Here is a 70,000-nt window from a genome sequence, read left to right as displayed (position 1 = left end):
TTTGGACCGTGGGCTATAGCCCATATCGTACGGCATACTATGGCACGCCGTTTTTCATCATTTTTGAGGATTTGAAAAAAAAACGATGGGTTATAGCCCATGTTTTTTGAAATTTTGGAAAAAAAAGTTAGCCTCGTTTCTCATCATTTTGGACCGTGGGCTATAGCTCATATCGTACGGCATACTATGGCACGCCGTTTTTCATCATTTTTGAGGATTTGAAAAAAATGAAAAAATGAAAAAAACGATGGGTTATAGCCCATGTTTTTTGAAATTTTGGAAAAAAAAGTTATCCTCGTTTCTCATCATTTTGGACCATGGGCTATAGCCCATATCGTACGGCATACTATAGCGCGCCGTTTTTCATCATTTTTGAGGATTTGAAAAAAATGATGAAATGACAAAAACGATGGGTTATAGCCCATGTTTTTTGAAATTTTGGAAAAAAAGTTATCCTCGTTTCTCATCATTTTGGACCGTGGGCTATCCATATCGTACGGCATACTATGGCACGCCGTTTTTCATCATTTTTGAGGATTTGAAAAAAATGAAAAAAAAACGATGGGTTATAGCCCATGTTTTTTGAAATTTTGAAAAAAAAAGTTAGCCTCGTTTCTCATCATTTTGGACCGTGGGCTATAGCCCATATCGTACGGCATACTATGGCACGCCGTTTTTCATCATTTTTGAGGATTTGAAAAAAATGAAAAAATGAAAAAAACGATGGGTTATAACCCATGTTTTTTGAAAATTTGAAAAAAAAAGTTAGCCTCGTTTCTCATCATTTTGGACCGTGGGCTATAGCCCATATCGTACGGCATACTATGGCACGCCGTTTTTCATCATTTTTGAGGATTTGAAAAAAATGAAAAAATGAAAAAAACGATGGGTTATAGCCCATGTTTTTTGAAAAATTGGAAAAAAAAATCCAGGCCCATGAATTTTCAATTTCCGCAATTTCCAATTTCCGCAATTTCTAATTTCCGCAATTTCCAATTTCCGCAATTTCCAAATTCCGCATTTTCCGCAATTTTCAATTTCCGCAATTTCCGCAATTTTCAATTTCCGCAATTTCCGCAATCTTTCTGCAATATTCTGCAATTTAAAAAAAAATCAAAAAACATGGGCTATAACCCATCGTTTTTTTTTAAACACTCCGCAATTTGCTAATGTTTTGAGGATTTGAAAAAAATGACGAAATGACAAAAACAATGGGTTATAGCCCATGTTTTTTGAAATTTTGAAAAAAAAAGTTATCCTCGTTTCTCATCATTTTGGACCATGGGCTATAGCCCATATCGTACGGCATACTATAGCGCGCCGTTTTTCGTCATTTTTGAGGATTTGAAAAAAATGATGAAATGACAAAAACGATGGGTTATAGCCCATGTTTTTTGAAATTTTGGAAAAAAAGTTATCCTCGTTTCTCATCATTTTGGACCATGGGCTATAGCCCATATCGTACGGCATACTATGGCACGCCGTTTTTCATCATTTTTGAGGATTTGAAAAAAATGAAAAAAACGATGGGTTATAGCCCATGTTTTTTGAAATTTTGAAAAAAAAAGTTAGCCTCGTTTCTCATCATTTTGGACCGTGGGCTATAGCCCATATCGTACGGCATACTATAGCGCGCCGTTTTTCATCATTTTTGAGGATTTGAAAAAAATGACGAAATGACAAAAACGATGGGTTATAGCCCATGTTTTTTAAAAATTTGAAAAAAAAAGTTATCCTCGTTTCTCATCATTTTGGACCATGGGCTATAGCCCATATCGTACGGCATACTATAGCGTGCCGTTTTTCATCATTTTTGAGGATTTGAAAAAAATGATGAAATGACAAAAACGATGGGTTATAGCCCATGTTTTTTGAAATTTTGGAAAAAAAGTTATCCTCGTTTCTCATCATTTTGGACCATGGGCTATAGCCCATATCGTACGGCATACTATGGCACGCCGTTTTTCATCATTTTTGAGGATTTGAAAAACATGAAAAAAACGATGGGTTATAGCCCATGTTTTTTGAAATTTTGGAAAAAAAAGTTATCCTCGTTTCTCATCATTTTGGACCATGGGCTATAGCCCATATCGTACGGCATACTATAGCGCACCGTTTTTCATCATTTTTGAGGATTTGAAAAAAATGACGAAATGAAAAAAACAATGGGTTATAGCCCATGTTTTTTGAAATTTTGAAAAAAAAAGTTAGCCTCGTTTCTCATCATTTTGGACCATGGGCTATAGCCCATATCGTACGGCATACTATAGCGTGCCGTTTTTCATCATTTTTGAGGATTTTTAAAAAATGATGAAATGACAAAAACGATGGGTTATAGCCCATGTTTTTTGAAATTTTGGAAAAAAAGTTATCCTCGTTTCTCATCATTTTGGACCATGGGCTATAGCCCATATCGTACGGCATACTATGGCACGCCGTTTTTCATCATTTTTGAGGATTTGAAAAAAATGAAAAAAACGATGGGTTATAGCCCATGTTTTTTGAAATTTTGAAAAAAAAAGTTAGCCTCAGTAGTATAATATGATGGGGGTTCGGTACACTTTTTGGCCACTAGTGGCGCTAGTGAGCAATTTAATGCATAATTTGCATAATTAATTATGCAAATTAGTAATTAAAATAGATAGATATAAATAGATATAATTAGCATAATCATAAATCATAAAATATCCATAACCAATAAAATATCCATAAATATAATTAGCATATAATAGTTTATAATTAAAAAATAATAAAAACTAATGATAGTTATTTATAAAAATGCATGATGTGTGTGTGATTAGCTGATCTCATCTCTCTCTCTCCCTCTCCCTGCGTCACCATTTGCCATGTCCCCAACATGTAAATTTTGTCACTGGGGTTAAGGTGGGGGGGATGGTCGCTAACCTCAGACAATATTTATTTAGGGCAGGGGGGTCACGGTCTTAAGGGGGGATGGGCTCTAACCATGGGCCAGGTGCGACATGCAAATTAAATGAAGCGGGGGTGGGGTGGGGGGATGGGCACCCCCCTCTTTGTGGAATGTTAGGTGCCAGACATGCAAATTAAATGAAGCGTGGGGGTGAGGTGGGGGGGTGGTATCTAAACAGGTGCAAGTTAGATAAACAAGGGGGTGGGGTGGGCTCTAACCAGGTGCTAGTAGTAAAATGCAAATTAGATAATCACAAAGGTGGGGGTCCTTATCTTTGAAGTGAATTGTATGCATAAATTAATCAAGGTAGTATTTAAATTCCTTACATACATTGACAGTGGGTGTGTGATTCCACCTAGTGGTCAATATCTATATAAATATTTACACTGCAATACCATTTATGCCCTGATGTGATCTCAGTCATCTAGGGAAATGTTTTTCAATCATTGGTCTGGGGACCACCAGTGGTCCTTGAATGTAATTCTTGGGTAAGTCAAGGATATCCCCCCTAGTGGTCAATTTCTATATACATATTTACAACTGCAATACCATTTATGCCCTGATTTCAGTCACCTAGTGCAAATGTCTTCAAGCATTGGTCCGGGGGCTACCGATGGTCTTTGAGAGGGTTCAGGGGACCCTCCCCCCAGCTAAATCATGGAGAGTTGGTAACCAAATAGTCTCCTTATAGATCATTAACTCTATACTATACAATTTTTTTGTGTTTTTGAATTTTTATGTTTCATGTTGTCCAAATGGGGTTGGGTATTGTAAATCTTGTATTATTTTTGGTGTTTTGGGTTGTGTCTTTGAATTTTGCATGCTTCATGTGGTACTAGGTGTTTGGGTTATTGTCTGTCTTGTATTATTTTTGGTGTTTTGTGTTGGGATCTTTGAATTTTTTATGTTTCATGTTGTCCAAATGGGTTGGGTATTGTAAATCTTGTATTATTTTTTGTGTTTTGTGTTGTGTCTTTGAATTTTGCATGCTTCATGTGGTACTAGGTGTTTGGGTTATTGTCTGTCTTGTATTATTTTTGGTGTTTTGTGTTGGGATCTTTGAATTTTTTATGTTTCATGTTGTCCAAATGGGGTTGGGTATTGTAAATCTTGTATTATTTTTTGTGTTTTGTGTTGTGTCTTTGAATTTTGCATGCTTCATGTGGTACTAGGTGTTTGGGTTATTGTCTGTCTTGTATTATTTTTGGTGTTTTGTGTTGGGATCTTTGAATTTTTTATGTTTCATGTTGTCCAAATGGGGTTGGGTATTGTAAATCTTGTATTATTTTTGGTGTTTTGTGTTGTGTCTTTGAATTTTGCATGCTTCATGTGGTACTAGGTGTTTGGGTTATTGTCTGTCTTGTATTATTTTTGGTGTTTTGTGTTGGGATCTTTGAATTTTTTATGTTTCATGTTGTCCAAATGGGGTTGGGTATTGTAAATCTTGTATTATTTTTTGTGTTTTGTGTTGTGTCTTTGAATTTTGCATGCTTCATGTGGTACTAGGTGTTTGGGTTATTGTCTGTCTTGTATTATTTTTGGTGTTTTGTGTTGGGATCTTTGAATTTTTTATGTTTCATGTTGTCCAAATGGGGTTGGGTATTGTAAATCTTGTATTATTTTTTGTGTTTTGTGTTGTGTCTTTGAATTTTGCATGCTTCATGTGGTACTAGGTGTTTGGGTTATTGTCTGTCTTGTATTATTTTTGGTGTTTTGTGTTGGGATCTTTGAATTTTTTATGTTTCATGTTGTCCAAATGGGGTTGGGTATTGTAAATCTTGTATTATTTTTTGTGTTTTGTGTTGTGTCTTTGAATTTTGCATGCTTCATGTGGTACTAGGTGTTTGGGTTATTGTCTGTCTTGTATTATTTTTGGTGTTTTGTGTTGGGATCTTTGAATTTTTTATGTTTCATGTTGTCCAAATGGGGTTGGGTATTGTAGATCTTGTATTATTTTTTGTGTTTTGTGTTGTGTCTTTGAATTTTGCATGCTTCATGTGGTACTAGGTGTTTGGGTTATTGTCTGTCTTGTATTATTTTTGGTGTTTTTGTTGGGATCTTTGAATTTTTTATGTTTCATGTTGTCCAAATGGGGTTGGGTATTGTAAATCTTGTATTATTTTTGGTGTTTTGGTTTGTGTCTTTGAATTTTGCATGCTTCATGTGGTACTAGGTGTTTGGGTTATTGTCTGTCTTGTATTATTTTTGGTGTTTTGTGTTGGGATCTTTGCATTTTTTATGTTTCATGTTGTCCAAATGGGGTTGGGTATTGTAAATCTTGTATTATTTTTTGTGTTTTGTGTTGTGTCTTTGAATTTTGCATGCTTCATGTGGTACTAGGTGTTTGGGTTATTGTCTGTCTTGTATTATTTTTGGTGTTTTGTGTTGGGATCTTTGAATTTTTTATGTTTCATGTTGTCCAAATGGGGTTGGGTATTGTAAATCTTGTATTATTTTTGGTGTTTTGGGTTGTGTCTTTGAATTTTGCATGCTTCATGTGGTACTAGGTGTTTGGGTTATTGTCTGTCTTGTATTATTTTTGGTGTTTTGTGTTGGGATCTTTGAATTTTTTATGTTTCATGTTGTCCAAATGGGGTTGGGTATTGTAAATCTTGTATTATTTTTTGTGTTTTGTGTTGTGTCTTTGAATTTTGCATGCTTCATGTGGTACTAGGTGTTTGGGTTATTGTCTGTCTTGTATTATTTTTGGTGTTTTGTGTTGGGATCTTTGAATTTTTTATGTTTCATGTTGTCCAAATGGGGTTGGGTATTGTAAATCTTGTATTATTTTTTGTGTTTTGTGTTGTGTCTTTGAATTTGCATGCTTCATGTGGTACTAGGTGTTTGGGTTATTGTCTGTCTTGTATTATTTTTGGTGTTTTGTGTTGGGATCTTTGAATTTTTTATGTTTCATGTTGTCCAAATGGGGTTGGGTATTGTAAATCTTGTATTATTTTTTGTGTTTTGTGTTGTGTCTTTGAATTTTGCATGCTTCATGTGGTACTAGGTGTTTGGGTTATTGTCTGTCTTGTATTATTTTTGGTGTTTTGTGTTGGGATCTTTGAATTTTTTATGTTTCATGTTGTCCAAATGGGGTTGGGTATTGTAAATCTTGTATTATTTTTTGTGTTTTGTGTTGTGTCTTTGAATTTTGCATGCTTCATGTGGTACTAGGTGTTTGGGTTATTGTCTGTCTTGTATTATTTTTGGTGTTTTGTGTTGGGATCTTTGAATTTTTTATGTTTCATGTTGTCCAAATGGGGTTGGGTATTGTAAATCTTGTATTATTTTTTGTGTTTTGTGTTGTGTCTTTGAATTTGCATGCTTCATGTGGTACTAGGTGTTTGGGTTATTGTCTGTCTTGTATTATTTTTGGTGTTTTGTGTTGGGATCTTTGAATTTTTTATGTTTCATGTTGTCCAAATGGGGTTGGGTATTGTAAATCTTGTATTATTTTTTGTGTTTTGTGTTGTGTCTTTGAATTTTGCATGCTTCATGTGGTACTAGGTGTTTGGGTTATTGTCTGTCTTGTATTATTTTTGGTGTTTTGTGTTGGGATCTTTGAATTTTTTATGTTTCATGTTGTCCAAATGGGGTTGGGTATTGTAAATCTTGTATTATTTTTGGTGTTTTGGGTTGTGTCTTTGAATTTTGCATGCTTCATGTGGTACTAGGTGTTTGGGTTATTGTCTGTCTTGTATTATTTTTGGTGTTTTGTGTTGGGATCTTTGAATTTTTTATGTTTCATGTTGTCCAAATGGGGTTGGGTATTGTAAATCTTGTATTATTTTTTGTGTTTTGTGTTGTGTCTTTGAATTTTGCATGCTTCATGTGGTACTAGGTGTTTGGGTTATTGTCTGTCTTGTATTATTTTTGGTGTTTTGTGTTGGGATCTTTGAATTTTTTATGTTTCATGTTGTCCAAATGGGGTTGGGTATTGTAAATCTTGTATTATTTTTGGTGTTTTGGGTTGTGTCTTTGAATTTTGCATGCTTCATGTGGTACTAGGTGTTTGGGTTATTGTCTGTCTTGTATTATTTTTGGTGTTTTGTGTTGGGATCTTTGAATTTTTTATGTTTCATGTTGTCCAAATGGGGTTGGGTATTGTAAATCTTGTATTATTTTTTGTGTTTTGTGTTGTGTCTTTGAATTTTGCATGCTTCATGTGGTACTAGGTGTTTGGGTTATTGTCTGTCTTGTATTATTTTTGGTGTTTTGTGTTGGGATCTTTGAATTTTTTATGTTTCATGTTGTCCAAATGGGGTTGGGTATTGTAAATCTTGTATTATTTTTTGTGTTTTGTGTTGTGTCTTTGAATTTGCATGCTTCATGTGGTACTAGGTGTTTGGGTTATTGTCTGTCTTGTATTATTTTTGGTGTTTTGTGTTGGGATCTTTGAATTTTTTATGTTTCATGTTGTCCAAATGGGGTTGGGTATTGTAAATCTTGTATTATTTTTTGTGTTTTGTGTTGTGTCTTTGAATTTTGCATGCTTCATGTGGTACTAGGTGTTTGGGTTATTGTCTGTCTTGTATTATTTTTGGTGTTTTGTGTTGGGATCTTTGAATTTTTTATGTTTCATGTTGTCCAAATGGGGTTGGGTATTGTAAATCTTGTATTATTTTTGGTGTTTTGGGTTGTGTCTTTGAATTTTGCATGCTTCATGTGGTACTAGGTGTTTGGGTTATTGTCTGTCTTGTATTATTTTTGGTGTTTTGTGTTGGGATCTTTGAATTTTTTATGTTTCATGTTGTCCAAATGGGGTTGGGTATTGTAAATCTTGTATTATTTTTTGTGTTTTGTGTTGTGTCTTTGAATTTTGCATGCTTCATGTGGTACTAGGTGTTTGGGTTATTGTCTGTCTTGTATTATTTTTGGTGTTTTGTGTTGGGATCTTTGAATTTTTTATGTTTCATGTTGTCCAAATGGGGTTGGGTATTGTAAATCTTGTATTATTTTTTGTGTTTTGTGTTGTGTCTTTGAATTTGCATGCTTCATGTGGTACTAGGTGTTTGGGTTATTGTCTGTCTTGTATTATTTTTGGTGTTTTGTGTTGGGATCTTTGAATTTTTTATGTTTCATGTTGTCCAAATGGGGTTGGGTATTGTAAATCTTGTATTATTTTTTGTGTTTTGTGTTGTGTCTTTGAATTTTGCATGCTTCATGTGGTACTAGGTGTTTGGGTTATTGTCTGTCTTGTATTATTTTTGGTGTTTTGTGTTGGGATCTTTGAATTTTTTATGTTTCATGTTGTCCAAATGGGGTTGGGTATTGTAAATCTTGTATTATTTTTGGTGTTTTGGGTTGTGTCTTTGAATTTTGCATGCTTCATGTGGTACTAGGTGTTTGGGTTATTGTCTGTCTTGTATTATTTTTGGTGTTTTGTGTTGGGATCTTTGAATTTTTTATGTTTCATGTTGTCCAAATGGGGTTGGGTATTGTAAATCTTGTATTATTTTTTGTGTTTTGTGTTGTGTCTTTGAATTTTGCATGCTTCATGTGGTACTAGGTGTTTGGGTTATTGTCTGTCTTGTATTATTTTTGGTGTTTTGTGTTGGGATCTTTGAATTTTTTATGTTTCATGTTGTCCAAATGGGGTTGGGTATTGTAAATCTTGTATTATTTTTTGTGTTTTGTGTTGTGTCTTTGAATTTTGCATGCTTCAGGTGGTACTAGGTGTTTGGGTTATTGTCTGTCTTGTATTATTTTTGGTGTTTTGTGTTGGGATCTTTGAATTTTTTATGTTTCATGTTGTCCAAATGGGTTGGGTATTGTAAATCTTGTATTATTTTTTTGTGTTTTGTGTTGTGTCTTTGAATTTTGCATGCTTCATGTGGTACTAGGTGTTTGGGTTATTGTCTGTCTTGTATTATTTTTGGTGTTTTGTGTTGGGATCTTTGAATTTTTTATGTTTCATGTTGTCCAAATGGGGTTGGGTATTGTAAATCTTGTATTATTTTTTGTGTTTTGTGTTGTGTCTTTGAATTTGCATGCTTCATGTGGTACTTGGTGTTTGGGTTATTGTCTGTCTTGTATCATTTTTGGTGTTTTGTGTTGGGATATTTGAATTTTTTATGTTTCATGTTGTCCAAATGGGGTTGGGTATTGTAAATCTTGTATTATTTTTTGTGTTTTGTGTTGTGTCTTTGAATTTTGTATGTTTCATGTGGTACTTCAAAATATTATATTAATACAAACAGGCGGCCTGTTGTATTAATATAATATTTTGAAGCACACATGAAGCATGCAAAATTCAAAGACACAACCCAAAACACCAAAAATAATACAAGATTTACAATACCCAACCCCATTTGGACAACATGAAACATAAAAAATTCAAAGATCCCAACACAAAACACCAAAAATAATACAAGACAGACAATAACCCAAACACCTAGTACCACATGAAGCATGCAAAATTCAAAGACACAACACAAAACACAAAAAATAATACAAGATTTACAATACCTAACCCCATTTGGACAACATGAAACATAAAAAATTCAAAGATCCCAACACAAAACACCAAAAATAATACAAGACAGACAATAACCCAAACACCTAGTACCACATGAAGCATGCAAAATTCAAAGACACAACACAAAACACAAAAAAATAATACAAGATTTACAATACCCAACCCATTTGGACAACATGAAACATAAAAAATTCAAAGATCCCAACACAAAACACCAAAAATAATACAAGACAGACAATAACCCAAACACCTAGTACCACCTGAAGCATGCAAAATTCAAAGACACAACACAAAACACAAAAAATAATACAAGATTTACAATACCCAACCCCATTTGGACAACATGAAACATAAAAAATTCAAAGATCCCAACACAAAACACCAAAAATAATACAAGACAGACAATAACCCAAACACCTAGTACCACATGAAGCATGCAAAATTCAAAGACACAACCCAAAACACCAAAAATAATACAAGATTTACAATACCCAACCCCATTTGGACAACATGAAACATAAAAAATTCAAAGATCCCAACACAAAACACCAAAAATAATACAAGACAGACAATAACCCAAACACCTAGTACCACATGAAGCATGCAAAATTCAAAGACACAACCCAAAACACCAAAAATAATACAAGATTTACAATACCCAACCCCATTTGGACAACATGAAACATAAAAAATTCAAAGATCCCAACACAAAACACCAAAAATAATACAAGACAGACAATAACCCAAACACCTAGTACCACATGAAGCATGCAAAATTCAAAGACACAACACAAAACACAAAAAATAATACAAGATTTACAATACCCAACCCCATTTGGACAACATGAAACATAAAAAATTCAAAGATCCCAACACAAAACACCAAAAATAATACAAGACAGACAATAACCCAAACACCTAGTACCACATGAAGCATGCAAATTCAAAGACACAACACAAAACACAAAAAATAATACAAGATTTACAATACCCAACCCCATTTGGACAACATGAAACATAAAAAATTCAAAGATCCCAACACAAAACACCAAAAATAATACAAGACAGACAATAACCCAAACACCTAGTACCACATGAAGCATGCAAAATTCAAAGACACAACACAAAACACAAAAAATAATACAAGATTTACAATACCCAACCCCATTTGGACAACATGAAACATAAAAAATTCAAAGATCCCAACACAAAACACCAAAAATAATACAAGACAGACAATAACCCAAACACCTAGTACCACATGAAGCATGCAAAATTCAAAGACACAACCCAAAACACCAAAAATAATACAAGATTTACAATACCCAACCCCATTTGGACAACATGAAACATAAAAAATTCAAAGATCCCAACACAAAACACCAAAAATAATACAAGACAGACAATAACCCAAACACCTAGTACCACATGAAGCATGCAAAATTCAAAGACACAACACAAAACACAAAAAATAATACAAGATTTACAATACCCAACCCCATTTGGACAACATGAAACATAAAAAATTCAAAGATCCCAACACAAAACACCAAAAATAATACAAGACAGACAATAACCCAAACACCTAGTACCACATGAAGCATGCAAATTCAAAGACACAACACAAAACACAAAAAATAATACAAGATTTACAATACCCAACCCCATTTGGACAACATGAAACATAAAAAATTCAAAGATCCCAACACAAAACACCAAAAATAATACAAGACAGACAATAACCCAAACACCTAGTACCACATGAAGCATGCAAAATTCAAAGACACAACACAAAACACAAAAAATAATACAAGATTTACAATACCCAACCCCATTTGGACAACATGAAACATAAAAAATTCAAAGATCCCAACACAAAACACCAAAAATAATACAAGACAGACAATAACCCAAACACCTAGTACCACATGAAGCATGCAAAATTCAAAGACACAACCCAAAACACCAAAAATAATACAAGATTTACAATACCCAACCCCATTTGGACAACATGAAACATAAAAAATTCAAAGATCCCAACACAAAACACCAAAAATAATACAAGACAGACAATAACCCAAACACCTAGTACCACATGAAGCATGCAAAATTCAAAGACACAACACAAAACACAAAAAATAATACAAGATTTACAATACCCAACCCCATTTGGACAACATGAAACATAAAAAATTCAAAGATCCCAACACAAAACACCAAAAATAATACAAGACAGACAATAACCCAAACACCTAGTACCACATGAAGCATGCAAAATTCAAAGACACAACCCAAAACACCAAAAATAATACAAGATTTACAATACCCAACCCCATTTGGACAACATGAAACATAAAAAATTCAAAGATCCCAACACAAAACACCAAAAATAATACAAGACAGACAATAACCCAAACACCTAGTACCACATGAAGCATGCAAAATTCAAAGACACAACACAAAACACAAAAAATAATACAAGATTTACAATACCCAACCCCATTTGGACAACATGAAACATAAAAAATTCAAAGATCCCAACACAAAACACCAAAAATAATACAAGACAGACAATAACCCAAACACCTAGTACCACATGAAGCATGCAAATTCAAAGACACAACACAAAACACAAAAAATAATACAAGATTTACAATACCCAACCCCATTTGGACAACATGAAACATAAAAAATTCAAAGATCCCAACACAAAACACCAAAAATAATACAAGACAGACAATAACCCAAACACCTAGTACCACATGAAGCATGCAAAATTCAAAGACACAACACAAAACACAAAAAATAATACAAGATTTACAATACCCAACCCCATTTGGACAACATGAAACATAAAAAATTCAAAGATCCCAACACAAAACACCAAAAATAATACAAGACAGACAATAACCCAAACACCTAGTACCACATGAAGCATGCAAAATTCAAAGACACAACACAAAACACAAAAAATAATACAAGATTTACAATACCCAACCCCATTTGGACAACATGAAACATAAAAAATTCAAAGATCCCAACACAAAACACCAAAAATAATACAAGACAGACAATAACCCAAACACCTAGTACCACATGAAGCATGCAAATTCAAAGACACAACACAAAACACAAAAAATAATACAAGATTTACAATACCCAACCCCATTTGGACAACATGAAACATAAAAAATTCAAAGATCCCAACACAAAACACCAAAAATAATACAAGACAGACAATAACCCAAACACCTAGTACCACATGAAGCATGCAAAATTCAAAGACACAACACAAAACACAAAAAATAATACAAGATTTACAATACCCAACCCCATTTGGACAACATGAAACATAAAAAATTCAAAGATCCCAACACAAAACACCAAAAATAATACAAGACAGACAATAACCCAAACACCTAGTACCACATGAAGCATGCAAAATTCAAAGACACAACCCAAAACACCAAAAATAATACAAGATTTACAATACCCAACCCCATTTGGACAACATGAAACATAAAAAATTCAAAGATCCCAACACAAAACACCAAAAATAATACAAGACAGACAATAACCCAAACACCTAGTACCACATGAAGCATGCAAAATTCAAAGACACAACACAAAACACAAAAAATAATACAAGATTTACAATACCCAACCCCATTTGGACAACATGAAACATAAAAAATTCAAAGATCCCAACACAAAACACCAAAAATAATACAAGACAGACAATAACCCAAACACCTAGTACCACATGAAGCATGCAAAATTCAAAGACACAAACCAAAACACCAAAAATAATACAAGATTTACAATACCCAACCCCATTTGGACAACATGAAACATAAAAAATTCAAAGATCCCAACAAAAACACCAAAAATAATACAAGACAGACAATAACCCAAACACCTAGTACCACATGAAGCATGCAAAATTCAAAGACACAACACAAAACACAAAAAATAATACAAGATCTACAATACCCAACCCCATTTGGACAACATGAAACATAAAAAATTCAAAGATCCCAACACAAAACACCAAAAATAATACAAGACAGACAATAACCCAAACACCTAGTACCACATGAAGCATGCAAAATTCAAAGACACAACACAAAACACAAAAAATAATACAAGATTTACAATACCCAACCCCATTTGGACAACATGAAACATAAAAAATTCAAAGATCCCAACACAAAACACCAAAAATAATACAAGACAGACAATAACCCAAACACCTAGTACCACATGAAGCATGCAAAATTCAAAGACACAACACAAAACACAAAAAATAATACAAGATTTACAATACCCAACCCCATTTGGACAACATGAAACATAAAAAATTCAAAGATCCCAACACAAAACACCAAAAATAATACAAGACAGACAATAACCCAAACACCTAGTACCACATGAAGCATGCAAAATTCAAAGACACAACACAAAACACAAAAAATAATACAAGATTTACAATACCCAACCCCATTTGGACAACATGAAACATAAAAAATTCAAAGATCCCAACACAAAACACCAAAAATAATACAAGACAGACAATAACCCAAACACCTAGTACCACATGAAGCATGCAAAATTCAAAGACACAACACAAAACACCAAAAATAATACAAGATTTACAATACCCAACCCCATTTGGACAACATGAAACATAAAAAATTCAAAGATCCCAACACAAAACACCAAAAATAATACAAGACAGACAATAACCCAAACACCTAGTACCACATGAAGCATGCAAAATTCAAAGACACAACACAAAACACAAAAAATAATACAAGATTTACAATACCCAACCCCATTTGGACAACATGAAACATAAAAAATTCAAAGATCCCAACACAAAACACCAAAAATAATACAAGACAGACAATAACCCAAACACCTAGTACCACATGAAGCATGCAAAATTCAAAGACACAACACAAAACACAAAAAATAATACAAGATTTACAATACCCAACCCATTTGGACAACATGAAACATAAAAAATTCAAAGATCCCAACACAAAACACCAAAAATAATACAAGACAGACAATAACCCAAACACCTAGTACCACATGAAGCATGCAAAATTCAAAGACACAACCCAAAACACCAAAAATAATACAAGATTTACAATACCCAACCCCATTTGGACAACATGAAACATAAAAATTCAAAAACACAAAAAAATTGAAAAGTATAGAGTTAATGATCTATAAGGAGACTATTTGGTTACCAACTCTCCATGATTTAGCTGGGGGGAGGGTCCCCTGAACCCTCTCAAAGACCATCGGTAGCCCCCGGACCAATGCTTGAAGACATTTGCACTAGGTGACTGAAATCAGGGCATAAATGGTATTGCAGTTGTAAATATGTATATAGAAATTGACCACTAGGGGGGATATCCTTGACTTACCCAAGAATTACATTCAAGGACCACTGGTGGTCCCCAGACCAATGATTGAAAAACATTTCCCTAGATGACTGAGATCACATCAGGGCATAAATGGTATTGCAGTGTAAATATTTATATAGATATTGACCACTAGGTGGAATCACACACCCACTGTCAATGTATGTAAGGAATTTAAATACTACCTTGATTAATTTATGCATACAATTCACTTCAAAGATAAGGACCCCCACCTTTGTGATTATCTAATTTGCATTTTACTACTAGCACCTGGTTAGAGCCCACCCCACCCCCTTGTTTATCTAACTTGCACCTGTTTAGATACCACCCCCCCACCTCACCCCCACGCTTCATTTAATTTGCATGTCTGGCACCTAACATTCCACAAAGAGGGGGGTGCCCATCCCCCCACCCCACCCCCGCTTCATTTAATTTGCATGTCGCACCTGGCCCATGGTTAGAGCCCATCCCCCCTTAAGACCGTGACCCCCCTGCCCTAAATAAATATTGTCTGAGGTTAGCGACCATCCCCCCCACCTTAACCCCAGTGACAAAATTTACATGTTGGGGACATGGCAAATGGTGACGCAGGGAGAGGGAGAGAGAGAGATGAGATCAGCTAATCACACACACATCATGCATTTTTATAAATAACTATCATTAGTTTTTATTATTTTTTAATTATAAACTATTATATGCTAATTATATTTATGGATATTTTATTGGTTATGGATATTTTATGATTTATGATTATGCTAATTATATCTATTTATATCTATCTATTTTAATTACTAATTTGCATAATTAATTATGCAAATTATGCATTAAATTGCTCACTAGCGCCACTAGTGGCCAAAAAGTGTACCGAACCCCCATCATATTATACTACTAGCCTCGTTTCTCATCATTTTGGACCGTGGGCTATAGCCCATATCGTACGGCATACTATGGCACGCCGTTTTTCATCATTTTTGAGGATTTGAAAAAAATGAAAAAAACGATGGGTTATAGCCCATGTTTTTTGAAATTTTGAAAAAAAAAGTTAGCCTCGTTTCTCATCATTTTGGACCGTGGGCTATAGCCCATATCGTACGGCATACTATGGCACGCCGTTTTTCATCATTTTTGAGGATTTGAAAAAAATAAAAAAATAAAAAAAACGATGGGTTATAGCCCATGTTTTTTGAAATTTTGAAAAAAAAAGTTAGCCTCGTTTCTCATCATTTTGGACACACACACACACACACACACACACACACACACACACGCACACACACACACACACACACACTCACACACACACACACACACACACACACACACACACACACACACACACACACACACGAACACACACGTGCGAATGAAGTATTTATATATGTGTGAATGAAGTATGTATGTGCAAGTGAAGTATTTATATATGTGCGAATGCAGTATGTATGTATGTATGTGCAAGTGAAGTATCTATGTATGTGCAAATGAAGTATGTATGTATGTATGTGCGAATGAAGTATTTATATATGTGTGAATGAAGTATGTATGTATGTACAAGTGAAGTATGTATGTATGTGCAAGTGAAGTATTTATATATGTGCGAATGCAGTATGTATACACAAGTGAAGTATGTATTTATGTGCAAGTTAAGTACCTAAATGTATGTATGTGCAAGTGAAGTATGCATGTATGTGTATGTGAGATATGCATGTATGTGCAAGTGAAGTACCAATATATATGTATGTGCAAGAGAAGTATACATGTATGTGCGAGTTGACTATGCATTTATGGCCTAAACGGCTTCCCATACATGTGTGTTAGGTTGCGCACAGGTGGTGAAAAACAACCATGCTGTTTTCGTGCTCAGACCCACCCAGCCAGCCACCCACACACATATTGTAGCTCCGTAAGGGCCGCACCACTCAAAAACAGCAGTATGAATAGGCCTGGAGGCAAGTAACTATACTAAAGTTGTCAAATAACTGAACAAAAGTACAAGTGTGAGTAGAAGTATAAAGCATTGAATATACTCAACTGACAACAACTATACGTTTATTGTTGTAGTTACTGTACTCTACTGTGCTCTGCATTTTATTGTAGTGTACTGTGCTCTTTACTGTAGTACATTGATTATAATTTGATAAAAAATGACAGAGTTATCCCAGAGTTAGACCCAGGAACACACCGCCAGGGGTGCTGCCCCTGTTTACGGCGAGCCATATAGCTTCCCCGCGTCCGAAACAGTCGAGAAATGACAGAGTTAGGAGGCACCGCTCAATAAATAAATACTTACGTAAATGTATGGTACTTAGTTACTTTCCTGCCAACTGTTCTTTTCCTGCCAACTGTTCTGCCAAAAGTACTTTTACTTTGCTTTACTGTATTTCCAATTTCCAATACTTACTCCACCTCCACTATACATCTCGGAGGAAAATATTGTATACTTTTACTATACAGTGCAATTATTTGAGCACTTTATAGTTACTTGTATAGATTCTAATGAGTATTTCAAAAACATATTCATTAACCACCAGAGCCCTATTTAAACTTTGGCCATTTAAAAATAGCTCCTATACAAGCTCGTATTTTCAATATAAAGCGAGACATTCTGCAAAACGAATACTTAATTTTTCCACATTTGGTACTTTAAGCTTGTTTTGATGCCAAAACCTTTGCACTTTTTACTCAAGTGAATTTTGAATTACAGACTTTTTTACTTTCTTTCTTTTTTCTTTATTTCGCTGGGGTGGATATATACCTTTACTCGAGTAAAACATGTGAGTATACTTTTTTCCCACCACTGTACTGTATTCTCTCTAGCATGCAGCGGGTAAATGAGTCAGCCAGCTTATCGGACGGCCCTCTGTTTAAATAGAGCCAGTTGGACTTTCTCCTGGTCCACTCACAGACAGTCCACACCAGAGAGACGGTCCACTCAGCCTGCTGGACACTACAGGGCTCTCTGAGAGAGAGAGAGAGAGAGAGAGAGAGAGAGAGAGAGAGAGAGAGAGAGAGAGAGACAGTCCACTCAGTCTGCTGGACACTACAGGACTCTCAGAGAGAGAGAGAGAGAGAGAGAGAGAGAGAGAGAGAGAGAGAGAGAGAGAGAGAGAGTCTATTCAGCCTGCTGGACACTACAGGGCTCTGAGAGAGAGAGAGAGAGAGAGAGAGAGAGAGAGAGAGAGAGAGAGTCCACTCAGCCTGCTGGACACTACTATAGTCTACTACAGAGCTCAGAGAGAGAGAGGGAGAGAGACAGTCCACTTAGCCTACGGGACACTACAGAGCTCTCTCTGAGGGAGAGAGAGAGAGAGAGAGAGTCCACACTACAGAGCTCTCTGAGAGAGACGGTGTGATGATGAGAGCTCTCCTCCTTCTCACCTTCGCGCTGGTTGTCCTGCCCGGAGTGCTCAGGTGTCTTCCTCCTCCTCCTCCTCCTCCTGGACCTGACGAGGTCCACCTGGGATCCAGCGACCTTCTGGGTATGTGTAAATGTTTCTTCTTTCTGCATCTCAACCTCTTCTTAAAGGAGAATTCCATACTAGAAGGCTTTCTTACATTTAGTTGTATAGTTGTTACGTCCCCACCAAAGAGGTGCAGGTGTCATTTTGTGCAAAAGCGCATTATTGGCTATTTCCCCCTATACCATAAGCCCTCAATGAATTGCATTGCATTGGATTGAATGGGGTCATGGGGTGTTGTGCTAATTCGCTTATTTCCATCGCTAAAACATAATATAAAAAAGTGTATATATCTTCTCTTCATAATGTAAACGGCACACTTTACTACTTATTTTGATGGGATTAAGCAAATTAGCACAAAAATCCAACCCCCAATGAGGGCTTATGGTAGGGGAAACAGCCAATAAGGAGCTTTTGTACAAAATAACACCTGGACCTCTTTGGTGGGGATGTAACAACTACAAATAAAGGTAAGAAAGCCTTCTAGGGTGGAATTCTCCTTTAAGGCTAATTCATAGTCCTGTTGTCGGTGAGAAACTCCCATAAACTCCCAATGTTCCGCTTAAAGGCCTATCGGTACTCCAGTTCTAGGTGATAAGGTGATCACCGGAAACTACAACATGTCACTGAGCCGCGGTGGTAAGCTAATCACTGCGCGCTCACCCAAACACATTTCAGTTTGTTTTTAGTTCAATGTTTGTTTTAAAAACGCCATTGACAATGAAGTGAAAAGTTATATACAAATGTGAGTTGTATGCATGCCTGCCTCTCCTGGCTTACAGTGGGGAATATGTTCTCGTTTAATACTCTTGTGTTGTTCAAAACAGTCATGAGTAGTAAAACTCCTGTTTTCGTAAATTCACAGATTGTTTTTAGTAATACTGTGCATGATCACATGACACTAGAGGTTCCAGTAATGGACAGCTTGTGTTACCTCGCCCCAAAATATAGTTTTCTAAAGAGATAATTTATTCATAGATCATTGTCACTTTGGAATAACCTGTCAACCAACCAACCTCTGTTGCATTTACAGTCAATTAACGTTTAAAAAGCATCTAAAATTCCATTTGATACAGTGAAGTGTTGTGTGGTGTTTTTTCTTTTTTTGTTGTCTTTTTTGTTTTCCCCGCTCTCACTTGTATAATCTTAGCAATTTATTTTTTTATTTTATCCGAACTAATGTAAGTTGAATACTGACTTTTTAACAAAATGTGTATTTGTAATTGTACGTGTGTACTGTAATGTTTATTCCTATGTGGAACCCAGGAAGACTAGCATGGTTGCTATGGCACCAGCTAATGGGGATCCCTATAATACAAATCAAAAATCAAAACCATTACATCACCTAATCATCATGAGTTAGACTTTAATATATTAGCGCCCCTCACTTCACACGGGTGTGATTTTTTAACTCACTGATAAGATTATCACCTAACACTGGAGTATGACAACATGCTCTGCGCTTGGGGGCTATTTTGGCCCAAAAATGTCCACTATGGGGTTCACACGGTTAATGGCATGCGCGTGCGCTCAATCGTATATAGCATGGAATGTTTTCTGTATATATACGAGAGCACGCCTGTCTTTGAAAGTTGCATCATTCCTATAATGACCTCGTTTCCTTGTTACAGTAATGCTGCCGTCAGGAACCGGGGCGAGAAACTTTGTGTCAATATTTGATCGGAGGCTAAAGCAGTTCCTGTGCGTGGACCTGAGCGGAGAGGTGCACCGCTCTGTGAGTGATCCTTTATGTATTGTTGTTTTGAATGGCTTGTGCAGTGTCAAAATATAATATATACTGTATATATATATATATATATATATATATATATATATATATATATATATATATATATATATATATAATACACCCTCTATATATCGTTGCTGTCGGCCAACATGGCCCACAACCTTTTGTGTTTTTCTTTTCTTGAATTTATTTATGACCTATATACTTGATCACACTATATACACTACAGTATGGTAGATGGTGCATTGCCATTGATATGGCCCCTTTTCATCCAAAGCGCTTTACATACAGTATATAGATGTGTGCATTATACACCTGCACATCTGGAGCAATTAGGGGTTCAGCGTCAATTAGGGGTTATCAATTAGGGGTTCAGCGCGTCACTAACTCTGGGAGAACCCCGGGGATCGTACTGGGGGAACCATCACGCTCCCATCGGGCCTCTCTCTATACCGGCCACTCTGTAATCTGAGCCACACGGAAGCATTTAACCCATTCTGACCTGAGATCAGATTCATACGAGGTTTCCACTGGACACACACACACTTGTCTGATAGACCCATTCTGACCTGAGATCAGATTTTTCAAAAATGTCAGTCGTTCTTTCGATTTTTCAAAAATAGCAGACCTACAAGCTCGTAGCGCGCCACTCGGTGGCGCGCTATGAGCTTGTAGATCTGCTATTTTTCAATAGCTAAAGCACGACATGATGCCAACACCCAAACGGGTTCCCGGTCAGAACGGGTTAAAAGTGGCTGATCTATGCGAGCTCGACAAACGTGATGCTCTGCGCCACGTTTGTCGATCTGCTATACTTTTTCTATTAATTAGAATCTTGAAAAGTATATAACTGTATAACATCTGAGGTTTCCACCCCAACAGACAGGGCCGAATTATCCATTAGGGACATTGAGGCCGTGGCCCTGCAGGGGCCCCTTGGCTCTCAGGGGGCCTTCGGGGGAAACTGGGCCTTGCGGTATACGCATGGGTTTGAGACGCTGACAAGGCCTCCTGGGGGCCCTTCATTGGCCGTTAAATGTAGGTCAAAAAGATACTAGAAAACTCCAGTGACGTCACTTGATCAGTGACACTGATTGCATCACTGGCGTGCCAATAATCACGATAAAGCACACCCTCTCGTGTAATATTGCTTAATTGACTCGAAACGAACAGACCGAGATGGATCGGCAGTGGAGTGAAAAATTAATCACATTAGTCTGTGAGTTAGTAAAGGCATTTTACTTGCCTATACAAGAGTGGCTTGGTCTCATCTTTTTTTTTTCTTTCTGCGTGCATTACTATTATTTGGAATATTTCAAAAGTAATTTTAAGTTCTCCTTTAAAACCATTAAGAGACCCTTCTTATAGGCATCTCAATATGGCCCTTGGAATCCTCAAAGTAAAAAAGAAAAACAGTACAAAACAAAAAAGAAATCTATTAAATTCTGTTCTCAATCTCGGCCCTTATGGTCCAGAAAGATAACGTGTTGCATACACGCTGAACGCTGTTTAGTTCTCGACATGTCGTTGTGATTCTCGGGGCGACAGAGACAGAGAGCAGACCCTGTCCCCAGATGAGACAGGGTATACACAAAGTGGGCAAAGTTACCAGTTCGATCCGATCGGTGCAGCTCCCCCCAGAGTTATAGCGTCGAAGTGTCCTTGAGAAAGACACTGAACCCCTAATTGCTCCTGATGTGCAGGTTGGTATATTATATACCTTGCATGGTTTCCTCCGCCATCGTTGTGTGAACGTGTGTGTGTGTGTGTGTGTGTGAATGCACAATCTATATTTAAAGCGCCTTGGATAAATGCGCTATATATATATATATATATAAATTTACCATTTATACCATTTATAAAGTAGTAGATTGTCATGGTATCAGAATGTGGCGGAGCTGATCAGAGCATGTGTGTATATACAGTATGTACCGGTCGTCGTGGTGGCCGTCGGGTCAATGAGATAACGGTCAGTTTAATTTCCTTCTCTCCGCAACAGAGCGAGCAGAGCCCGGGGCAGGGCTGCCTCTTCCGACACGTCCGGTCGGACTCGGAGAACGGCCGCCACGTCCTCCACTCCTCCTCCTCCTCCTCCTCCTCCGGCGGCGGCGGTGGTGGTGGTGGTCTGCTGCTCAGACTGCAGACCCCCCCTCACGAGGCTCACGAGGAGGAGACCCCCGAGGGTCCCCAGCATAGGCCCCGCCGGTGGGGCCAACAGGAGGGTCACCACCATCTACAGACCCCATCAGAGGGTTACCGGCGTCCACTGACCCGGGGCGGCGGGTCCCACCGTGGGGGGGGGACCACCGGGGGCCAGTCGTCGTCCCCCCATGGGGGGACCACCAGACCACAACATGACCACCACATGGCCCTGCTCTCCTCCCTGCTGGCCAGACTCGTGCGTCGAGGGCGGCCGGCGAGGAGGAGACACCGGAGGAGCGACCTCGTCCGCCCGGTGAACCCGTCGGACCCGCTGCGCTCCGAGCCCCATCACCCCCATGTTGAGGCCCAGGACCGCCACCACCACCACCACCACCACCACCTTCTTCTGCTCACCCCCCAGGAGGGGGGCGGGGGAGGAGCCGGGACGGGTGCAGGCGGCGGCGGTGGGGGCGGTGGGGCGGCGCCGCCCGAACAGGAGCAGCCCGGCGCCGTCTCCAAGGAGACCATCACGTCGTTCGACGACCCGCTGCACGTGCTGCAGCAGCCCAGCCCCCCCGTCAGCCCCGTGAAGACCAACCTCAACATGCATGCCGACGAGGCCAGGAGCTGATCGATGCTGCTGTGTCCAAGGTTTGACCTCAATTATACCGCGTCGTTTGTTGGTCCTCGTGACGGGATAATTTCACTTGGTTTTGCCTCTTTTTGGTTGTTTTTTTGTTTTTTTGTTTGTTGCTGTTTTATTTACTCCCCTTTTCTTTTACCAATAAGGGCACTTCCTCGGCCCCCACCCCCTCTCCCATTGTTTATATTGTGTTTAGTTTCCAAGATGGCCGCAGGCAGCACCAGGAGGGGGTGGGTGCGGAGGTGAGCGGGCGGGGGTCGACAGCATTATGCTCTTACTGAGCTGCATTCAAGACACTTGCCTTGTGTCCGACACCTGGCTTGTGTCTGAACACAGCTTTGATGGATGTGTTCTGCCCCATACTCCCCCCCCATCCAACAAAATGTTTGGTCAAACCATATGGGCTTCCATTGGAAATGCATTGGAGCGGCCATTAAACACAGACACAAGACAGACACAAGACAGGTGTCTTGAATGTCTTGAACGCAGCCCAGCCAGTATAAGGGCATAATGATGTCAACGTACCCCACCCACTCCTGGTGCTGGGGCAATCTTGGAAACTAAACACGATATAAACAATGGGAGAGGTGTGGGGCCGAGAAAGGCCCTCATTGGTTCCTCCCCACACATGGCTCAGGAGGCAGAGCGGCCGCTTGGCAAACCGGAATGTTCCTATTTGATGAAATTGGTATCCCGACCTGGAAATGTATTTCCTGTCCATAGTAGAGCGATGGAGAGACATGCGGCTCATGTTATTGAACGAGCAATGGTTACAGAATATAGAACTATTTAACACTTATTTTAACAAAACGTCAAAAAAAGGCAATTGATGCACCTTTTAATACTATATGATTTTTTTTTTTGTTAAAAAAAGGGGAAAAAAAGAAAAGAAGAAAATATGTAAAAACATATGTAAATTATATTTCATAAAATGTATGGAAAACTAAAATGTTTAGCTTGAAATTAAGAATTCAAAACACTTGGCGCGTGACGCGGGGTGTGGCATACTGGAAGTAGCAAATCTACAAGCTATACACAACGCATCAAAGCACGAAGCACTGTGAGCTTGTAGATCAGCTATTTTCTTTTGCACAGCACTGACGTGGAACAAAGTATATGAATCCCACTTTCATCATCATAACGTTAAATATATGATATAGAAAGGACTGTGATAATTATGCCTTCACTATATTGGCATAGATGTAGTGTGGTGTAGTTGTGAACGGCACTGTTGTTTTGTTTCTCTTTTTTAACTTAGCTTACTTACTTTTACTGTATAAGTAGCAATAACACAATGCAGAAATTACTTCTAATTAAAGTAAACTAACTGTAAAATTACAGTAAAGAGCGTCGCAGTCCCGCCCCCTTTCATGACAACGCCAGGCGGAGGAAATAGTTTCCAATGCATTTTCCCCCATAGACATTTCATATAACGTATTTATTTAAAGTCCTTATAAGCGTGATAATATTTTTGGAACAAACAAATAATTACAAAGAAGAAAAAAAAACAAAAACGTGTTAACCTGCCGCGGTTTCTTCTTCTTCTTCTGTCAGGGTTTGTCACGCCAAGAGTTGGCGTTTGTCCAGCGGCGGGAACGTCTTTAAAGGGGGTGTCAGTGATTTCAGTCAAAAACCCTTAGGTTTCGTTTTTGCCTTGGGACACAAGCTTTCATCCAATCAGGATAGAGAACAAAAACGAAACCTAAGGTTTTTTTGACCCCCAGGGGTTAACTGGGGACAGGGAGGAACTCCTTATATGGTCAGCAGCACACTCTATAGTAGAGAGGATTATCACAACAAAACAAAAAAATAAGTGATATTTGAATTAAGTGAAATCACTGACTCTACCTTTAAATAAACACTGTCTGAAAAGTCTATGAGGAAAATGAACGGGGATTTATTTCCCGGGTGTCTCTCGAGGCGGGGGCGGGACTGCGACGCTCTATTGGCATCAAAAATAACACAAATGCCAAAAAGCAATCAGTATACAGAATGTCACATTTCTCAAATGTCATAATATATAGTGCTTTCTTTTCTTTTTAAGATGTATGACACGTTTGTTTTTCCTCTGTTTCTGAATAGTCAAACTATACAGCATAAAATAGGGCTTAAGAGGTTTTGTGATGATCATTTAGCTAAGGTTTTCAAATGATCGTATCATGGAGTAGCCTAAAAAGCACAATATTTGCCACTGAGATGTTACTGTACTTCAGTCACCGTACTTACTTTCCACTGCTGCTGTATAATGTACACGCAACTTTTGGAGTCATTTCCAGATGATTCCGGTCTGCCAGCATTTTACTGTACATTTACAGGATGTGTACAGTATTCTGCTTTGTGCACATAGATTTAAATATCTTATATAATCCATTATGTCCCCTGAATTCAAGGTGAAAGTATAACCAAATGAACCAAACCATAATCTCTGATAGTATGAAACGTGTGTTAACGTTTAACCCATTCTGACCGGGAACCCATTTTGGTGTCAGCATCATGTTATGCTTTAGCTATTGAAAAATAGCAGATCTACAAGCTCGTAGCGCGCCACCGAGTGGCGCGCTACGAGCTTGTAGGTCTGCTATTTTTGAAAAATCGAAGAACGACTGACATTTTTTTAATCTGATCTCAGGTCAGAATGGGTTAATCGCCCATCGTTAATAGGGATGAGACCCATAGCAGGTGGTGAGCTCACTCGATTGAGTGATCACATGTCTATACGCTTAAAACAACTAATACACATTCTTAATAATAATTAACTATACAACGAATACAGTGGATCGTCATTATGTGCATAAGACTTTGTTGCCTAAAGCCTGTTAAATTAACATGATAAATATTCCCTTATAGGCTATACAGCGTGTCGACCATACCATCCATGACCAAAGTTTGCATTTTAAAACCTTTATTTTTTAGATACCGGAGGGTTTTAATAACAATAACAATAGCACTAGGCATTTAATAGCAACTCTTTATTATGTATAAAGATTAATACTTTGCTGTCCCCGTCCCAGTCCCACTTTTCCCACACAAGTACAAAGTACGGAATTGAAAATGTACTTGAGTGAAAGTACAAAAGTGTCGGCATCAAAATGTACTTAAGGTACTAAAAGTAAAAGTACTCATTGTGTGCAGAATGTGCCATTTCACAAGTTCAAAATCTATTGAAAATAGCTATTTTCAAATGGCCCGAAATGTGTAGGGTTGTTGCATGTTCTCTAATCAAAATTATAAAACTCCAAAGTAACTATAGTGACAAAGAAATTCAAAAAATTGTAGTGGAGTAAAAGTATATACAAATTGTGGCTCTGAGATGTAGTGGAGTAGAAGTAAAAGTATTGGAAATTGGAAACACTCAAGTAAAGTGCAAATACCTCAAAATTGTACTTAAGTACAGTACTTGAGTAAAAGTACTTAGTTACTTTCCACCACGGGGCAAAATACTGTCCCTCACATGAACAGTCTGGATCTGGTCAGTGGTCACCCCTATACCCGTATAAGCGTTCATTTGGTGTGTGTGCGTGTGTGTGTGTGTGTGTGTGTGCGTGTGCGCGCGTGTGTGCGTGTGTGTGTGTGTGTGTGCGTGCGTGTGTGTGTGTGTGTGTTTTAGGTGAGGCGAGGTTGGACCGCTGTCCCGGTGTCCTTTCACCTCTTTCAGAGACTGTTAAAATTTAAACTGTCCCGTCACTGCACGCCTGGATGTGGCAATGTTTGTTTTGCATATTATGTGTAAAAAATTAATTGCAGCCTCATGTTTGACTCAGTAATTATGAATACTTACGGAGTTATGTAATATGGGCCATATAACAACACGTTTGCATATTATAATGGCTCCAAAAATGACGGAACATAAGATTCTTGTTTTATAGTGTTTTAAAAACAGTGGTTCTCCTTTTTTTTTTTAAGTGTACACATAGAAGCACATGCGGTTCTATTTGTAGGCTATACACTCTCTGAGTTACAGACCCCGTGAGGGTCCATTTGGATCCGTTTGTACACTCTCAGAGTTACAGACCCCGTGAGGGTCCATTTGGTTCTATTTGTACACTCTCAGAGTTACAGACCCGTGAGGGTCCATTTGGTTATATTTGTACACTCTCAGAGTTACAGACCCGTTAAGGGTCCAATTGCTTTTATGTGTACACTCTCAGAGTTACAGACCCGTAAAGGGTCCATTTGGTTTGGAACCATGCATTACGGTTCCTATTTATTTTTCTTTGGAGAGAGAAGGATCTATTGTATTCAGCCGCAGTTATATAGGGTTAATTGATTTGTTTAAAAGAATAGCTTTTCATTTTTAATGTATGTTAATTGATCAGGTGTATATATGAACGGATAACAGTTTGAGTGTGAATGTATAGGGTATAAAGTGATATTTCTATGTTGAAATAAATGATGAAACAGTTCTATATTCCCGATATTACCGGGAGTCTCCCCCATGTCTCTATAGCCAGAGAAAACAGAACGCCCCATATTCAGTTTTGGTTTGGGATGTCAATCGTATCCAATCTTGAGAGAGAACTTGCAACAACATGGATACAAACAAAGTGACATTGGAGCTGAAACACTGTAACGTTGAATCTGATGAATTGGTATACAGTGTTGTTTCTGTCCTTAGTTTAGTCCTATAAGTCTTTGGAATGAAACTTTTAGTCACCTGGAATGTTTTGGTGTCTAGTTTTAGACTAAATGACTAAATGTCATGCGATTTTAGTCGACTAAATCTACAGCTGATTCAGTCGATTAAAATGTGTTTTGGCGGGCCTTGATGCCGTCGTGATGACTGTTTTTTAGTTTTTACTCTTGCTGAAAATGGCAGATCTACAAGCTCACAACACGTCACGCTTGTAGATCATCAATAATGGTGCTCCCTTATTGGCCCCGGTGGACAGCACCCGACCGACATACGTATATATATACCCAGCCGATCGCAGTACATGCGAAGAAAAAGAAGAAAACACTGAGCGATCTAAAGAAGTGGTTTTGCCTGAGACCCAGCAAATGTCCATTTTAGTTTTAGTCAGAGTCTCTTGAATAGTTTTCATTTAGTTTTAGTCACATTTTAGTCACCCGGAAAGTTTTATTGTTAGTCTAGTTTTAGTCGACTAAATCTACAGGTGATTTAGTCGACTAAAATGTATTCTGACGGGCCTTGATGCCGCCGTAATGACTGTTTTTTACACTTGCTGAAAATAGCCGATCTACAAGCTCGTTGTGAGCTTGTAGATCGGCTATTTTCAGCATGCAAGTGTAAAATGACTTATTCTGCAGGATCTCTTAATTGTCCACTAGTCCCTTCCTAACATGTTTGTCTAGTTTGCATCTGTTGACAAAATTGACAGTATGTTTAGTCATAGTTTTCGTCACCATAGCTTAGTTTTCATTTAGTTTAGTCAGTGAAAAAAGGTAGTCGACGAACATTTTTCGTCATAGTTTTAGTCGACGAAAACAACACCGGACCCAGCAGTGCGCCCAGTCGGAGCTGCTGCTGCTGCTCTGGATGTTGTTATGTATTAAATTCCATGTGAGCCACTTGGATAATTGGATCATTATAATGGCATGAGATTAACATAAGAAAACGGTTGATCCGGAAATTCTCCTTTAAGTTTCTTCCCAAAACATGGATGTTGTTGTTTTCCAATCATTCTTAAATCGGGGCACGGCGATTGTGTGTCCATGGGAACTGTTTTGTTGTCAGGTGCGGGACGCCGTGTGAGTCACAGCAAAAGAGCAGGTTAAAAAATATATATATTTATTTATTGAAATGTAAAAACATGTATTCAACGTTAATGCTGCATTGTTTATTTATGTTTCAAAATTTCACTGCTATTTCTTCCTTTTGCAACATAAATGGTGACAATTATTTTTTTGAGTGTCGGTTTGGTTTTTCATACACGGTATCTCCTCCGCATGTATGTGTAAGCGCACGCACGCACGCACACACGCATGCACGCACGCACGCACGCACGCACGCACGCACGCACGCACGCACGCACGCACAGTACTTGAGCACAGATCTTGTGAAACAAATGTTCAGAATGAAAGACAGAATGACCTGCAGTGACCCCTTGTACCCTTCACTTTTCCTGGTAAAATAACCAACGGGACATGGAACACACACACACACACACGCACACACACACACACACACACACACGCACACACGCACACGCTATCATTTGATTAAGATCCAAATAACATGGAACACACACACACACACACACACACACACACACACACACACACACACACACACACACACGCTAGCATTCACTGATAGTGATAACTGCAGGAGCATGAGCTGAATGGACATTTTGAACAGCTATAATAACCATGATACTGTCATGATACTGTCATGATACTGACCATGATTCCTGCAAGGACTATTAAAAGAGGATAGGTAGCGAAGACCGTACGGTGGACTCCATGTTTGCTCCCTGGAAGGAAAGAATCATGGCAATTGAGACCAAGGAAGCTGAACGCGGAAGTGTTTGGCTGCATATATAGCCCATTGCAGCATGTTTCTTTCCTTTCCAGGGAGCAACATGGAGTCCACCGTATACGGTCTTCGCTTCCTGTCCTCTTTTAATAGTCCTTGGAGTACACCAAAGCTTAGAGAAGGAAGTGTCATGACACTTTCATGGGAGCCAATTAAATCTCGCACCGGAAGTGACATGAATACAAAGCAGTGAATGGAGCAAGCTGGACCCGCAGCTCATAACAAACATTACAATATGAACCATTGAGACCTGTGTCATATAATCGGTTCAGGCATATAAAAGAAAGTCGAGATGTATCACAGTTTGTTTTCTAATCACTTGCTTTTCGATGTGCACAGTATATAGATCATTTTATCTGAGGATTTAAACAGCATGCAGGTATCGTTTCTGTTTCCGGGGGTATATCGCAAAATTTGGCTGCCAGACAGGAAACGATGGACAGTCTCGCGATACTTTGGCACGTTCAAAAAACGTACTTTTTGCTCTTTAGACACCTCTATAACATTGAAAAGCAACACAGCAGACAATAATGTGTTATAATGTTGTGGGGTCTCGAGAGCGACACCCCGCGATGGTAAGTGCGTTGCCAGGGCAACCAGACACGCTGTCAGACAGAAGAAGCCTCGGGCCGTTAGGAACGCCCTCGGCCGTGTGATAGGGAATGTATACGTCCCGAATCTCCTCCTCCGCCAGCTGGAGCTGATGGATCGACCGCACCCAAATCAGCAAGCGGCCACACCCGTCATATAAAAAGGAAGACTCAGTCTACGTCTGACAGCGGCTGGTTCACACACACATGCTCACGGAGGCACGCACGGCACACCGTCGGGGGGTAAGACGACACACACACCTCCACCGAACACACATTCATGTGAATAGCTCTGCATGTCTTAACTGTCATTCTCCTCTCATCACGGGCTTTTAGGAACGGTCCAGGGAATGTCCGAGGGACAGAGACACTCGGACTGTATGAGTAAAATATAGAGACGGGAGGTCCAAGTCCGCATATCGCGCGGCGGGAGGGTGGCAGCCCCGCCACAGTGACAGCGACAAGGACGCTACCCAAAATAAGGTCGGAAAGAAACCTACAATTCTTGAGTCTACTATTGAGGCCTGTCTAGCGAACAGGCGCTCATTATATACGCCAGGGTGGCAAAACGGCTAGTGCTCTCTTGGAGCTGGAACCCGCTAGGGGAGAAGACCCGCTACAGTTAAAGATAAAGACCGATGACGTCACGAAGCAAGGCAGCGCCGTCACCTCTTATCGTTATTAAAACCACAGCCCTCCAGTGAGGAGCGAGCTATCAGAGACTGTACAAACCTGAGTTGAAATCTAATCTTCTGTTCTCATCCTCTCCAGGCTGGCGACGACGCCTGTGAAACTTAAATTGTATGGAATATAATTTATGCTGAACCTACGTGGGGTTTCTCCTGCATGCATTCTGTATACTTTGCTGCTAAACAAATAAAGAGCCGTTTGAAACTGCTGCAATCCCCTGTTCCGCCTGCTCCTTGACCACTGAGACTCCACAATGTCTTCTGTTATTTTCCAGAAGCGATTATACTGCGCGATAGCGGAAAATTACGTCAGTGTCCTTACCCCCATTTCATATACCTTGGACTATACACAAGTGCACCAATGCATTATGGTCATCCTGCTACCCTAATAGACAGGGGTACATGAGCACAGTGGCCGTTTATCCAACAGCTTTCTCCGACCGAACCACACTTTTACCACACATCTCTATATGCAAAATAAATTCGGCACACTCCCAGAATACATATAGGCTACATTTAATTGAAAGAAATGTCTTAATTACTCTATAAATATTGTTTTACATCACCACACGATCCCATGGGACAACTTTCTGTGACGTCAAAATCGTCATGTTTGCCAAACTCTCCACCAGCACAGAGCCTCCTCCCCCTTTCACTGCTCCTCTGTGCTGTGTGTGACCGACCCACTGTACTACTAAACGGACTCGCCCACTCTACAAACAACAACAACGTGAACAACAAAGTGAACAAACAAGACTCATGCTTGCCACCGCCAACAACTGGACTGGAATACATCATGCCACGACGGAAACGCTCCGCACTTTCTCAATACACGCCAAACGTTTGCGAGCCAGTCACGCAAAAGAAACCAAAACAGGTCATCACAGCATGTTGCATGCGTGTGCTTCTCAGCTTCTCCAAACATTTGCCTGTGCGTGCTTCTGTGCGTGCTTAATCATTTGCACGCCCGTGCATCGTTTGTTCTTTCAGTGCTTTTCCCAAATCACATCGTGTGTGTGTGTGTGTGTGTGTGGCGCGTCGCCCTCCAGCTGCAATTGCGAGTGTGCGCAGATTTGCGTGCGCATTTCCCAAATCTCAGTGATTTATCCACACATCGCTCTGTGTGTGTGTGTGTGTGTGTGTGTGTGTGTGTGTGTGTGTCGCGTCGCCCTCCAGCTGCAATTGCGAGTGTGCGCTGTGTGCAGGGCACACTACTGAGTTTAAAAACACAGCTGAAACATGAAGTGGAATCTTTTGTTTGTGTAAAAAAAAAGGGAATATCAACAAAACATATCTGTTTATTGTACACAATGCAATATTGAATGCAATGATATGGTGTGTCCTGTAAGCCAGGGATACTCAAATAGATTTACCTGTGGGCCACATTACAAAAATGGCAAGGGGCCAGGGGCCAGTAGATAAAATTACGACATTAATGATACTTGATAACGTCTCTTTCAATTGCTTTATTTTCGCAAAATGTATCAAAGTACAATGTGCATGCACACAATATGTAAATAAATAAATGTGTTACATTTTCTTGCATAAACACAAAGAGCTGTTTCCATAACTGCACAAATTATTGCACATAACATGAGTAGCTGTTATAATAACATAATAACATAACATGAGTAGCTCTTTGCCTGCCTGCCTGCCTGCCTGTCTGTCCATGAGTAGTTATTTGTCTGTCTGTCAATGAGTAGCTGTCTTACTGTCTGCCTGTCTATGAGTAGCTGTCTGTCTGCCTGCCTGTCCAATTGTCCATGAGTAGCTGTCTGTCTGCCTGTCTGAGTAGCTGTCTGCCTGCCTGCCTAATTGTCCATGAGTAGCTGTCTGTCTGCCTGTCTATGAGTAGCTGTCTGCCTGCCTGCCTAATTGTCCATGAGTAGCTGTCTGTCTGCCTGTCTATGAGTAGCTGTCTGCCTTCCTGCCTGTCCAATTGTCCATGAGTAGCTGTCTGTCTGTCTATGAGTAGCTGTCTGCCTGCCTGCCCAATTGTCTATGAGTAGCTGTCTGTCTGTCTATGAGTAGCTGTCTGCCTTCCTGCCTGTCCAATTGTCCATGAGTAGCTGTCTGTCTGTCTATGAGTAGCTGTCTGCCTTCCTGCCTGTCCAATTGTCCATGAGTAGCTGTCTGCCTGCCTGTCCAATTCTCCATGAGTAGCTGTCTGTCTGCCTGTCTATGAATAGGTGTCTGACTGCCTGCCTGTCCAATTCTCCATGAGTAGCTGTCTGTCTGTCTGCCTGTCTATGAGTAGCTGTCTGCCTGCCTGGCAGCCAGCAAGTTGGTTAACAGAAAATAAATTGTTATGGCTGAGTAAAATACAATACAATAAACACAATTTGCCTGAAAATAGATTACCCAGCTATGACCTTTTTCATGAAAAAAAATGAGTAGTGATATGGCTGACTGAGTAAAATGAAACAATCTACCTGAAAATAGATAGCTATAAGTGAAGAGCAATTTCCGCTATTACCATTTCCGCAATTTCCGCAATTTCCTCAATTTCCATTTCCGCAATTTCCGCAATTTCCATTTCCACCATTTCCGCAATTACCATTTCCGCAATTTCCATTTCCGCAATTTCCGCAATTACAATTTCCGCAATTACAATTTCCGCAATTTCCGCAATTTACATTTCCATTTCCAACTATTAATGGCAGCTGGGTTTCATCATTCAAATAAAATAGAATTCTGTCCGTTAAGCTATAAAATTATGTCAGGGAATAGGGATACACAGTATATGTCTTTCATTTGCATTGCATCTCCCCCCCCCCCCCCCAAACTTTTATTTTCGTTCGAGTAATAGTACAACTCTAATAGTATTACTTATAATAATGTAATTAAAGATAACTTCATTCAGATTTATTTATTTTTATTTCATTTTTCAGATTTTTTTTTCTTCTTTTTTTTAGATTTTCATTGGTGGGCCAGTCATAATGGTCCCGCGGGCCTGATGTGGCCCGCGAGCCTGAGGTTCAGTATCACTGCTGTAAGCCCATGTGGGCTGGGCGCCTTTGGTGCATGACACAAAAATAAAGAAATCTATCTATCTATTCAGGCCCATTCAATTAATCTATCACTACATTAGTTGCCTGTTCAAACTAAACTACACTTTATGAAATCATTGTTGCAGCCTACACACATATATTCAGGCCCATTCAGAACACATTTCCCAAATCTCAGTGATTTATCCACACATCGCTCTGTGTGTGTGTTGGCGTGTGTGTGTGTCGCGTCGCCCTCCAGCTGCAATTGCGCGCTGTGTGCAGGGCACACTACTGAGTTTAAAAACACAGCTGAAACATGAAGTGGAGTCTGTCAACTCCCGCAATTTCTTTCTTCCCATATTGCGCTGCAACGACACTGGGATGAGGCTCCCGAAGGGGGCCGAAATTCTAGTTGTAGTAATCCAGCAATCCAGTCAAACACACAGACTACATTATGTTTCTGGCCATATAGGGTGTGCATTTCAAATCGTGCTACAGTGGTGAAAGTAACTAAGTAATTTTACTTAAGTACTGTACTTATGATCTACAATTTTGAGGTATTTGTACTTGATTAGAAAACATACATTAACATTTGAAAATAGCCGATCTACAAGCTCACAACGTGACGCGTTGTGAGCTTGTATTTCTATCTGCTATTTTCAATAGACTTTGTACACATTTTTGAAGCAGTGAAAATGTCCCTTTGACTCACTAACTCACAGCATTTAGACCCGAGGACGATTCACAAATCTCTTCTAAATCCTGGCAGTTTTCAACAAAAAAACCCCCCATGTTTCAGTGGTTCTGAAACATTTTCATGTCAAGGACCCACAGAATTATATAGGTAGGGGGCGACCCCCAACTGAAATATGTTGTTCCCAGAAGCAAACAATTCTGGAGCAAAAAATATGCGTTATAAACGTTTGCTGTAAAATGATATATAGGCTATTCAAAGATTTGCACACGTTTTCACGATAAAAATAAATAAATAGCAGACCTACAAGCTCGTAGCACGGCACCGAGTGCCGCGCTATACGTGCTACGAGCTATGAGCTTGTAGAGCTGCTATTTTTCAATAGCTAAAGTTTTTAATAATGGTTAAAACACCAAAAAGGGGTTCCACTTCCCACCCGGAAAGGCTTAACTTGCAACTAACTCACAGCGACAGCAACATAAGTCACTCATTTCCAACAAAGCGTCGACGACGGCGTCACAGCGCAGTTACACAACGGGCCATTTATAAACTCCCACAGGACTAAATATAGAAACACAAACTCATTATGGGACGAAGAATAAATAAACAGGGAAATGAACAGCCAGAAAGAGAGAGAGAGAGGATACCAAGATTATGACATCATCACACTGTAACATCAAAGTCATGCTTGCAGCAGTGAAAAAAAGATTATAGCCTACAATTATTAATAGAGTATAAAGCATTGCAACGTCACTGCCATATCTGCAGTCTCCGCGGCCCTCTGAAAGCTTGATACAGAGATAGATTTTTTTCTTGACCACAATGTTAACCCATTCGGGTTAACCCTTTTGGTGTTTCGAGCATTATTTATGTTACACTTTAGCTATTGAAAAATAGCAGATCTTACAAAATGATCAGTGTTTCCAAAATTTCAAAAAGAAAATTTGCCAATCTACAATCCACAGTGTGTCATGAGCTTGTAGATCGGTGGCTTTCTTTTGCTACTTTTGCGTTCAACAGAGTATGAAGTAGAAAATAGGCCAATAACTTGTGAAAAAAGGATGCAAGGAATATGGAGATAAAGGTTTCTGTACAGTGGCGATGTAATAAAAATGCAGGAACATAAAAAGTGACACCCAAAGTGACCGCAAAGAATGGCTGATATTTGTTTCAAAAAAGCTTCACACCCCGTCATAACATGTATATATATAACGACGCAATGTGACATACGGTATAGCTCTGTTTGCAAAATGCTGTATACTTTCCCCATTTTCAACTGTCTTTATTGTATTGTATTTGTGACACTTTGGCTTTGGCAATGTAAACGTTTGTTTTCTCATGCCAATAAAGCTCCTTTGAATTGAATTCTGGTATCCTTCATAGTTGCACTGTACCGTACAATTATTAGTCATGATAGTGTAACTGTTTGACTGATTCTTGGCTTACCTGTGATCCTAATTCACAGAGGGACTACACACTGCATTTGAACCTCGTATTCTTTCTGTCAAATGCCTAAATTGTAGACGGACCGACCGCCCTAATTTCTTCTTCTTAAGCAATATTATACAGCCTATTAGTATTATTGTATTATCATAAAAAGTAGTCTCTGTGACACATCTAGGGGCCGCAATCTCAAACCATTAGAAATAACTTTGAGGGACACAGGCGATATGATATGAGATATTAAAAGCAGTTTTTTAAAACGCATGTTATTTGCGCTTTAATGGGCTACCGAGAATTGTCGCAGTGGAAACTGTTCAGAACCTTTGTGGCAAGGCTAACGTAAATTAATGGGATCAACTAATATTAGGCAATAATATATGGCACTAAATCTGACAACGTGGAATGTGCAGAGATCAGGAAACGGCGATGATGCATGGTGACAGAAATTACGTAATAAAAACGTATTAAAATACGTATTTATTACTTAATTGTTAACTTATATGTGTTGGAACAGGAACAACAGCGACGGGACATTACTTTAAATGGGCTATCCGTTATACGCTGAGTCAGCGTGCAGTGGCCAGGAGCTCATTGTGACTCAAAGGTGAACATGCACTCAGACATGGATATGTTATACTGTAGTCAGAGGAAAGGACTAGAACCAAGCATATTGGAAGTGAATTACCATTTGGTGTTCTATATTAACCTTCTGGACGGGAACCCATCTTGGGGTTCTGTACAGTATAACCCATCGTTTTTTTCATTTTTTCATTTTTTTCAAATCCTCAAAAATGATGAAAAACGGCGTGCTATAGTATGCCGTACGATATGGGCCAAAATGATGAAAAACGAGGATAAAAAAATAATTTTAAATTTTAAAAAAACGATGGGCTATAACCCATCGTTTTTTTTATTTTTTTCCAAATCCTCAAAAATGATGAAAAACGGCGTGCTATAGTATGCCGTACGATATGGGCTACGTTATAGCCCATGGTCCAAAATGATGAAAAACGAGGATAAAAACAAAAATAATAATAATCAAAAAACGATGGGCTATAACTTATCGTTTTTTCCATTTTTTAAAAAAATCCTCAAAAATGATGAAAAACGGCGTGCTATAGTATGCCGTACGATATGGGCTATAGCCCATGGTCCAAAATGATGAAAAACGAGGATAAAAAAAATAATCAAAAATTCAAAAAACGATGGGCTATAACCCATCGTTTTTCTTCATTTTTTTCAAATCCTCAAAAATGATGAAAAACGGCGTGCTATAGTATTCCGTACGATATGGGCTATAGCCCATGGTCCAAAATGATGAAAAACGAGGATAAAAAAATAATTCAAAAATTCAAAAAACGATGGGCTATAATTATTTTCAATAGAAAATATCTAGTTAATGAATAATATTTAAATTAATAGTTGATTTAAATATAAACATGATTTATTAAAATATATAGTCTGACATTATTAAATTATCATTACCGAAACAGACGTTCTCTCTACCGCAACATACTTAAAAGTATAGCGGTGTATGAGAATGGGTGTTGTGGAGGATGAGACACAAACTTTGGCATGCTACTAGTCCTACATACTCAGGCAACCCCATTCTAGCCTACTTAGGTTCATCTTACGGTGTACATGTTTGCCTGAAAAGGAATATTTGAAATGTTTCATAGTTTTAGAAATATAGTGCTTTCAAATTTACAATGGGGCTCAATGGCAGACAAAAATCACTTTCACCTAGAAACTCCATTCACACTTTTTATTATTCAGCTTACTGTGGAGACACATGCTGGAACTTTTTTACTTTTAAATGTTTTATAGTTTGTGAGTTATTTAACTTAAACGCCCAATGCATTCTCTATGGCAATAGCACAAACTTTGGCATGCTACTAGTCCTACATGTTTGCCTGAAAAGGAATCTTTGAAAGGTGTCATAGTTTTAGCAATATAGTGCTTTCAAATTTGATACTTTTAACATGGGGCTCAATGGCAGATTTTGGAACGTCAAAAAATCACTTTCACCTAGAAACTCCATTCACACTTTTTATCATTCAGCTTACTGTGGAGACACATTGTACAGTATTCATTTTTTCTTTTTTCTTTTTTTAATGCTGCCATATAAATATTTGAAGATTTTCTGAAAACTTAGGTCAGGATTTAGAAGTGTTTTTTAGAATCGGCCTCAGTCCAAAATGCGTTAAGGCATGGCTTAACGCATTTAGACCTGAGGCCGTTAAAAAAAGAAAAGGGGCTTCTAAATCCTAACCGTTTTCTGAAAAAAACCTATGTTTCTATGTCAGTGGTGCTCAACCTTTTTCATGTCAAGGACCCCCAGAATTATCTGTATTTGGCTGTGGACCCCCATCTGAAAATATGTTGTTCCAGCTGGACCAACTCCCCCTCCCCCTCCCCCCAGAAGCAAATATTTGCGTTCACTGTGAAAGAATATATATTCAAAGATTTGTGCCAAAACATACAAAATAGTAGAGCTATACAAGGTTGTAGCAGGGCACTCGGTGCCGCGCTATGAGCTTGTAGATCTGCTATTTTTATATATTTAAAGCATAACATAATACTTACAACACCAAAAGGGGTTCCCGTAAGTTGGCTCAGGGGCCACTTAGCAGAGTTACAAAATGAGTTACAACATGTGAAGAGAACATTACAACGGACAGATTATTGCAGATTAATAAATACGTGTTTAATACTCAGCTGACATCATCAGGCCACATCACTTTCTCTCGGAAACAAACAATACAATACCTATACAATCTGGTTCAAAACAATGAAAACTATTTATGTCTGTATTGGCATGATCATGACAGGCCGCAGATACATTAAAGGACCACTTCACCACCTTTCAACCTCTCTTCATATACAATTGGTCCTCACTAATGTTCATGATAAAACACCACCATTCTTTTCTACTCGGTCTGTATAGTGTCTCATAGGAGGGCTGTGGGCAGTTCAGTCCACCAGTGACATCATCGTTAGGCAGATCTTTTTTTAAACAAGATTTGTTTTGAAATATATTTAGATTTGTATTATCGTGAGAACGATGGCTTCCATTTTTCGCATTGCAACTTTTCAGGGCTATAGAAAGCCTGCAGTTTCTATTAGCTTGGATTCCCCATCGATGATGTCACTGGTGGACGGGTTTCTGAACCGCCCACAGCCCTCCTATAATGTGAGACACAGACCGAGTAGAAAAACAATTGTGGCATTTTATCATGATCATGATGAGGACCAATTATATGAAGATAGGTTGAAAAGTGGTCCTTTAAGCAGGGGCCGCATGTGGCCCAAGGGCTGCGGGTTGAGTAGCACTGGTTTGAGGCTTCAACAGGGGGTGGTTCATCTCCTGCTTTTTCCTCTGCATTTCATATCATTCCTGCATCTTCCCTTCAGATATAGGGTTGTAAAATGTGAGTACAATCAGATGTCAGCATATTTTTCAACCACATACCCACATACAGAGACAATGTACTGTACCCCCCCTCCCCCTAAAATCATACAACTTTAGGGCTTAAATAACTAAGACATATATGTCACATCACAATATTACGATACCCCCCCCAACAAGCTTTATTCCCATCTATTAGTAAGGCACCAATGACTTCTTGTGTCCCAAACATCATTAAAATAAGATCTGGTTGCAAAAGGGGTGAAGTGCTCCTTTAAAGATGGAGTGCCACCATTTTTTTCCACCCTAAAACATGATCATCAGGTATTATTACAATATAAGGGGGAAGAACTTTTTCCAAAAAGTGTACAGTATTTGTTAAAATCATGCTTTTATGTGGACACGCCCACCAGTTCATTAAGTATGCCTGGTTTGCCTGGTGGGTGGTGTTGGGTGGTTATGGGTGGTGATCCACCTGAACTGAAGCCGCACCCACAGCTGTAGTTGTATGATAAAGGGGGAGGGGTTAGGGGAGGGGCTGATAGTGTGGTGTCACTATATTACTGTTTACTTCATTGGCCCGTTTGACTGTCAAGGGTTCAGCCTCCAGAAAGAAACCCTAAATACAAAGTCAATACACAATTGCACATAAAAACAACTCCAGTCTGTCTAATTAAGTACTGTCACCTCATAGACACATGGAAAACTGGAAAAATAAAAAAATTGTGGCAGTCCATCTTTAATTAATTGCTATACTTGTGACTATAGGGATGGAGCTCATTCATTTTTATTGATAACGACCATCTTAATCGAGCCGGGTTCTTATCGAGCCCACTAGCATTTTCTATTATTTTGTGGAAAGACGGGAGACAATAATTTCTTAACCGTGCCAGTATATCTTTTACAGCAGTCCAAGGCCTTCAAATACAACACTTTTCATACAGGCGGAAGGCCTTTTTCTTTTACCAATACAATAATATTAAATAAACTGTTAACTGGCCAATATGTGTACAGTCACTTTAAAGGCGTAATTGTGTTTACCCAGACAGCGCTGGTTGGCAGATATCAATACACTTTTAGACCGACATGTTTGTGCCAGCATGGATGACCACATTTATTCCTTGAATCGCGTCTTGTCTTGATTGTTTAATTGTTTAATTAATTGTTTAATTGTTGATTGCATACATGGGACACTATGCTCGATAACAGGCTCGACGATTAGCCCCGAAGCTTATTGATAACGGGGTACTCAATAAGCTCGTTATCCCTGTAAGACCCGGGTATATTTATATACTTGCAAAAACAGAGATTTCAACCTTACTACTACTTTGTACTACTAGGACTTTGCAGAGGAAATGATGTAAAAAAAAAAAAAAAAAAGTTTTATGAAAGTTTTATGCACATTTATATAATAATTATATAATAATATAATGAATTAATAATTTTCATTTGGGGGATATCTTTCACAATAATGAATAAAACATGTTCTAGACATTCTAATGATAACAAAAATCGGATTTTTTCATCGAGCCCCGTCCCTATACGTGTGTGACCTCTACTCGTTCTTCAGGTGGTCCGCTCTGTGGACGAACACGCAGCGGACGGCCGACACCCGGACCCCCGCCGCCGCCGCCGCCGCCGGACCCCCGCTGTCGTCGTCGTCGTCGTCCCCCTCCCCCCGCCGCCGTCCGGTCAGGGACAGGACGAAGCGGCAGACCCCCGTGTTGGGGCACAGCGAGAACATGTGCGCCGCGCGCTCCGACTCCGACTCCGAGCCGCCCCCCCTGCCGGACGGCGGGGGGGCGGAGCAGCGCAGCTCCTCCACCAGGTGGCGCAGCATCACGCGCACGTAGGCTCCGTGGCTGACCACCAGGGCGTGGGCGGCGAGGGTCCGCACGCCTTCGCACGCCTTCCCCTCCTCCTTCTCCTCCTCCGCTGTAAAGACGGTCACAACCGAGAGGTCATCATCGCCATTGGCTGACATTTTTGGCAACATTTTCTTTTTTTTTTTTTTAAACCCATTTTGACCTGGGAACAATTCTGCGAATGTCTTCTTGTTTTCTTGAAAAAGCAGTTTTTTTCTATGTCAGTCGTTCTCAGACACTTTCATGTCACTCTTCACGATTCTTCAAAAATAGCAGACCTACAAGCTTGCAGATCTGCTATTTTTCGATAGCTAAAGCGCGACATAATGCTAACACCAAAAGGCGTTCCCGCGCAAAATGGGTTAATTACCATTGTTTTACCAGAAACACATTAATAGATAGCCCTGATTAACAGGTGTGTAACTCTGAGAGTGACCCCCTTTTTCCATCGGTTGGTTCCCAATGGGAAGCGGTTCAGTTATTTTTGGTTCTTAGTCCATGAGCCAGAGCTCCAATTACATTGTTGGGGAAAAACTAGACCTATATGAAACTGTTTATAGGATCAATACAAGTAAATGAATACATGATAACCCTTCCACGGTAGCTTTTTCATGTTTTCTATTTTGCATATTTTCCTATACATAATGCCTCATTTGCATATTCTAAAAACGTGTAATACAACAAATCATTGTCTTCGTGTATGTACTCAATTAGGGAAGTTTCATGGTGATAACAATCTAGGTATGGTTTTGCCACACTCAATTCATAATATTAACGTTCCACTTTTTGGAGCTCCATGGCTCATGGACTAAGAACCAAAAAGAACTGAACCGGTTCCTATTGGGGCCTCAAGACAAGAGTTACATAGTACTAGTAGTAGTACTAGTTGGACTCCTCATGTGTCCCTATAGTGTCATAATAGACAATTGCCATAGTTATTCGGTTGGGTCTTATATATGATCAAAATTAGAACATCATAATGGTGTGTAAAACTGAAAGTCTAAAAGGTCTAATTCAGTTAGTTTTCATTTGTTTTTAGAGCAGGTTTCTTTTTATTAGTTTGCGTTTTTTTTTTTTTTTAGTTTTAGTTTGGTTTTTATTTGTTTTATATTAGTGTTAGTTTGTTTTTTCATACTTTGGGTTATTTGTCAGGTGCAGGATTAAAACAGAGTCAGAGTAAGTAAGTATAGGTCAGTTGTGTAATAAAAACTGACCTTATACGTATACGTATAACAATACAGTTCACAATGTGTTCGTTTTGTAAACACACAATACAGTTAGTCATAATTTTAGTTTTTTTTTTAATTAAATGTTTTATTTGGTTCATATAACTAAAGGCCTTTCCCCCCCCCCTCTTTTCTTTCAATTTTAGTTTTCATTATTCCGTTAAGTTTCCGTTAACTAGTAATTTGTAATTTATAATAATAACCTTGCTCCGCTACTTCAGTCTGCTGTCCATCGACCCCCTCAGAGGAGGAGGAGGGGGAGGGGTCGTCGTCGGGCCAACGGTGGTCCGCACACATGCGCTGGAACAGGTGGTCCAGGAACAGTATGACTCGCTCCTTCACCTAGAGAGAGAAACAGAGGACGGAATTTGGACGAATGCTGTGCCAAATGCAGAGATGTGGCAGTTTGAATGTTCTCCCCGTGTAGTAGGGTATAGGTCATGTCGCGAGCCCCCGGAAACAGAGAGAGAGCGATTTTGTTTTAATTACGTACCCTCGCATGTTCTCCCCGTGTCCCCTAGGGTAGGTACCCTCACATGTTCTCCCTGTGTCCCCTAGGTAGGTACCCTCACATGTTCTCCCCGTGTCCCCTATAGGGTAGGTACCCTCACATGTTCTCCTCGTGTCCCCTATAGGGTAGGTACCCTCACATGTTCTCCCCGTGTCCCCTAGGGTAGGTACCCTCACATGTTCTCCCCGTGTCCCCTAGGGTAGGTACCCTCACATGTTCTCCCCGTGTCCCCTATAGGGTAGGTACCCTCACATGTTCTCCCCGTGTCCCCTATAGGGTAGATACCCTCACATGTTCTCCCCGTGTCCCCATAGGTATACCCTCACATGTTCTCCTCGTGTCCCCTATAGGGTAGGTATACCCTCACATGTTCTCCCCGTGTCCCCTAGGGTAGGTATACCCTCACATGTTCTCCTCGTGTCCCCTATAGGGTAGGTACCCTCACATGTTCTCCCCTTGTCCCCTAGGGTAGGTACCCTCACATGTTCTCCCCGTGTCCCCTATAGGGTAGGTACCCTCACATGTTCTCCCCGTGTCCCCTAGGGTAGGTACCCTCACATGTTCTCCCCGTGTCCCCTATAGGGTAGGTACCCTCACATGTTCTCCCCGAGTCCCCTAGGGTAGGTACCCTCACATGTTCTCCTCGTGTCCCCTATAGGGTAGGTACCCTCACATGTTCTCCCCTTGTCCCCTAGGGTAGGTACCCTCACATGTTCTCCCCGTGTCCCCTATAGGGTACCCTCACATGTTCTCCCCTTGTCCCCTAGGGTAGGTACCCTCACATGTTCTCCCCGTGTCCCCTAGGGTAGGTACCCTCACATGTTCTCCCCGTGTCCCCTATAGGGTAGGTACCCTCACATGTTCTCCCCGTGTCCCCTAGGGTAGGTACCCTCACATGTTCTCCCCGTGTCCCCTATAGGGTAGGTACCCTCACATGTTCTCCCCGTGTCCCCTAGGGTAGGTACCCTCACATGTTCTCCCCGTGTCCCCTATAGGGTAGGTACCCTCACATGTTCTCCCCGAGTCCCCTAGGGTAGGTACCCTCACATGTTCTCCTCGTGTCCCCTATAGGGTAGGTACCCTCACATGTTCTCCCCTTGTCCCCTAGGGTAGGTACCCTCACATGTTCTCCCCGTGTCCCCTATAGGGTACCCTCACATGTTCTCCCCTTGTCCCCTAGGGTAGGTACCCTCACATGTTCTCCCCGTGTCCCCTAGGGTAGGTACCCTCACATGTTCTCCCCGTGTCCCCTATAGGGTAGGTACCCTCACATGTTCTCCCCGTGTCCCCTAGGGTAGGTACCCTCACATGTTCTCCCCGTGTCCCCTATAGGGTAGGTACCCTCACATGTTCTCCCCGTGTCCCCTTTAGGGTAGGTACCCTCACATGTTCTCCCCGTGTCCCCTAGGGTAGGTACCCTCACATGTTCTCCCCTTGTCCCCTAGGGTAGGTACCCTCACATGTTCTCCCCGTGTCCCCTAGGGTAGGTACCCTCACATGTTCTCCCCGTGTCCCCTATAGGGTAGGTACCCTCACATGTTCTCCCCGTGTCCCCTAGGGTAGGTACCCTCACATGTTCTCCCCGTGTCCCCTAGGGTAGGTACCCTCACATGTTCTCCCCGTGTCCCCTAGGGTAGGTATACCCTCACATTGTCTACAATAGATTTTAATGAGCATTATAGAGAATAAGGATGACCCTGCAAGAGCAAGTGGGAAGCTGACACACACACGCACGCAAACACACACACACACACACACACACACACACACACACACACACACACACACACACACACACACACACACACACACACACACACACACACACACACACACACACACACACACACACACACACACACAGAGAGAGCATGTTTTTGGTGCTCAGCGAACCTCCCACGGATAAATAAATAAGAGGGAGAGGCAGCGGCCCAAGACTTTTATGTCTGTCTTCGCCGCGTATTGCTTACGCACTCCGTGATGCTGTGACGATGTGCACCATCCTCATGGGTGACCAGCGGTCGGTCACACATATATACAAAGCAAACAGGGCCGGATCATTCTGCACTGGGACTGGTTAGAACTGTATATAGCCCCCCCCCCCCCCCCCCCCCCCCGAGCCCCAGATCAGGTATCTCTCTCTCAAATGGAACATCTTCCCCCCTCCCTCCCCACACGCATGCATCGTTGCATGCACAACGTCGATGCTCTCGGATTAATTAAGCTGAAATATAGTGACTTTTTAACCCTAGAAAGAGAACACTAAACCCGGATGATTTTCACCCGGACATGTATTTATAATATGTGATTTTTTCATAATGTTGTTGATCTCTGAGGTGGGGGGGTGGGGTCTTTCAGTATGCCGCCGTCATGATGCTCAGTGACATCATAGAAGGTTGTTTCCGTGCCCGCATCGGCGCATCCCTGTTTTTTGTTCTTTGGTGAATTTCACCTGGGTTTAGTGATAGTAGGGTCACTCAAAATAAATATAAGAATAAATAAATCCCATACTTCCACAATGGCCCAGTTGATGCAATTATGCAATTCTCACTGGACCATTATTTTCACATCAGGTCCCAGGAATGGATGGACCAAATAAGTTTCCCAGATCTGTTATTTCTTTCTTTATTTTTTTAAATAATAGCTACACACATTTTTCACAGATTTTGCCCCGGAGCCATGATCATCATTTTTTTTTTTTTTTTTTTTCGTGTTGAAATATTAACGAATAGTACATCAAATTGCCATATATTGTTCTACTTTAATATATTTAGATTTTTATGGAATTTATTATGTTTGTTCAGTGATGGGTGTAACACAGTGGTTCCCAAACTGTGGAGTGTGCACCCCCTTGTGGTGCGTGAGAGCCTTCTAGGGGGTGCGCGACATGAAAAGTCTAATGGTGGTGCTATGGTTTTATTTGAAATACATTAACATATTATGCCAATACATGGCAAGTAATGCAGAATATAGCCTATGCTGCATAATATTATGCCATAGTCAGGTTCATAATATGTGCAAAAGGAAATATGTGTCTCTATATATAGCTTATGCAATTTATATTTCCATGTGCGTCGTCAGTGCTGGGAAGGTAACATATAAGTAAAGTACATTTACCTATACTTAATTTTTTTTAGGTATTTCTTAATTAACTGTCAACTGTCAATGTTTCAATATTTATACTTCTACTTCACCAGTTCTCAGTATTGTACTTTTTCAGTTTTCATATAAAATGGACATGTAACCAATGATGCAGCCCTATTTTATACTTTGCTAGCATGAAATAGCAAACATGATGCACGCATCTGCTATTTGTGAAAGATTTGATGAGTGACTGCTGCCATCTAGTGGTACTTGGTGCACATTGCATCCTGAAAGCGTCAGACTCTCGCCCCACCACTGGAAGAGGGTCTCAACCCTCCCTGTGTGTTTTCTAATAATTTATGGATTGATTGATTGATTTAAATCAATCAAGTAACAGTACAGTAAAGAACCTGGGGGTCATTATTGATTCTGAATTTAATTTTAATTCACACATTAATCATGTTACCAAGATTGCCTTTTTTCACCTTAGAAATAATTGCACGAATCAGAGCCCATTTGTCTTTGGATGATGCAAAAACGCTAATCCACGCCTTTGTTTTTTCTCGGCTTGATTACTGCAATGCACTTTTTTCTGGACTGCCTAAAGAAAGCAACTGACAGATTACAACTTGTCCAAAATTCAGCAGCCAGAGTTTTAACTAGAACTAAGATGAGAGTACATATTACTCCAGTTTTGGCTTCACTTGTTTTTAGGATTGATTTTTAAATTATTTTACTTGTGTATAAAGCTCTCAATGGTCTCGCACCTTCCTACCTACATGACTGCCTGCCTAAATATGTCCCAAACCGCCCCCTAAGGTCTTCCACTGCTGGCCTGCTCGCTTTGCCTAAATAAATACGGGGAAGCAGCTTTTTGCTTCTACGGGCCGACGGCATGGAACAAGCTCCCACTGTACCTTCCTCAGGCAGCCTCTGTAGACATTTTTAAAGCACAGCTCAAGAACCACTGCTACAACATTGCTTTTAATTGATCTTTTATTTTTTTGTTATTCATGTACTCACTGTATTGCATTACTGCTTGTTTTTTTAATGTATTTTTTTTCCTCCATTGCTCTGTAAAGCACTTTGAGCTGCATTTCATGTCATGAAAGTGCCATACAAATAAAGTTTTATTATTATTATTTAGTGACCGATTGAAAATTGTACTTAAAGTTTGTACAGTTTGGGTACAGATCAACAAAGGTACAGGTCAATACAAAAGCTGCTAAGGGGATGAAACCAGAAAAATCACTATATAAAACTTGCCTATTATACATCAGGGTCTTTCTAGGAAAATAAAGGTTTACATGAAATCAATTGAAACTATTAACACAAGACAGCAACGGTGTGGGAGCTTGAGCTTTTCCCGAGCGGGCCCTCGCCGCGGAGAGCATCGGGGTTGAAAATGAAACCCAGCAGTTCGCTCCGTCCTGAATGTTTCAATGAACGAGGACGACGGCGTTGGCTGACATTTACGGGGCATGCCGAGCCCCCCCCCCCCCCCCCCCCACCCCCTCACATTCTGTAACTGGGCCCTATTGGTGGTGGTAAAACGCGGTTCATTCTAAATGTTACGTGGCTGAAGAGACTTTCTATGTTAAGACAAGTCATGGCCTTATTATGTCACTGCTTCCATGAGGGGAGAGAGAGAGAGAGAGAGAGAGAGAGAGCGAGCCTTTCTATGTTTCTAAGACAAGTCATGGTAGGAACATTACTGGATGAGGAGAGAGAGAGAAAGAGAGAGAGAGAGAGAGAGAGAGAGAGGGGGGGGGGGGGGGGGGAGGGCATTTAAAAATAAGAATAAACATCTTGAAAGATTGCGGAGAAATTCAAAATAGTTTAGAAAAATGCATAATTTATTTGGGGTCCTTATTAATATATATATAATAAATGTTTGAGAACCACATCGGTAATCAGAGAATGATCATGATCCGCAGCATGCGGTGTGTGTGTGTGTGTGTGTGTGTGTGTGTGTGTGTCTGTGTGTGACCTCTGACCTGCTGTGGGGTCTCTCCCTGCGGTGGGGTGAAGTCCGGACAGGTCTGTCCCGCAGCCTGGGCCATGTCCCTGATGTCCTGGACGGGTCTGCCCTCTGCCACACCGAAGCTCTACGCACGCACGCACGCACGCAAATTATCATATTTAGATCAGCACATGAGGCGAACTCTTTAAGAAAAGAACCGGTATAGGACTCTCCAAAACCATGGGTGCCATGGGCCAGGTCTCGAAGGGAAAGCTGGTGCATCCATTTTGAATGCCATCGATGCATTGTGAAAAAGGGACAAAATGACATCTAGTCAGAGCATTCGATGCTCCAGTATAGACGCGTTCACTGGGCTACCAAAATGGGCTGCATTCTGTGTGTTTGATAACGGCTACCAGCGACCACGGGCGTTGTCAACTGACTTACGCGGCCGGTCGAAACTGATATGAGGTTAGGGGACTTACGTGGCGGGTTATAACTGATATGAGGGTAGGGGACTTACGTGGCGGGTTATAACTGATATGAGGGTAGGGGACTTACGTGGCGGGTTATAACTGATATGAGGGTAGGGGACTTACGTGGCGGGTTATAACTGGCATGAGGTTAGGGGACTTACGTGGCGGGTTAAGACTGATATGAGGTTAGGGGACTTGCGTGGCCGGTTAAGACTGATATGAGGTTAGGGGACTTACGTGGCCGGTTATGACTGATATGAGGTTAGGGGACTTGCGTGGCCGGTTATGACTGAGGTTAGGGGACTTACGTGGCCGGTTGTAACTGATATGAGGTTAGGGGACTTACGTGGCCGGTTATGACTGATATGAGGTTAGGGGACTTGCGTGGCCGGTTATGACTGAGGTTAGGGGACTTACGTGGCCGGTTGTAACTGATATGAGGTTAGGGGACTTACGTGGCCGGTTATAACTGATATGAGGGTAGGGGACTTACGTGGCTGGTTATAACTGGCATGGGGCTAGGGGACTACCCACTCGAGACGTTTGCGGTATAGGTCAGTAAATACGCCTATACTTGAGCATCGGATGCTCTGATAAAAACGCGATGTCGTCCCTTTCAATGCATCGACGGCATTCTAATGCGCTATAAGAAGAAGTCACGACGACACTCACCCTCTCCTTGAGTGCAGGATCCGTCACCATCTGCAGGCCAGTGCAACTGGCGTTGTGTCTCACTATGGCCTCGGCCGTCTGAGAAAACAACAGCACACAATGTATACGTCACAGGGGGTGCGACACTTTGATCACACTTAAAGCTGCGCGCATTCATATACTCCACCTTTGGGTGATGACATAATCTCTGCGGTGGTTGGGAAAACTATACAGCATGACGTCACCGAGCCGCGGTGATAAGAGACTCACCGCTCACCCCCAACACATCTCTCTGTTGTTTTGAGTGGTGCAACCACTCCCAAGGAACAGCAATGTCCGTGTTCACCTATGTGTTGTTCACCTATGTGACGTTATAATGAGCCAATGACTATGAGTACCAGTAGGGGCGCTGTTGTGCCAGAAACAGAGAGCGAGATAGTATTAGTGCTGCACTGTTGCCTGCTAATGAGAGAGAGAGAAAGAGAGGAGAGGGGGGGGGGGGGGGGGGGGGGGGGGGAGAGGAGGGGGGGAGAGAGAGAGGGGAGTTGCACCACTCAGTTCACACAGGTGTGATTTCATTTTACTAAGCAAGCACCGAAAAGATGACTATAGCTCATCACCTAAAACTGGAGTATATGCGTGGACAGTCTGAACACCAGCACACATACATGCTTCACGAAAGAAGAAGCAACGCTGTAATCACGTCGAGAGTCCCATTAAACAAAACATGCATGGCTGATCCCGACGATCGTCTGACCTGACGAGCTCGCTGCATGTCACTGACAAACAGGTTGGAGAAGTGGACATCTTTGAGGTACCTTCCCACAGAGTCTGCCTGCTGTAGGCCCGTCTCCGACAGCGGAGAGTCTATGGCCTGGCCTGAAACACGACACAACACAACACGAGTCAGCTTGTTGTATATAAAGTATAGGCCTGTCTGTGACAAGAGGAGTGTTGATGCGAAAAGCCTGCATCCTGCATCCTTATAGGCCTCACGCACACCCAAAAGGCTCATTCATATAGTCTGGATTGTCGGTGGTGAGGTGACCACGTGACCGAACTACAACATGACGTCACGAGCCGCGGTGAAGAGCAAACCACCGCCACCGCTCCTCGAGCCCTTCTCTCTGTTTTTACTCACCACCGTCCGCTCAACGTTATTTCAGCTCCGGTTCATGGTCAGCTCACCACCGAAAATCCAGACTATGAATAGGCCTTAAGACACACTTAATTGTGTCACATGGTTTCATCATGACACAACCTTGTTGGCTTGTCTTCTAATAGAAACTGCAGGCTTTCTTTTCCTGAAAAGTTGCAATGTGAAAATGGAAGCCACCGTTCTCATGATAATACAAATCTAAATATATATATATATATATATGTTTGAGACACAGACCGAGTAGAATACAATTGTGGTGCACGTGAACATTAGTGAGGACCAGTTATATGAAGAGATGTTGAAGTGGTCCATTTAAGGCCATTTTCTGACTGAATGTTCCCGATCATCTTTTCAACCATACCTTGTAAAATGCCATCTTTGTTGAATTGTGTCTCCCCACTGGAAAACAACAAAACAAAACAAAATCAATAAATAAATCAAATGACAGATAGGCCTACTGATAACCAGTGGTGTAAAGTAATTAACGTACATTTACCTGTACTGTACTTAAGTACAATTTTGAGGTAGTTGTACTTCACTTGAGTATTTCCAAATTTCAGTACATTTACTTAAATTCTACTCCACTACATTTCTGAGACAAATATTGTACTTTTAACCCACTACAATTATTTCAAAACGTTAGTTACTTTGAATATTAAAAAAAAAAAATACATTAACCACTTCAACCCCGGCCATATACATTTTGGCCATTTGAAAATAGCAGATCTACAAGCTCAAAATGCGTCGCTTGCAGAACGATTTTGTACATATTTTGAACTAGAGAAATGGGACATTCTGCCATATGGAATCCCCTAGCCTGCTGACCTAAGATGTGCAAAATCACTATCCACGTTTAGATCCCTCTATGTTTTGATGCAAATACTTTTGTACTTTTACTCAAGTACATTTTGAATGGACTCGTAATTGGGATAATATTTCGTCTGCAATTAATACTTTTACTTAAGTAAAACTAAAACATATTGGAGTAGGATACTTGATCGTTCCTATAGCCCTAGAACGGCTCTTGTTGTTACATACAGTAAGTACAGTATTTCACATACAGAGCCATAGAACACCCAGGTTAATTTCTGTTCGGGTTCAAAATGGGCGGCCTAAATGTGATAAATGCTCCGTTTGTACTCACCCATTAAATAATTCCAAAGACGTGGTGTGAAATATGGTCCTCTAGTTTTATATCCATGTGAAAGTTCTGGCACAAAACGCGTATTTAGTGAATTATCTCCACTTTTTCAAGAGATGCACACGGACGCCTTTCTCTCCGGGCGAGGGGGGGCCGGAACAATCGATGAACTGATTTTACAAATACGTCCTGTTTACCGCAGACGTCATCACCAATTGACCAGGGAAACACAAAAGTTTGCAGTCACACAATTGGCAGGTGGTGTGATTAATTACCCAGCACCTATCGCAAAGCACCTGCCAATTGTGTGAGCGCAAACTTTTGTGTTTCAATCAATCTTTCCGGCCCCCCCTCGCCGAAGAGAAAGGCGTCCGTGTGCATCTCTTGAAAAAGTGGAGATAATTCACTAAATACACGTTTTGTGCCAGAACTTTCACATGGATATAAAACTATAGAGGACCATATTTCACTCCACGTCTTTGGAATTATTTAATGGGCGAGTACAAACGGAGCATTTATCACATTTATGCCGCCCATTTTGAACCCGAACCAGGATCTGGTGCAAGCGATCTATGCCTGAGATACATGAAAATGTACGAAGTATAGCCTAATTAAATGATCACAGGCATTCTAGGTCTAGATCGTTGCACTGCAACACTGTCACTGACCACGCCCCCTATGAGAGCTTCGAGTTGAAATCGTTCATATAAGTTCATAGAACTCTGTTCACTGGGGGGAAAAAATCATGTGTGCACACAAAGCAACGCACTCTATGTGATATGAATGACGTGTCATAATTATTTATAGTTAATCAGGCAACAACACAAGCAGTAGGTTTTTAAAGTTACAGCTACCAGCTACGTGCATGGTTTAATAGTCGACAGTCCCTCAACATGATGCAACGTATATTGTTATAGTATAGGACTGGAGGATATAAGAGCACGTGTTTATAATAATAATAATAATAACAACAACAACAACAACAACAAACAACATGAGTGAGAAACAACCCATAATAATTATGAAGAATCTATACTTACTGTCGTACAACAGTCAGGCCGAATGTAAACACTGTCATACTGTCTATCTGCCTGCCTGCCTGCCTGTCTGTCTGACAGGTCGCTGAAATGTACCGTCATAATGCCAGCTATAATTACCCTTAAAGGCACAGTTACCTCTCAGCAGCACCCCAGACAAAGTTTGTAAGTTGCTTGCTTGATTCCTGTTTGTTTTGCATAGGTAGGGCCTATATTTAATAGGCTATAACTGTTATGTTACAAAACAATGGGGCTCAATGGCAGACATTGGCACATCAAAAAAGCACTTTCTCCATAGAAACTCCATTCACACTTTTTATTATTCAGTTTAGGCTACTGTGGAGACACCTGCTGGAACTTTTTACTTTGAAATGTTTTGTAGTTTCTGATTATTTAACTTAAACTCCCAATGCATTCTCAATGGCAATAGCACAAACTTTGGCATGCTACTACTACTAGTCCTACATACGTACACCTAGAAACCCCATTCAAACCTATTTAGGTTCATCTTACGGTGGACATGTTTGCCTGAAAAGGAATCTTTGAAATGTTTCATAGTTTTAGAAATATAGTGCTTTCAAATTTGATAAATGTATAATGGGGCTCAATGGCAGATATTGGCACGTCAAAAAAGCACTTTCACCTAGAAACCCCATTCACACTTTTTATTATTCAGCATGCTGGAACTTTTTACTGTGAAATGTTTTGTAGTTTCTGAGTTATTTAACTTAAACTCCCAATGCATTCTCAATGGCAATAGCACAAACTTTGGCATGCTACTAGTCCTACATACGTACACCTAGAAACCCCATTCAAAACTATTTAGGTTCATCTTACGGTGGGCACACATGCTGGAACTTTTTACTTTGAAATGTTTTTAGTTTCTGAGTGGGCTATATAGTCCATGGTCTCGGGCTGATTTTAGTTTTAGTTTTAATCTTCAAAAATGATGAAAAACAACATGCTATAGTATGCCTTCCAAGGCCATGAGCTATGGGCTGAACTTGAACCCACAACCTGTGGCTCACATAGACAGCAGCTTATCACAGAGTGCCACCATGCTCTCTGAGAGTGAAAATAGGATGAACTCACAACCTCTGGCTCACATATGGGTGTCATCTTAACAAGGGTTCCACAGAGCCACAGAGGCCTTTGGATCATGCATGTACAGAGCATTTGAATGGTGTTTTTGCTGTGCATCAAAGGTGTCTTTAGTGCATTTATAAGGGTTTATCATGTTTGTTAATCAGATAATAGAGGAGAAACAATGACAGAACAAGACAGAACACAGACAGAGTGCCTGGTAGCTCAGTGGGTTAAGTGGCTGTCCACAGGATCCAGATGTTGTGTGGGTTCAAATCCCACTCTGGGCTTAATTACTCTGAAAGTAGAAGATAAAACTGCCTGGAAAATCTCTCTCAGTCAGGCTAAGGTAGTGATGGTGCAGTGGTAAAGAAAAGGGCCTTGAAGTTTATGCATCGTCGTGGTGTTGCGAACCACTCGCAGGTTCAAGCCTATATAATACCACTAACGAACATGTCCTGATCCTACTGGCTGACCATGATCCTGCAGGCGCAGTATTATATGGGTGTGGGTGGTGGTGTCCCCCAGTCGTTTCGTACAATAAAAAGAGGTGGCTATGAAACTAAAATCCAGATCTGTCTGTAATATTAACCCATTCTGACCGGGCACCCATTTTGGTGTTAGCATCATGTCATGCTTTAGCTATTGAAAAATAGCAGATCTACAAGCTCATAGCGCGCCACCGAGTGGCGCGCTACGAGCTTGTAGGTCTGCTATTTTTGAAAATAATCGAAGAACGACTGACATTTTTAGAATCTGATCTCAGGTCAGAATGGGTCAATCAGACCAGTGTGTGTCCAGTGGAAACCTCGTATGAATCTGATCTCAGGTCAGAATGGGTTAATACAAGGAGAGAGAGAGAGGAATGGGCCGTCTCAACCTATTACTTAAACGCCCAATGCATTCTCAATGGCAATAGCACAAACTTTGGCATGCTACTATAGTCCTACATACAGTACTTACACCTAGAAACCCCATTCAAACCTATAGAGGTTCATCTTACGGTGGAACACATGCTGGAACTTTTTTACTTTGAAATGTTTTGTAGTTTCTGAGTCATTTGACTTAAGGATTATATGTTATATCTTTAGCTATATGGAAAAATAGCAGATCTACGAGCTCGAAGCGCGGCACCCTATGAGCTTGTATAGATCTGCTATTTTTCGAAAGTCTTTGAATATATATTCTTTTCCTTGCGAACGTTTTTTAACTCAAATCTTTGCTTCTGGGTGGGGGGGTCCCTGGAGCTACATATTTTGACATTGGGGCCGGCGGCCAAATACAGATAATTCTAGGGCTCGTTGACATGAAAATATTTGAGAATGACTGACATAGAAACATAGGGGGTTTCTCCAGAAAACTGTCAGGATTTAGAAGACATTTTGTAGAATCGTCCTCAGGGTTGTAAATGAAAGAACGGACCATGTAAACGTGATGTGTCGTCACACTCGTTAAAGCAGAAGTTTATTGAACAGATCTGGAGGTTGTGCGACAGACATTGAGGTACATGATGTGATTACGGTGAGGGGAGGCGGGGGGGAGGGGGACCACGAGTCCCCCCCCCCAAAAAAAAAGAAAAAAATAAATAAGCTAAACATTGGTGCTGTTAGAAATAGGGCTGGGCGATAATGATCGAATGAACTCAAACATCTCGATTCCGATGGTGTTGTGGCGATATCGTTTTGTAACGATGATATGGACTTTCTTCAGCTTGAACAAATCAAACAAGGCTTAAAAGGAATCGTGACATAAAAATAAATAAAAAAAGTTTTCGTATTTCTTAGTATTATGTTTACGTTTTCTGAGCTCAATTGCACCCCAAAAAACCTGAACTTATAAAATGCAGTAGATTTTTCTGTGGTCTGGGGGGGGGTTTCTGGCTCCAACAAGTGCTCTGATTTGCCTGTGGACTGTGAGGTAAGAGTCCACAAATCCCATATATGACATACACTGTTGAGGGATTTTGCTTGTTTTTATCGCAGCTCAAAAAATGCTTCCAGAACACACAGAGAAAACTCCCAGACCACAGTTCAAAGTTCAGGTTGTGTGGGTGTGATGGAAAGAAAATAAAAATAAATGAATATTATTAATGTCACAAAGCCTGGAAGTGATTAAAGTCATGCGGGAGAAGACCATTTAAGTTGCCATATCACGATTTGAATATCAAACAAATCGCTACATATATCGCCCAGCCCTATACGTTCAGACAGGATATTTACGCTTGACATGACACACGCTCACACGTGCACGCACACACACACACACACACACACACACACACACACACACACACACACACACACACACACACACACACACACACGCACACAGATGTACGCACAGCACCGACACCAACACCCCCCCCCCCCATCCGCCATTATCACTATTGAGTCCAGGTGGGAGTCCACGGGTCGTTGTCGCGTTATCGTCTGTCTCGTCTCGGAAAGAAACGAGACGTGTGTGTGTGTGTGTGTGTGTGTGTGTGTGTGTGTGTGTGTGTGTGTGCGTGTGTGTGTGTGTGTGCGTGTGTGTGTGTGTGTGTGTGTGTGTGTGTGTGTGTGTTTTGCGTCCAACGGCGGGTCTCCCTAACTGTGAGAGGTATTTTGATGATGATGATGATGATGATGATGGTTGTTTGTTTGTTTCGACCAATAAACCTGAGGTATGAAGAAATACCAAAGAGGATGCAGAATGTGACCAAAAAAAATGAAAAATGAAACATTTGATACAAAAAACAAAAATAAAAAGGGAGGGGGAAAGGGAAATGCTATCTAAGCAAACCGTCATAACTGTACACGCAGAACATTTCCAGTCGAAATACTCATTCCATGTTCTTCTATCAACCATTGTCTACTTAAGTTTTTTTTTCGTTTTTTTTTCTCGTTTATCTCAACGTCATCTCTTAAGCAAGTAAAATAATTATATTATAATACAAATGTTTATAAAATAGCAGCACACTCAAGTGACATCACGACTAGGTAATGTTATTTTTTTTGTATATATATATATATATATATATATATATAAGAAATGAAACAAAAAAAAATCATAGCTTTTAGCAGCGCAAAAAAAGACAACAATAAACTCAATACAAAATATTGACACTTTTTTTTTCCTTCTTCTTCTTCTTCCTCTCCTCTCGACGTCTTCACACCCCTCCCCCGTTCTCCCCCCCCCCCTTCACTTTGGAATACGGTATCTCCTTAACCGCAGCGGTGGAAAGTAACATTTACTTAAGTACTGTACTTAATAGAGTACTTATATATTACAGTATTGATACTTTTACTTAAGTAAACATTTGAGTACTTTTTTCCACCCACCGGCGTTCAACCACTTAAAACCCTCTGTCCTCAGTAAAAAGAAAAGAAAAAAAATCCCTTCGCCAAAAGCAGCCGATCTGCAAAGCCCGCAAAGTTGCGCGTTGTTGCACCGCATTGTTGGGCTTGTAGATTGGGGCTGTTTATGCCACAATGTCCACCCTCCTCAGATTAAGGGCAAGCTGGGGTTCAATTAGGTCAAGGCTTGTGTTCGGGGGATGGCAGCGCAAATCCCATGTTTGACCTACATGTCCACTTAAAAACAAAATAAAACAAATAAATAAAATAAACACAATGGAAACATTTTTTTTTTTTTTTTTTTTTCATTTGTTTGTTTTTTCGTTTTTCAGATTTCAAACCACATTCCTCGTGGTTTGAAACGCGATTCACGCTGACTGAAATAGATTTCTTGTCTCAAGTCCAAGGACACTTGGACTCCTTGGATTTATGCTTTGTTGTCCTTCCTCCAATTACACTGTGTATAGCCGATCTACAAGCTACACAACACGTCGCATCCGCAGCGCTTTGTGAAGCTCGCAGGTGGGCTATTCCTGGCGGACCGAGTTGAGCGCGACTCGCGGCTGTAACGCGGCATTACGTTGTCACCGCATAGCAAAACACGACGCCGATAGCTCGACGATATCCCAGCGACACAAAAAAATCTGCTCCGATCGCCTGATGCCTGATGCCGAACAGCAGAGAGTGGGGCAGATTTGAGAAACAAAAACGGGATTTTAATTCAATTTGCCTGCATGCCAGAACAAAGCCATGCATTGGGAGGTGTCGGTTCAAATTAATCCACCACAGTTTTTTTTCTTCAGTCGTGCATTCAGAAAAGTCAACCGAAATACCCAAGAAAAGAACACGACATACTGCAAAACCTGCCTCGCCATTAGCAAACGGCGATGCTTTGTGTTTTGTGTAAAAGAAATAATAATAATAAAATTATAATAATAATACAACTCTTTCTGGTTTGGTGTTGATGTTGGCTTGTCGAACCCCTTTGCCAAAGTTTTGACAGAAGCAGCAAACCTGGTAGGGGATTACAAAGGGTTTGACCACCTGGCCACTACTGACTACACGCCTACTGACCACCTGGCCACTGCACGCCTACTGACCACCTGGCCACCAACGCACGCCTACTGACCCCCTGGCCACCAACGCACGCCTACTGACAACCTGGACACGACCACACGCCTACTGACCACCTGGCCACCACACACCTACTGACCACCTGGCCACCACCGCACGCCTACTGACCACCTGGCCACCACACGCCTACTGACCACCTGGCCACTGCACGCCTACTGACCACCTGGCCACCACACGCCTACTGACCACCTGGCCACTGCACGCCTACTGACCACCTGGCCACTGCACGCCTACTGACCACCTTGGCCACCGCACGCCTTACTGAACGGAGAACAACTCACACAAAGCAACAACACATTACTGACCAGCCACTTTATAGGACACACATGAATCAAAGTGTGTTTGGACAGAAACAATGGCTTGATCTTTTTTCTTCTTACTTGAAAATAAAACAAAAATTCAAAACCACACTGTCTTCTGACTGTCATTTCTTTGAAGTCCAGTGTGACTTTTTTATTTTTTTTTATTTTTTTTGTGAAGCTGATTAAAAAAAATCTAAATAAATTCAAGTACAACCAATATTTCATGATGTGAAAATAACATAAAGCAAAATTCATGAAAACCAATGAATGTGTATGTATGCATTTTCCACTTTGCATTGGCATTTTTGTATTGTCTTTATTCACTCACACAGACATGGTCAGACCTCCCTTCTACTTTTCGGAATGTTGTTTTGTTTTTTAATTATTATTTGGGTTTTTTTTTTTACGTCTCGGTAGGAATGTCCTCTAATCGTAATAAGCGTTTTTTATTTGACTCTTATTGGAGGGAGCGTCTGATGATTGGGAAACCAGCCCTACAAAGTAAAAGTAGAAAACATCTATTCAACCTCCTCCCGCCCCGCCCAACGCATTTCATTTCATTTGTCTCTCTTTTGGGAGAATGTTTTCAAAGTGCTTCTTTTTGCCATTGAAATCATATAGGGGAACTGACACGGCCCCATGTGGAACTCCAGATGCAATCGATAGAACACGTGCATCTGAACGATGACCATCTGGCAGTGTAATAGTCGTATATAAGCTCAATTTTGTACAATTTGCAACTTTTTCTCACTCGGAACTCGTCTCCCTGTTTGCGGACTCTCCGGTCACGACAGAAAAGACTGCACAGGTCAACACAACGCTAACGCCTGCTTCGTACTCGGGTCGCACGGCGGTGCCACAACAACAACTGATCTTCAAGCTACCGACGGGTATACCGCGGTTAAGCGACGTGTGTGCCGTGCGACGGGAATATGAATCCGGCTTAATAGGCAATAATACCAAAACGTTTTAACTTTGGGGCCTTCATGGGCTGGCCACTGGCCGTATATATATATATATATACGCATGTCAACACACCCATATCGCCTACACACAAGCAGCAAGAATCGTCCTTGTGCACACAACGACAACAAGCCCTCCGTCAAGTCCTCTAGCCGTGTGCCTTCTTCCCCAAGTCCTCCTTTTGCAGCAAGAATAAGCCCCCGATTCAGACTTCAGAATCCAAAAGTCCACCGGGTTTCCGGACTCTTGGAACTACTTGGACCCCAGCACCTCTCTCCGCTGCTACTCAGGACCGCTCGTTGGCTCACACTGTATATATACGTGTGAAATGATAAAAAAACGTGTCCATTCGGCTTATAAAGCTATACGTCTCGCTGCACGCACGGAAACGACCCCGGTGTAGTAAAAAAGACGACGAACCCCAACCTGCCGCCGACGACGCCTGCACTCCGAGGAGGAGTCACTGACAGGCAAGAACGAGCCATGAAAGAGAGAGAGTGTGCTCCACTTCCTTCTGGCGCCCGATGTGTTTACTGTCGACGCTCATGGTCAAAACTTTAAGTACAGTTTTCTGAGTATCTTGTACTCGATATTGGCAGATATTGTACTTTCTTTGACTCCACTACATGTCGAGGAAGGGATAGACCCCCCCCCCCCCCCCCAGGACCCAAACTTACAAAAATACATTATGAATTAACCGTATACGGAATAACGAAAACAGCTGATCTATACAAGCTCACACCCCCGACGTCTCATCGTCGTCTCTGGAATGAAACGCTCTGAAATGTCCCCGAGTCGAGTAACCCCTCGAAGCACGACGACGCCGGACTGAGCTTGGCTCTTCCGCGTGCGTCGTTTTGTAAAAAAAAAAAAAAGACATGAGAAGATCTCTCTTTGACTTTTAAAACAATGTGCAGTGATACACAGAACGCCTGAAAAAAGAATCACCTCTGACCTCGAGGCTATGGAAGCTCTCAGGATAAAAGAAAAAGAAAACGAATGAAAGTCCTCATCGTTCCCACATGTCCGATCCACGTGAATCCGTATGAATCCTCCTTTGCGTCGACGAGAATCCTATTCGTTAGCGACGTGCGCGCTCATTGTTGGCCAACAACGAATCGCCACACAGACAAATATTGTACGGAGACAGTGATATCATAGCATAATAATAGTCCTGTTCAAATGACAGACTATAGCATCCATATAGCCGCGGCCTTCCTGCAATATATAGTCTTTCATTACAGAACTAAGCTTAGTGACTATATATGCGACTAGACTTAATAAAGACTCATGGCTATATAGACTCGAAGACTATAGGCTTGGAAAGTTGCTCGAGCGTAATCTACACACCCCGAACGGAATAGCGCGCGGCCACGCTTGCACGCAACGCACACAGGAAACGCACAAGCTTGTATTCACCGCCCCACATGCACGCACGTCGCTCACACACACAACACACACACACACGCACACACGCACGCACGCACGAACAAGCAGCCTGACAGAAGGAGCATGTCGATCACATTCAACTCTATTTCTCTGAATTCATGTCCCTCAATAATAATAATAATAATAATAATAATAATAATAATAATAAAACTATTAACAATAATAATAATCATCCGGATTGCCTGGAATTTATAATTGGTCTCTCGTGAAGTCTCTCGTCTCCACAAAGGAGAGCTTCTCATTGCGTGAAGCAGATCTCTGGTAAGGCCCTAACCGTACAAACGTCTATACTAAAAGATGACCATTTAAGGAAAAGAAGGAAAAGAAAGCCCTTTGTCTCGTTGGGACCGTATACATTGTGAGAGATACGAATGTCGCCCCACACACCCCCATGTTTAAAATGCCGTGTCGACAAGCTATATGGTTTTAGGATATCAGTCACTGATGGTATACAAATCAAAACAAAACGGAACATAATTATACAACATGACTGGCTTCCCTTCTGTGAATGAAAAGGCACCATAAGAGTTTCTTTCTCATATCAAATTAATTTTCTTTTTTTTTTTTTTTGCGTTTTGTTTTTGTATATAAGTATCATAGAATATCTGTTTGTATATCTAAAATAGCTTTTGATTTCATAATGTACATCATGGGAACATGGCGACGACAATTTCTTTCTTGAAAAATAGAAATCTATAAAAACAAGCCAGCACTTTTGTTTCCCCCCCCCTCTCTCTCTCTCTCTCTCTCTCTCTCCCTCTCTCTTCTCTCTCTCTCTTCTCTCTCTCTCTCTCTCTCTCTCTCTCTCTCTCTCTCTCTCTCTCTCTCTCTTTTTTGTTCATTGTCGTTTTTTTTCTTCGTCAAAAAAAAAAAAAAACCCCCTCTAGATTTTCCTTTCTTCTTTCCAGGTGTTGCTGTTGATGGGATTCCTGCAGGACAGAGCCCTCTGGTGGGCGGTTTTTCAGAGGTTGATGTCCCGTACATCCGTGGGTGTGGAGGAGGCCTGGTCAGGGGTGTCCAGCCCCTTAGCACTGGGCCCTCTGTGCGTCTGCTGCTGCTGCTGGCGCCCCTCTCGCAGGCTACTGACCAGCACACGCTCTATCTGCTCCTGGCACGCCTTCAGCACGTCCTGAAAAAAAAACACATTTATATCACATTTATAAAATACATTATCAAGGTGGCACGAATATTTTTTCAGTTATATAGCTTCTGATATCCCTGCAGCACACACGCTCAAAACATAATGTGTCTTCAGTGTTTTAAACAAGCCGTAACATGTACAGAATATATAGACAATACTTATTCACAGCCAACATTGGTCACTTCAGTCTGTCATATGACCTATATATAACACCGAAAGAAAACCATGGGTAGACGCACGCACGCACACACACACACACACACACACACACACACACACACACACACACACACACACACACACACACACACACACACACACACGCACGCACGCACGCACGCACACAGTGGCGCCCTTATATAATTATGTTTCAATCGTTTCAATTGAAATGGGTCTCAAGCCCCCAGGGGCCTCAAACAAAACAAAACAAAAAAGTAGTAGTAGTAGTAGTAGTAGTAGTAGTAGTAGTAGTAGTAGTATAGTAGTAGTAGTAGTAGTAGTAGTAGTAGTATAGTAGTATTGCATTGCATTGCAGCTAATAATCAGTAATCACTGTCATGTCGCGTTGACCTGTGTTGTTTGTTTGTAATTGTTCCCGTGCACTTCCCAGTGTGTGCACTCACTGGCACTGCACTAGCAGCTGCTGAGAGTTGTGATAATTGCGTCATTGTATATAGCCTATGTGGCCTCCCAGTTATACCTTATACAGTCATTTCAAGACAAAGTTAAATAATTGTTTAATCAAGGCTGCTTTTGTGTATTTTTCTACTTGACTGTGATGTATGCTGTTTTTTTTAATAATAATTAAAATTATGACGTCGTGTTCAACGCACGCACGCACGCACGCACACATACACATACACACACACACACACACACACACACACACACACACACACACACACACACACACACACACACACACACACTTTTTGATGTCTTTTTTATTGTGTGAGGTACTAACTACTGATTGTAGTGTAGTCCAAATATCTTCAAGGTTCAACATTGCATGAGAGTGTGTGACATCAGTATTGCTTCAACACCGCTCTCTGTTGGAAAGAGGTTGCAATTACACTATCTCTCTCTCTCTCTCTCTCTCTCTCTCTCTCTCTTGCACGCACACACGTACGCGTGGGGGGGGGGGGGGGGATGTATATTGGTGGACATTCTTTAGATATTTACAACAAATTTAAACCTGATGGGTGTCCCCTATAACCCTCTAAACGTCTAATCCTAAACTTGACCTCTAAATCAATGCTTCCCAAAGTGGGGACCGGGGGGGGACCAGGGCTCGTTGAGGGAGTTCCAGGGGAGGGTTCCCCATAGTTTGGAACCAAACGGAACCATTATGGGTCTGTATCTCTGAGAGTGTACACAAATGGAACCCTATAAAGGTCCAGAGCGCACACAGAGCGCTTTTTTTAGCGGATTTTTAGGTTTTCCGAAAAACGCGTCCATTCTGCAACCACCTTAATGGTTCCATTTGTACACTCTCAGAGTTCAATTAACATCGATTGAACAATATAAATTGAGGGTCCCCTGCAGAGATAGAAATGCCATTAAATGGGGAGTCCGTACATATATAGACTAATGCAGGTTTCAAACAGGAGGTCCTTGAAATTAAACGGGTTGAGAATCACTGCTAGAGAGCCTGCTTAGGGGTCCTTCTTAGGGGTCCCTGGCATATCTTTTCAAATGGGGGGTCCAACGGACTGAACTGAATGTCTAATCCTATAACCTCTATATGCCGCATGATTCTATATATAACATCCTGTCAATAAAGTATATATAAGTCTAACTCTCCTATAACCGTAGAAAGATGTGTGACCACATGGAGGGACTGTCCTCGATGTGTATACTTCTGTCATTCTATACGCGCACACGCTGCGCACCGACGCACGCACGCACGCACGCACGCACGCACCATTTTCCGCCTGCAGCCTTCTTCCCACAGAACATGTGCCGCATTATAGTCATATAAATGAAAGAAATCTCAATTCCTGTGAGTAAGAGAAAAAAAAAACGATCCCAAAAAAAAAAAGAAACCCAGATAAACATGTAAAAAGGAACCGCTCGTCGTGTCTTATATTATTATTAAATATTATATATACCGCAAGAATGCTGGCCTTTACTTCTTAAAAGACGACCCCCCCCCCCCCCTCCCCCCCTTCACCCCCCACCACTGCCTCTTTATAGCAGGGATGTCGGGGACGCGTGCCAGAAGACCCCCCCCCCCCCCCCCCCCCCCCCCACCACAGTGCTTTCACGCAAGAAGACGTAATGGCTTCAATGTGTCACTGTATACACTGGATAACACCGAGGTTTGCTTTCAGAGTGGCTTTTCTTTGGTGCTCAGTGATATAGCCTGGTGCAGGTTTTTGGGGGGGATTGGGGTGGGGGGGGGGGGGGGTTGGGGGGGGGGGGGTCACGGCCTTCTTCCCCTCGTCCCCTCCTGCCAGTGGTTCTCGCACGCGCGGCACGTATATGTACACACGCACGCGCGCAGCGCGCGCACGCACACACACACACACACACACACACACACATAGTGCCACACACAAGACAGCGGCTGTTTACTGACTTAGTGGTCAGACGGCTATAGAATAAACACACGTGCACGCTTGCACGCCCAGTCGCCCGCACACACACACACACACACACACACACACACACACACACACACACGCACACACGCACACACACACGCACAAGCTTGTGCAGGATTGGCTGCTTTTGACGTGCAACACCCACAACAGCAACTATAAGTATACCGATATACAGTATATTATGTGCAGCAAATCAGGCTTCTGAGTCAAACGGACGGATGGCTTTGGGTACACAGCGGCCGGATGGGAACCACCAGGTTCCCAGGTTCGATCCCTGTGGGCTCCCTCCCCCAGAGTGAGTTATTGTCTAAGTGTCCTTGAGCAAGACTCTGAACCCCTGATTGCTCCCGATGTGCAAAAAACTGTATATGAATGTGTGTGTGAATGGGTGAACACAATGCATAATATATGTAAAGGTGTGTGAGTGTGTTGTGTGTGTGTGTGTGTGTGGTGTGTGTGTGTGTGTGTGTGTGTGTGAATGGGTGAACACAATGCATAATATATGTAAAGGTGTGTGAGTGTGTGTGTGAATGGGTGAACACAATGCACAATCTATGTAAAGGTGTGTGAATGTGTGTGTGAATGGGTGAACACAATGCATAATATATATGTAAAGGTGTGTGAATGTGTGTGTGAATGGGTGAATGCAAATGCGCAATCTATGTAAAGGTGTGCGAATGTGTGTGTGAATGGGTGAATGCAATGCACAATCTATGTAAAGGTGTGCGAATGTGTGTGTGAATGGGTGAATGCAATGCACAATCTATGTAAAGGTGTGTGAATGTGTGTGTGAATGGGTGAACGCAATGCGCAATCTATGTAAAGCTGTATGAATGTGTGTGTGTGTGTGTGTGCAGGTGAACGCAATGCACAATCTATGTAAAGCTGTATGAATGTGTGTGTGTGTGTGTGTGTGTGTGTGTGGATGGATGGGGTGAACGCAATGCACGATCTACGTAAAGCGTTTTGGAAAAAAAAGCCTGTTACAGTAAATGCTCCATTCAGACTGAGCCTGTCATTCTTAGCTGGCTCTACATCCCCATACCACCGACCGCATGCAGCCAGCTAACATTTCCAACGTCACTCCTTGAGGTATTTGGAAAAGTAAACACATGTTTACAGGCACAACATAGAAGTCCTGTATCGTTCACAAGAATCATGCACAAACCCCCCTCCAATTCTCCCCTCATTTGAGAATAAAAAATAAAATGAAATAAACGACCTGGAAATAGAGTTCCCATGAAAGGGGCCTGGAAATTAACCCATTTCGACCTGACACCAGCTTCTCTACAAATGTGTCCTAAATCCTCAGTGGTTCTACAAACTATATTTCATGTCAAGGACCCCAAAAAATTATAAATTGGCCACCGACCCCCCGTCTGAAAATATGTTGTTCCATTTCTGTTGTTTCTGTCGCATTCCTGAAACAATAATCCGATATTTTGACGATACAGCAGCAGTAGGAGTTTTGCCATTAATCGTCTCCAGTCCTGACTATAATAAACCCCAAAACAACTCTCACAGTGTATAATCACGGCAGTGTTGTTTTCGTCGACTAAAACCAAAGACGAAAAGTGTTCGTCGACTGCCTTTTTTCACTGACGGAAACTAAATGGAAACTAATTGAAAACGAAGCTATGACGACTAAAACTAAGACTAAATATTATGGACAATTTCGTCAACAGATAAAAAACTACACTAAAATGTGCCATATGCACTGGAAAAATATGTGTGTGACATTTCTTTTTTTTTTTTAAACAATGCTTTATCATATAGGAAAGCTATTGGTGGAGAGGTTTGTCTAACCCATGTTATGCTTAGCTGTGATTGGGACCATAGCAGTTTGGGGAGGGGTCTTATAGCTATAGGTCAATCAAGGACTACTGAAAGAGGACGGGAAGCAAAGACCGTTTACGGTGGACTCCATGTTTGCTCCCTAAAGGAAAGAAACATGCGCAGTTGAGACCAAGGAAGCTGAACGCGGAAGTGTTGGGCTGCATATTATAGCACCATTGCAGCATGTTTCTTTCCTTTCCAGGGAGGCAACATGGAGTCCACCGTACGGTCTTCGCCTCCCCCGTCCTCTTTCAATATAGTCCTCGAGGTCAATAGCGATGCTATAGGAGCTTGTTTGGGAAAATGGAGACGTTTTTTTTTACCAAGAGACAAAGAACACAAAGGGACAGAGATGTTGAAATGACTGGGATGAGAGGTTCGGCTGCAGGCTGAGCACTGAGCACATCAAAAAGGCATCGAATTGCAAATTCCCCATTTGCACCACATTTTTTTTTAACGATTTTTCAAAAAATCGCAGATCTATACAAGCTCGTAGCGCGGCGGCACACTCGGTGCCGCGCTATGAGCTTGTATAGATCTGCGATTTTTTGAAAAATCGTCAAAAAAAAATGTGGCGCAAATCTTTGAATACCTTTTTTTTCTTTTTTACTCACATTTTTTCCTTTTTCCTTTCCTTTTTCCTTCTGCGTCCAAATACAGAGATCCTTACATGAAAACAGTTGAGCACCGACTGACATAGAAACATAGGGTTTTTCAGAAAACTGTCAGGATTTATAGAAGACATTTTGTTGTATAGAATCGTCCTCAGGTCTAAATGGGTTAACCCATTCTGACCTGAGATCAGATTCATACGAGGTTTCCACTGGACACACACTGGTCTGATTAACCCATTCTGACCTGAGATCAGATTCTAAAAATGTCAGTCGTTCTTCGATTCTTCAAAAATAGCAGACCCATAAGCTCGTAGCGCGCCACTCGGTGGCCCGCTATGAGCTTGTAGATCTGATATTTTGCAATAGCTAAAGCATAACATGATGCTAACACCAAAATGGGTTCCCGGTCAGAATGGGTTAAGTATATTGCTTCACACACCGGCAGAACCAAGCAAGGGTTGGTGGAAAACCTATACTCAAATGTTAAACTATACTATACTTCTGACCTGAGATCAGATTCTGTAAATGTCTTCTGCATCCTGACAGTTTTCTGAAAAAGCCACGTTTCTATGTCAGCCGTTCTTCGATTTTTCAAAAACAGCAGAGTGAGCAGACCTACAAGCTCGTATAGCGCGCCACTCGGTTAGCGCGCTATGAGCTTGTAGATCTGCTATTTTTCAATAGCTATAAAGCATGACGTAATGCTGACACCAAAAGGGGTTATACCGCGGCATTCAAAATTGACTCGAGCAATCAGGGGGGGGGGGGGTATTTTCCCCACATCACGGGTCACACTCACCACTTCCGTGTTCGTGATCTTGGCCAGCAGGTCGGTCAGGGCTGTCGCCCCACTGCGATTGGTCCGCCGCGTCCAGCTGCAGGCCGCAGATGGCCGCGCCGACACTTCCCGTGGCGATCATGGAGGGAGGGTACATGGCGAAGTTGAAATCTGTCGAACGGAGAAAGAAGGACAAGAAGAGGTTCTTGAGGTTCTTTATAGACAGTGTTGTTTTCGTCGACTACCTGTTTTTGAGTGGCGCAACCTACTCCAGGGAACAGCAATGTCCATGTGTGTTGTTCACCTATGTGTTGTGACGTTGATGAGCACCAGTATGTACCAGTAGGGGCCAGTAGGGGGTGCTGTAGTAACGTTAGCCTATATAGCACAGCAACACACATGAATGCTGCATGAGTTCACTGACGAACACTAAATGGAAACTAAATGAAAACTATGCTATATGATGACTAAAACTATAAGACTATAAATATACTGACATTTTCATCAACGAATAAAAACTATATAGGCTATAATGTTAGGAAGGGACTATAGCGAAGTTGAAATCTGTATAAACGGAGAAGGACAAGAGCAGAGGTTCCTAGACGAGTGTTGTGTTCGTCGACTAGACCTTTTTCCACTGACGAAAACTAAATGGAAACCAAATGAAAACTATAAGCTATAGGTGACTAAAACTATGAAGACTAAATATACTGACGATTTCGTCAACAAAAAAAAACTAGACTAAAATGTTAGTCATGGGACTATAGTGGACTATAGAGATCCAGTTCGAGTCATTTTACACTTGGTTGCTTGCTGAACATAGCCGATCTACAAGCCCACGACACGTCGCAAGAGCTTGTAGATCGGCTATTTTCAGCGAGTGTAAAAGCAGTCATTACGACGACGACGACATCAAGGCCCTCCAAAATGAAATTGAGTCGACTAAAACTAGACTAACACTAATACGTTCTAGCTGACTAAAATGTGACTAAAACCAAGTGAAAACTATTCAAGAGACTATGACTAAAACTAAAATATAAATCTGCTGCCAAAACAACAGTGATTCTAGAGAGAGAGAGAGAGAGAGAGAGAGAGAGAGAGAGAGAGAGAGAGAGAGAGAGAGAGAGAGAGAGAGAGAGAGAGAGAGTGCCGTCACTGGAGTTCTATAGATGATCTCAATGGGTCGCACAAATTAGCAATTTTAGTGTGTGCAACATGACAACTGTTTTAAGGTATTGCACAGTGCCAATTAAAGTCTCTGTAATGTTTATGTTGTACTATTACAACAAACAAACAAAAAAAAACGATCTAAAATATAGGGATTTAAGATCATTAAACTTCAACTTCCGGTCCAGAACTTTGTAACTACCTACCGGTATTTGGCTCCTCATATAGTATTACAAAATCGGCTATATATGATATATCGGATTCCGGACGATACATCCGCCGATAGCGTCTCTCTGCCTTATACGTTGTGACCAGGCTTTTCTTTTCGCAGATACGTATAAACCTATAGGTGTTATAGGTTATAGGTTCTCAATTGGCAACAAAAGTGTCTTATACAAAATCGTGGGATGAAATAATTCTAATACTAATGATAAGAAGAAGAAGGAGAAGAAGAAGAATTTCTAATTCTAACCTCTAAAAAATATATAATATTTGTTTCCCCCCAAGCACTCATACGATGTGCATGGTCGTGTATGGTCTAGCAGATCTAGCTCCGAGTGCCGCGCTATACGAGCTCGTATAGGTCTGCTAGACCACACCGTGTTCATATTCTACAATACACAAGCGTATACACTACACACGCACGCACGCACGCACTCACACGCACACACGTCTCCGCCACCACTTCTCTCTATACCGTCACCAGAGTCAGTCGTGCAGTGTGCTCACTATAAGGTGGGGGGGGGGGGGGGGGGGGGGGAGAGAAACGAGCCCCATGGGCACTAGGAAAAGGGGTGGGGGTGTGTGTGTGTGTGTGTGTGTGTGTGGGGGGGGGGGGGGGTCAGAATAAAGAGTCTCAGTTGCCTCTGCCAGGACTCTCACTGCTGTAGGTCTCTTTTTTTTCCACGTGCTGTGGTCACGCACACATTCACGCATTCACGCAACGCACGCACGCACGCACGTCTCAAAGACCAATAACCTTGTTAGCACCCCCCCCGTGATTACCCCCCCCCCCCCCCCACTGTCATTCATAATGCAAATGAGACAGCTTGTGTACGGACCAGCAGTCTGGCTGGACTGGCATGGAGAGAGAGAGAGAGAGAGAGAGAGAGAGAGAGAGAGAGAGAGAGAGAGAGAGGCATGGAGAGAGAGAGAGAGAGAGAGAGAGAGAGAGAGAGAGAGAGAACACGTCTTCCCTGCACCATGCCACATGGCCTACATGTCTGGAGTCTGGACGACTCAATGAGTGATGTCACATGTCACCGTGGGGCAGTGGCTTATCTTCACTGCGCCTATACTCATACGAGTCTCGCAACAATACAACAACGGGAGGGGG

At 41.1% G+C, this 70,000-nt stretch overlaps 1 protein-coding gene and 1 long non-coding RNA gene across 2 annotated transcripts; both read right to left on the bottom strand.

Moving 5' to 3' along the window:
- Nucleotides 1-40,574: 40,574 nt before the first annotated feature.
- LOC308312221 (putative fructose-2,6-bisphosphatase TIGAR A) lies at nt 40,575-52,327 on the bottom strand. The gene is made up of 7 exons (XM_080794604.1): nt 52,260-52,327; nt 50,440-50,477; nt 49,677-49,798; nt 48,941-49,018; nt 47,827-47,937; nt 42,438-42,576; nt 40,575-41,078 (listed from the first exon to the last, which is right to left on the bottom strand). Exons 1-7 carry the CDS (start codon nt 52,295-52,297, stop codon nt 40,699-40,701), a joined length of 906 nt encoding a protein of 301 aa, XP_080650730.1. The 5' UTR covers nt 52,298-52,327; the 3' UTR covers nt 40,575-40,698.
- A 2,777-nt stretch (nt 52,328-55,104) lies between these two features.
- LOC308312220 lies at nt 55,105-67,675 on the bottom strand. Its single transcript, XR_013963750.1, has 2 exons — nt 67,519-67,675; nt 55,105-61,651 (listed from the first exon to the last, which is right to left on the bottom strand). It is a non-coding gene; the product is annotated as an uncharacterized lncRNA (long non-coding RNA).
- Between the last annotated feature and the right edge of the window lie 2,325 nt (nt 67,676-70,000).

Source organism: Protomyctophum bolini (assembly GCF_963924005.1).
Source record: "Protomyctophum bolini genome assembly, contig: SCAFFOLD_330, whole genome shotgun sequence".
NCBI classification, from domain to species: Eukaryota; Metazoa; Chordata; class Actinopteri; order Myctophiformes; family Myctophidae; genus Protomyctophum; species Protomyctophum bolini.
The sequence above is the reverse complement of the archived record's forward strand: the minus strand, read 5'-3'. Positions and strand labels throughout refer to the sequence as shown.

Coding starts and splice junctions, on each gene's coding strand:
- LOC308312221 (XM_080794604.1), bottom strand. CDS start 52,297: ATGACAGTGTTTACATTCGGCCTGACTGTTGTACGACA. Junction 49,799..50,439: donor CAAAGATGGCATTTTACAAG/GTATGGTTGAAA, acceptor GTCGTGTTTCAG/GCCAGGCCATAGACTCTCCG. Junction 42,577..47,826: donor AGGGAGAGACCCCACAGCAG/GTCAGAGGTCAC, acceptor TTCTCTCTCTAG/GTGAAGGAGCGAGTCATACT.